Source organism: Alnus glutinosa, chromosome 12 (assembly GCF_958979055.1).
Source record: "Alnus glutinosa chromosome 12, dhAlnGlut1.1, whole genome shotgun sequence".
Classification (NCBI taxonomy): domain Eukaryota; kingdom Viridiplantae; phylum Streptophyta; class Magnoliopsida; order Fagales; family Betulaceae; genus Alnus; species Alnus glutinosa.
In genome coordinates this window covers 897,868-952,589 of record NC_084897.1, presented here as the reverse complement: position 1 = coordinate 952,589, position 54,722 = coordinate 897,868, and the positions used below count along the sequence as shown (strand labels likewise).

At 35.3% G+C, this 54,722-nt stretch overlaps 5 protein-coding genes across 10 annotated transcripts; 3 read left to right on the top strand and 2 right to left on the bottom strand.

Annotated features, from left to right (window-relative positions):
* Positions 1-1,937: 1,937 nt before the first annotated feature.
* Positions 1,938-6,802, bottom strand: LOC133851828 (glycogen synthase kinase-3 homolog MsK-3-like). Of its 3 annotated transcripts, none has more exons than XM_062288421.1 (13): positions 6,663-6,802; positions 6,070-6,212; positions 5,881-5,973; positions 5,716-5,775; positions 5,236-5,508; positions 4,969-5,043; positions 4,165-4,221; positions 3,935-4,075; positions 3,793-3,843; positions 2,959-3,054; positions 2,788-2,871; positions 2,412-2,514; positions 1,938-2,329 (listed from the first exon to the last, which is right to left on the bottom strand). In XM_062288421.1, the coding sequence occupies exons 2-13, from the start codon at positions 6,160-6,162 to the stop codon at positions 2,244-2,246; spliced, it is 1,212 nt and encodes a 403-aa protein (XP_062144405.1). In that variant the 5' UTR covers positions 6,163-6,212; positions 6,663-6,802; the 3' UTR covers positions 1,938-2,243. The 3 variants fall into 3 exon arrangements, with proteins under 3 accessions (XP_062144405.1, XP_062144406.1, XP_062144407.1); XM_062288422.1 differs by having other exon boundaries at positions 6,070-6,209; positions 6,663-6,769; XM_062288423.1 differs by having other exon boundaries at positions 6,070-6,196; positions 6,663-6,767.
* Positions 6,803-18,194: 11,392 nt separating this feature from the next.
* LOC133851441 (probable protein phosphatase 2C 49) lies at positions 18,195-21,620 on the top strand. 2 transcript variants are annotated; one of them, XM_062287875.1, is made up of 4 exons: positions 18,195-18,348; positions 19,767-19,964; positions 20,064-20,299; positions 20,761-21,620. In XM_062287875.1, the coding sequence occupies exons 2-4, from the start codon at positions 19,785-19,787 to the stop codon at positions 21,314-21,316; spliced, it is 972 nt and encodes a 323-aa protein (XP_062143859.1). In that variant the 5' UTR covers positions 18,195-18,348; positions 19,767-19,784; the 3' UTR covers positions 21,317-21,620. The 2 variants fall into 2 exon arrangements, with proteins under 2 accessions (XP_062143859.1, XP_062143858.1); XM_062287874.1 differs by having other exon boundaries at positions 18,268-18,470.
* A 1,435-nt stretch (positions 21,621-23,055) lies between these two features.
* Positions 23,056-26,510, bottom strand: LOC133851794 (uncharacterized). The gene is made up of 7 exons (XM_062288371.1): positions 26,113-26,510; positions 25,451-25,550; positions 24,912-25,007; positions 24,734-24,786; positions 23,813-23,861; positions 23,609-23,656; positions 23,056-23,307 (listed from the first exon to the last, which is right to left on the bottom strand). The coding sequence occupies exons 1-7, from the start codon at positions 26,361-26,363 to the stop codon at positions 23,215-23,217; spliced, it is 690 nt and encodes a 229-aa protein (XP_062144355.1). The 5' UTR covers positions 26,364-26,510; the 3' UTR covers positions 23,056-23,214.
* A 10,843-nt stretch (positions 26,511-37,353) lies between these two features.
* LOC133852047 (short-chain dehydrogenase reductase 3b-like) lies at positions 37,354-38,553 on the top strand. Its single transcript, XM_062288718.1, has 2 exons — positions 37,354-37,497; positions 37,587-38,553. Exons 1-2 carry the CDS (start codon positions 37,484-37,486, stop codon positions 38,359-38,361), a joined length of 789 nt encoding a protein of 262 aa, XP_062144702.1. The 5' UTR covers positions 37,354-37,483; the 3' UTR covers positions 38,362-38,553.
* A 3,064-nt stretch (positions 38,554-41,617) lies between these two features.
* LOC133851407 (uncharacterized) lies at positions 41,618-51,224 on the top strand. 3 transcript variants are annotated; one of them, XM_062287824.1, is made up of 8 exons: positions 41,618-42,076; positions 43,656-43,689; positions 43,938-44,171; positions 44,286-44,375; positions 44,542-44,607; positions 44,883-44,974; positions 45,092-45,139; positions 50,873-51,224. In XM_062287824.1, exons 1-8 carry the CDS (start codon positions 41,736-41,738, stop codon positions 50,991-50,993), a joined length of 1,026 nt encoding a protein of 341 aa, XP_062143808.1. In that variant the 5' UTR covers positions 41,618-41,735; the 3' UTR covers positions 50,994-51,224. The 3 variants fall into 3 exon arrangements, with proteins under 3 accessions (XP_062143808.1, XP_062143805.1, XP_062143806.1); XM_062287821.1 differs by lacking the exon at positions 50,873-51,224 and adding an exon at positions 45,230-45,522 and having other exon boundaries at positions 41,621-42,076; XM_062287822.1 differs by lacking the exons at positions 41,618-42,076; positions 43,656-43,689; positions 43,938-44,171; ... (2 more) ...; positions 44,883-44,974; positions 45,092-45,139 and adding exons at positions 46,556-46,956; positions 47,084-47,117; positions 47,249-47,374; ... (2 more) ...; positions 50,271-50,362; positions 50,739-50,786.
* The last annotated feature ends 3,498 nt before the right edge of the window (positions 51,225-54,722 follow it).

Here is a 54,722-nt window from a genome sequence, read left to right as displayed (position 1 = left end):
TTTGCAAGGAGAAGATAGCCAAGAGCTTATATACGCATATATGATTAAGATTGCGCACTTCAACAATTTGAAACACTTAAGATCTTAACATACCATCATGGTCCACGGTGGCTTACTCTATCGATATTGACTCGATGATAGCCATTTCTTTTGTAGTGACTCCACTCATCTATCAGTATTCAATGACTTAATATTATATTTATATACAATAATTTGACATTTTGATCCATCCTTTATAAGTCGCCCCTCCGTGACTTAACCACAAGGCCGCAACTCATTCGATTTCATACTCGACAAACTGCGTCCAATCCTATACTCGACATGATGGCTGGCTTTGAGACCAAACGATACAAACCTTGGATAGAATTCACCATTGAAAACCGGACACTTAGACGTTAGGATCATAACACCTAGCTATGACATTGGGTAATGGATGGCATTCCCACTTAATCAACTCAACAAAGTCATATTAAGAGGATAAAAATTATCTTTGCTATCAACATATATTACTGTTGGAAGATCTTTATGTCCAGGAACTGAGCCATCTTATTAATAGATCAATAGCATTTTGATGAGCTTAACGCCTTGCTTAGCAGAAAAACAGTACATTTATGTTATTCTTAATAGTCGATGAACATTGGCCCTTTATTGGTAGCTGGTAAGTCACCAGATTATGGCAACCTGATTCATCATGTTGGACTGGTACGGTGGACCTGACTGCAATATGTGACGAATAAAATAAATATTATCTTCTACCAACTAGGCCGAAAGGTTTTAGTTATTTCCTGTTACATGGACTGTCCACTATAAGAGCTCTTCAATGCATAGAGGAAGCATTTCTTCTTTCACTAATAGCCAATCATGTCCAGTGGAGATGTTCTTTATCAAAGAGGCAACCGCCCTATGACTCAATACTCCCATTACATTAATTATTATCTGTAGCACTCGGGGTGGTTCATCTTTTCCAACATTCAGAAGAAGAGTTTAATTATTTAACTAATTCTTTAACACTCGTCGCTTATAGAACCAACCAGACAACATGTAGAATATTTTAATTTAAAATAAGAATAAATTGAAGAGTCAGGATTCTAACTTACGGTCACTGGGTTACGAGTATAAATTATGAAGTATTGATTATGGTGGACTGGAGTATTACCCCACATTAGGGTCTGTTTTCCAATTCTTCCTTTACCTAGTGAAGAAGTAGTGCTACAATTGATTCATGCTTGAGATGAACTAGGTAGGAAAAAATAAAATTTGGTTGTCCACTTCTAAGTATATCATTTTTCTGCAACCATTTCCTCCAATTCATTCAAAACCAATTTCATGCCTTTTTCTCCTAATCTCATATTTTAAGTATTCAAAAATAGGTGCCTCCATTACATATTATGTGATATACCCTTTTATAACCTCTAGGCCCATGGACCGGTCTTAGTTTTTGTCAGATTTCTTTCGACTCTTCCGCCTGACTCCGCCTTAGACTCTTCCGCCTGACTCCGCCTCCGACATTTCGGAAGTAGAGGCCAAACAAAAACGACCTGTCGCAAAAGAGTCAAAGGTTATAACGACCTTCCGACAGTAGTAGAGGTGGAAAGCCCATTTCTAACTGTTACCTTTGATGCACACCTGTTCCAACTAGTAAAACCCGCATGCTTGTACGAGGGACACACATACCTCCAAAGTTCACAAGGGCTCATACCTCCAAAGTTCACAAGGGCTCCTTTAGGTCATTTAAGAGAACATATTGTCTAATTTACCAGCAAACCATTTTGATATCTCAAGCCATTTACCACCAAAATTAGGCCATTTGTGATATCTCAAGCTATTAGTAGTATTCTCTTTCGCAACCATCAACATGTCAACAAGCATTTGAACCAATTAAAAAAAAAAAAAAATAGCATTTGAACCAATTGAAGTCTTTATGGCACAGTATAAAATTCAGGAAAGTAATTATATTTTGACATGAGAACAGATTCCGATTCAAGGGAAAATTCTATGGCTACCAATGAAGGTGTTAAGGACATACTAAGCAGAACCTTCTCAATTTCCATTATGGAAACAAGGTGGAAGGAGACAAATGTGAACAAAAAAAAAAAAAATTATAATATAGGGAACAAATGAACAGGAAAAAAAAAAAAAAACAAGACAGTAATCAATACGATCACTTCTAAATTGGCCACTAGCTACATATCTACAGCAGACTAGATATTTGCAGTAGGAAGCAGATACCAACTGAAACAGCCTCATGATGACTCAAAGAAGGTGCAGTCCTTTCTTGCATGCTTAGGAATCAGCTTGACCACCATCTCTGCTGGCACTTCCTTTAGTTCTGATCAAGAAGAACAAGAATGTCAACATACAATTGATCAGTATTGCATTGGGAAAACGAAACAGTATAAGATGAGCATTACCATGGGGCTTAAAGTTGAATAGTGGGGGAAGGGGGCGTCCATTTGGCAGGCAGGTGTTAGGGTCACGAAGCTCATCAAAGAAGGGATGAACCAAAGCCTCCAGCTGATTGCAGATAAACAACATTACCCACAAAATATAAGACCATGTAAATATCTAGCAAAGACAAATCCAATCGACTAGATAGAAACAAGCATTAAACGATGCTAGTGAATTTGATAGGACAAGGACATAAATGCAATGCAAACAGCTTAATTCATTGTTGATGGAAAGAAGTAAGACTGCTTAAAAATAAAAATAAGAATAAGAATTAAAAAAAAAAAAAAAAAAAAAAAAAGAAGAAGAGGATATACAGCTGGTTGCAAGTTTTAGACTCACAGCTGTACTACGAAGATTTGGAGAATACTGAAGTAGTCTTGAGACAAGATCCATAGCTTCAGGGGGCACACGTTTGTGGAATATCTGAGGATCAATGAATATGATGAATTTTACCATATGATATGATCTTAGAAAGTAGAGAAACCAGATGTGAAGAAATATCCCTATCACCTTGTGCCATGGATAAGCTTTAATTTGGGGGAACTTAAATTCTGTGTAGTTAGGATTCATGCGCTTAATTTCCTCCCTAGTTGGGGTACCCAAAACCTGCACAAGTACACAAATTGTTATAAGAAAAAGGAACATATGAAAACAAGAGAATGGGAAGGAAACTGTTGAGTGTACATCATATATGTGTGAGTGTAAAAGGATCGAGTCCCACATTAAAAATATGTAAGAAGTATGAGTGGTTAATATAACATAGTTGAGCCCAAACTCATAGGCTTAGGACTTTGGGTTGTGTGGTGTCTCAATATGCTATATTATGGGCTCATTAAAAGACTTTCCAAGGTGTCAATCTTCCTAACAAGTGGTATTAGAGTCAATGATGGTGTGTGGTATGGTAGAGTGGTGCAAGCACAAACAAAAAAGTCCCTATCCTAGAGACAAAAAAGATGAAAGGTGCAAGCATGGATAAGCGTCCTTGGAGTGAAGGGCAAACTTTCATGGCATGGGCTTGTACAAGGGGTTCCTGGAGTAGGAATAAAAAGGGTGTAAGCTATGAGCATGGAGTGTGAGTAGTTAATGTAGCACAGTTGGGCCCATTAAGCTTTTGGGTTGTGTGGTGTCTTATGCTATATTAAGGGCTAAAAGACTGCCTAAGGTATCAATCTCCCTAACAAAAACATTGCAGGCATCCAAGAGGAGGGAAAGGAAACATTGCAAAAACTTGAACTTGGAGTTTGAAATCATCAAAATGCCTCAATATCAGATGGTCTACTGCACGTTCACCAGAAAAGATATCAGGAATCTTTACCAAAGGGAAATTTAAGAGTATTTAATCACCTTAATTATTTCAACAAGCTGATCTACTGCACGTTCACCAGAAAAGAGAGGCTGGAAATCAAGAGAAAGACTTGATTAGCTGGTAAAATAGATAAGAATAAGAAAGATACTGGAAATCAACTACATCAAAAAAGCTACCTACCTCTCCAAGCAATAATTCTGCTAGTACACAGCCAGCAGACCACATGTCTATGGCTGTGGTGTACTGAGTTGCACCAAATATAAGTTCAGGAGCTCGGTAGTACCTTGAACAGATGTAAGATATGTTTGTTTCCCCATTTACCTGTCAAACATAAATTCAAGTTAGTACAAAAAGCATCAGGTAACAAACATAAAAATGTGTTTTAAATGGAAAGCTACAGAGAAACAGACCAAGGCTTTGGCACTTCCAAAGTCACAGAGTTTAACTTGGTGGGTATGTGGATTGACCTGATATAAGAAAAAGTTAGAAAAAGAATTGTACATACATAATTGGAGAAAACAATATGACACAGCAGAAATCTTTAGGTTAATAACTTGAACCATTCAATATAAGAAACAATCCATTGAGTGCTTTGGAGAAGAAAAAGGGAAAATTACTGATGAACTCACCAACTCATATAGAAGAAAATAGCCATGATGTCATAACATGTAAAATCACCTTTTCCAAGTTCATAAACATTTTCATGGCCAAGACAGAGATTGTGTCCTATAGCACTACATGTTTACTCCACTAATAGTTAGACTAGATTGAACAAACACCTCAGTAAGCTACATACTAGTAGCAGATACTAGTTGACTTCTAAACCACATAAAAATTTATTTGGCTTTCCTCAATGTCCTTTAAAAGTATTTTGTGGATATTTAACTATGTTTAGAAGTCAGTAAAATTACTTCATATTGTTTGTTAAAATTTCATGCAACTATTCAAATATGATTTTTAATATTTTAAAATATGTTCAACCATTAATAGCCAAAGGAACACACTGCAGTCCAAGAGCTTTTGATCTCCCAGATTGGGAGATTAGACAACACACAGTCAGTTAGATTCCCACAACCCCTACTACTGATAATGCAAACCAACCATACAAATAATTGCTGAATAAGTACCTCTAAAATATACATGTACAATGGCACATGTATCTACAAATTATTCACAAATGCACAATAAATGAAAAGGAATGGATGTTCACAAACCAGCAAATTTTGAGGCTTTACATCCCTGTGACACACTCCAACACTATTATGAATGTATGCAAGTGCTCTACATATCTGCAGGAAAACATAGACAAATCTGATGTAAGATCCAGACGTTACAGATGACTATTGATTTGCATTTTAGAATTAAAAAATTACAACTCATGACTTATCAAGATATGTATACATATGAAAGGGAAATGTTGAGATAAGCTATGATAAAACACATTTCAAATAGAAAAATCAAGATACATGTACAACATATACCTGATAAAAGTAAACTTTTACGTATGTCAATGGCATCCTTTGATGCATCTTATGGTAGTGTCTGATCACCTGATAGACAGTCTCGGGTACATACTCAAGCACAAGGTTAAGATAGAGCTCATTCTTGTCAGTTGTTGAAAAGAAGCAGTGCTTCAAGCGCACAACATTGGGGTGGTCTAGAAGATGCATGATTTGTAACTCCCGGTTCTTGTACCTCTTGTCTTGAAGAACCTTTTTTACAGCAACTGTTTCATGATTTTCTAGGCACTTTGCCTGCATATTAACCCACATCAAATAAGAAAAACAAGTTTAGTGAACCGTCCAAATCTTCTTCAAATTCAAAAAACAGAACTCACCCGACCACACCCATGAACAGTTCCTTAGAAGTTAGAAACAACCTACTGCTTCTTTTTGTCACAAAAAATCAACCCACCACAAGCATGTATATTGTAGCCTAGTTATAGAAATAAACAATTTTACCTGGAATACTACTCCAAAAGATCCATTTCCCACAACACGTTCAGCCATGTAGCTTATCGTCTACAATCATCAAGTCATTAACACACTATTTAGTCACTGTGAAATACAAGAAACTAAAAGAACATGTATATTTTCCAAGGCGCAGAATAAATTTCAGAAGTATACTTGTTTTGGATCGCCATGTTTTCCACTGATAGTTGTGACAATTACATGGCCTACCTCTGTGCCTTTACCATCAACAACAGTTGTTCCTATTTCCTGTAAATATATCAAATCCAGCTCTCATTAATCAAGTGGAGATTGGAGACGATGAAAGGCAGATAAGGAGAGAAAAGAAGAAGGCATGCCATTTACCTTGTCCCCTCTAATTTTCATGTCCTTCATCTCATCAAGCAACTTATCAACACCAACTGCATTTCCGGTTGAACCTCTTAACCCAGAAGCCATTATCACAAGAAAATAGTATCAAGCAAATGTTTCCCTTCAAAAGTCACCTTCTTCAATGAGATAGAAGAAATCAATAACATATCTCCGGGAAAAAAGAAAAAGAAAAAATCCAAATTGCCAAAACATGTATATAGCTCATCAGAATAACGCTATGTTCTAGTTCAAACCGCACATATATAGATAAAGGGGAACATTAAAAAACATTCATTTGTCACTTCAAATTTCCAATTCATTTCAGTTTCCCATACTTTCTAGGCAACCAAACAGAGCACCCACTAGACATAACAACAAGGAAGCAAAAAGAAACAAATAAAAAAAAATGATAATGAAGCCATAAAACATTTATCAAAACTATTCATCCAAAAAAAAAGAAAAAAACATTTACCAAAACATGACCCAAGAGTCAAAACACAGCAAATGTTAAACTCATTGCAAAAGAAACCAGACATTAACATTGCGCTAGTGGTCGACGAATCAAAGTACGAGTAGAGGGGTTTTACTGTGTCAGGTAGCTAAGCGGAATCCATGGCCGGACGGCGGACCTCTGTGCTGTACTTTGGTTTCAGAGAGACAGAGAGAGAGATTTTTACAAAGGCTTTGGTGTTGCAGTAGTTATAAGTATGTTTTTTTTTTTGTTGCTTTGTGGGATTTAATGACGGTCAAACATCACAATCTTCTTTCTTACCTTTATCCACGTACGGCCTCCTCCTTTTTTGACCGTTCAACACCAGGGCCCACTGGTTCCCATATCTTTGATTAGGCAAATACTTTTCCAAAAAAAAGTGGGAAAAAAAAGAAAAAGAAAAAGCTATTCTATAATGGATTTAATTAATAAGTTACAGTTTTGAGGGAGTGTGAACACAATATTTTTACGTGATTTAAAGATAAAAAAATTAAAAATAGTTTAAGTGTTATATATATATATATATATATATATATATATATATATATATATATATATATATATATATATATATATATATATATATATATATATATTTATTGTTTGTCAATATTTTTATGGAAAAAATATTTTTTTTAAAAAAACTCTCTTAATTAACAATCAATTTTAAAATAGTCTCATAAATTTTTAAGTATGTTAAAGTGACTCATCAAACTATTGAATTGTGCCAAAAATGCTACTTTTTTCTTTTTTTTCTTTTTTTTTTTATAATACTCTTATTCTTTTTAAAACTAAAATAACAAAATAATAAAAAAACTTTTTTTTTTAAAAAAAAAAAACTAATTCTTATAGATAAATGCAAAATCAGTCATTCTAATTGGCCTAAATTACAAATCACTCCATGTGGTATAAAATAATTTAGAGGTTCTCAGGATAGGCCAAAATAATAATTTAATTCGTGCAGTTAAAACACTTGACATATTTTATTAATATTCATGTCAGCATCAATAAAATGATAACACATGTCATTCTTAATTAAAAAAAATGAAAAATTAGTTCATATCATTTACCTAATTTATAATTTACTCTAGGTGGCCGGGGCAGCCACCCCAGCAGCCCTTTTCTTCTTTTTTTTTTTTTTTATTAAAATTAATTAATTTTTAAAGTTTGAATTTCTTTAAGTTTTTCAAAAAAAAAAATAGTTTTTTTATTAATTTTTTTATTTTAGTTTTAAAGAGAATAAGGGTATTATTGAGAAAAAAATAAAATAAAAAAGGTAGTATTTTTAACATATTTTAAAATCGGTCGTTAGTTAAAGGGGCTTTTTTTTTTTTAATATTTTTTCTTATTTTTATTTTGAAAAAAAAAAATAGAAGACAACAATTAAAAAAAAAAATAACAAATGTAGCTAGTATATAACAAACATAGCTAGTATTTTTTTTTTGTGAACGTAGTATAATATCTTTTTTCATATAATCACTTGTGAGATATAGGACTCTTAAATGGATGGCCTAAACTTGGTTGGATTTTTTTTTTTTAATGGTTTATTAAATTAGTATGTCCTTAGAGTACGTAATTCTCACATGTATTTTTTATAGGACAAAAATTTTCTTTAAACTTGGTTGGAGGAAGCTCCTCACCCTAATTTATAAAAATGCCATGTGTCTACATGTAAAAAACACATGCTTTTTAAATAACAAGGATAAAGTTGAAAGAGACACGTGCTTTTACTAAATTTTCTTCCAACTATGTCATTTATATTTAAAAAGCATGTGTTTCTCATATGTAAAAATAACACATGACAATTTTATAGTCTGGTTTAAAGGAAGACTCTATCCAGGGACAGAGGGAGGGGGGCTGGCAAGGGCCATTGCCCCCCTCCTCCCCCAATTTCTTAAATATATATATATATAAGGTTGGAAAAAAAAAATTTCTAAAACAATAAAAAATATAAAGTAAAAAAATAAAAATTTAGCCTATTGGTCCCTATCTAACAAATTTTTTGGTCGCTGGCCCATGATCATAAAAACTTTTGGCTCCGTCCCTGACTCTATCCCTTCTTAAATACATTTGAGAATCATGTACCTTATTAAAAATGCACGTGAATTCACATGCTCTAATGATAAATATGATCGGTTTAATAAACTTGATTGGAATAATGTATATTTATAATCACATGCTTTAATAATAAATATCGATTTAATAGGTTAAATTGGGGAAAATTCATCAACCTAATATCAAGGAAATCTTTGTCCAAATTTGGTGGGGTTGTGGATTTTTTTTATTATGTTGAATGGATTTAATATGAAATAGTGATTTTTTTTTTAATTTTTTTTTCCAGTGTAAGAACATATGAGATAGGAGATATGAGATAGGAGATATGAGATATGGAATAATGGAAGGATTAATTGTAAGGAATTTGTGAAAGATTTTTTATTTTATTTTTTCGAAGTAAAAAGGATGCACGTGACACAATTAATGCAGATGTGTACAACTCGTAAATAGTAATAGCTATTTTACATGAAGTGGCCTTTTTATCAATTCTCTCTCTCTCTCTCTCTCTCTCTCTCTCTCTTTTCTTTTTTTTCTTTTTAAAATTTTTATTTATTTATTTATTTAAGTAAATCAATTCTCATTTTAATCATCTCCATTCATGCAATATTTCTTTATTTATTTATTTTTAGTGTATTTCTTACCTAAATCTAATATTGATGTTAAAGTATTGATTAAATGATTAAATTTATATTTTCTTATCAACTTAAACTTTTTGGACAAGTGATGATTTAATATAGTATTAGAGCAGAGATTATGAGTTCTCGAACCCCACTTTCTTTATTTACTACTAATTTTAATTGAATATTTTACATGTTAGTTCTCACATATTAAAAATGAAATTGAGCTTACATGTGAATGAAAGTGTTAAAGTATTGATTAAATGGTTAAATTTATTTATTTTTATTAACTTAAATTTTTTAGATTAGTGGTGATTTAACAATTGACTTGGTTAAATCACGTTGCTGATAGACAAAAATCTTCATTCGAATGGATTGTGAACTTAGGGTTAAATTCTTTAATATATATTAGAGGAAAAAAAAAAAAAAAAAAAAAAAGAGAGAAGAAGAAGAAGAAGATATTAAAAAAAAGAAGAAAAAAAAAAATTGATTAAAATTTTAAAACAGTCGAATACCACAAGAGACATAATAATACTAAAAAAAAAAAAAAATCACAAGATATTAAGTAAAAGACATTAAATCACAAAAGATTTACATACATTTTCTCCTAAAATTAAAATGGTCATGAGAGACAACTAATTTGACCATTAAGCTTGTATTCATAATTGTACGAGGTTTTTTTTTAAAAAAATAAAAATAAAAAAAATAAATAGATGTCATTGTTTTATGATTAGTGAAATAATTAAGAAAAAAATTGATTTGTCCATTTAATTTTAATAGCAGACTTGTCAATTATGCACATTTAATCATTTCATCAGTTGTGAACTACGTTAGTTTGTAAAAAAAAATTATGGTAAAAATTTAAGCTCTATTTGTTAATTTGTTTTAAAATGGTTTTTTTTTTTTTTTTTTTGAAAATAGAAAAACAAATGGGAGAAGAATTAGTGATTATAACAATGGAATTGGAGATGGAATGAGTCCTATTGCAAAGGTTGGATTAGATGATGAAGTAATCTATTATTGGGTGCCACGAGGGCTTGGATAGAGATGGATATCTACTCCATCTGTGTACCAGAGAAGAAGACAAGCAGTAGTTATCAAAGCTCCAAAAGAAATGGAGCAATTTTTATGTAATTTATTATTTTAATAAATGTGTCACTATTTTATAGGATTGTAACATATTATTTGAGGACAAATTTGATAAATTTTTTGAGAAATATAGACGTTAGTTTATTTTCTTGTAATATTATCACTCATTTAGGTTTGATGGTACCATTTTATATTCTCCTTTATTAGTTTATTCTATGTTCTTGTAGGGTTTATTTCGTTTCTTAATTAGTTTAGTTCTACTTTAAGTTTACTTGTTCATCACTCTTAGTCTCTTTATAAATAGAAAGCATTGTAATACAGTTTAACATAAAATACAACGTAGTCAATATATAGTCCATACGACTCTTTCCACTTATTCTCTCTCTTCTCTTTCATATTATCTTATATACATGGCATTAGAGCTTTTTACACAATGGATGAGAATGTTGGATTCAAACTCCCAGCAATTGTCTAAATTTTTAGCAATTCGAATAGTTAATTATCAAATGATTTTTTTTATATGACTCATTTATTCAAAGTAGACCTCGGTTTGCATACTGGCTCGATAAACTTTGAGACCTAAGGTGACAAGTTTAAGTGAGCCATTTTCCTTATATTTAAATACTAATTAAATTAAAATTTATTTTAATATTTTTATTATATTTATTAATTTAATATGTCAATTAAAGTGCTTTCTTCTATTTGCATGTAAAACTTTTTTTTATAACTTATTAGATATAAAATGACTTATTACTTGATTCAAATACATGAAATAATATGATCCAATGAAAAATATAGAGAAAAATGAAAATAAGTTATATAAATATTGATTTGTAATAGAACATATTAACGTAATGCGGAAAAAAATTGTTGGACATTGAAGACCTGGTGATGGTGTAATCCTATCTATTATGCACAATGCAAACAATGAAAATTTATGCAATGTTGGAGAAAAAATTATGCACGTTGGACTAATTTCATGAATGTAAAAATTGGGCTTTTAAAAATAGTAAATAAATGGGACTTTTCAAAAATTTATAAATGTTTTTTCTGAACGTAAATAATGAAACTTTCAATTTGTAGTTACTTTTATCATAATTGAGGGCCTTTATTAGAAACTATTTATTAAATTTTTACCATATTAAAGTTAAAATTTGTAGGAAATAATCTTTTATTGTATAATTATTAAGTGGTAGCCTTAATTAAAGAGTATTTTATTAACTTTTTACTATGTTAGCTAGATCATTAGAATGTTGTTTTGAGCCACACTTTTTATTTAAAAAAAATATATATTTATTGTATAATTATTAGTTGGAAGCCTTATTCAATTTGAGGTCTTAAGTGACCGTCTAAGTCACTTAAAGCCCGAGCCGCCATGTTGGACTACTCACCTATCTATTCGGGTCGGTGAATCTTTTGCTAGCAATCTTTTTGGAACCAACCATGCATAAACTTCTTTGTAGATCAATAAATTCAATCTTTCAATAATTGAAGGCATTCTAACTAGTAATTTAAGGGCATTTATGATCCCATCGGAATTTAGCCAAATGAAGATTAGGTTTTGGACCATTGGCTGCTGTGTGTTTCCTACCAACGGGACACAGTTAACAAGGCCACTTGACTCACCACCAGCACCAAGGCAGCACTTGACTCCAATAATGCTCACATACTGATTAGGGATGTTTGCTGGTCCACTCAAATGAAGAGAGAGAGAGAGAGAGAAGCTTTTGAATATTAAGAGTATAAAAAGTCATGTTATTTTAACCGAAATAAAGTTGAATTATTTTACTTTTTAGATTTTATTTTATTACATATAAATTATCTAACGGTATACATGACATTGTTTTACTTGAAAATGACGTCCAATTCCACATCATGCTCATTCACCCCGTCTTAATACATGGTGAAGGAATGGAGCTACGAAGACTACGTTACAAAATTTATCGTAAGTATAGTCCATAATGTTAGCTAAATCATGCATCGATGATTTATTATAAGCCTACACAACAGAGCATATGTTTTTGTTTGTTTTTAATTCGAGTAATGTTACTCTTCATACTTATTAATTACACTGACGTGACATATTTTAAGTGACATACTTTTTGATTTTTTGAACTCGTTGACATGATAAACCATTTAAAACACGTCACATCAGTCGATGATTTTGATTTTGTGGTTTTTATCATCTTCTATTTTAAGTGGGAAAAAAAAAAAAGCACTGCGATAATACTTATTTATTTTTTGTAAATACAATTGTGTGTTTGTATTTCATATTGATATGTGATTTATTTTGATAAGCTGATTTTATAGTGAACCAAGTTAGTTTAATATTGTGGCTCCTATCATAAATTATTAAGTTTTTATTTATTAGATTTAGATGTTTTGGTAACCCGCATTCTATTTTAATATTTTCAAGTTCTAAGTATAATGTAATCAGAAACTGAGAACGATAAAGTTTTCTTTTAAATTGAGTTGAAAAAAAAAATTCAAATCCAATCTATTAAACTGTATTTGCATTTTTAATATGATTAACAGAGCATACGAAAATATAAGTGAGAATTACGTACTCTAAGAACAGATGTCAATCTAATAGATTGAATTAAAAAATAAAAAATAAAGGTCAACTTAGGGGAAAATTTAGTCCAATTTCAAAAGGCCAGTTCAAGCAAATGCTCTGTAAAACTCACCAAATAGATTTGTAAAAGACTGGACTCGGGCCTCAATTTAATATCACGAGCTAAAGCCTCTCGTAGGGGCCTAAATGGCCTATTTAGTTTATTCCTTTAGTCCTTCGTATGCTAAAGAGTCATAATAAAGATAGCAAGTTATTTTATTGCTCAAATGGCTAAAGCCTCTCGTAGGAGCTTAAATGCCCCGTTTGTTTCGGCGTAAAATGGTTTTCGTAGTAAAATAGTTTCAGGGAAGTCATTTTTTAGAAAAATATTTTCCGTTGAAATCATTTTTCGGTGTTTGGCGCGTACGGAAAATTACAAATATTTTTTTGTATTTTAATTTAATCATATTAATTTAAAAAAATTAAATTTTATTTACAAAATAAAAAATATTAATATAAAATAATATAAAAATATTTTTTAAAATTTGGCATATACAAATTCCGGCAAAAGTTGCCGGAATCCGGCCATTTTCGCCGGATTCCGGCGAACTTTGCCGGAATCTGGCACATAACGGCCGGATCCGGCCTCTTCGGCCAGTATCCCGGCCAGACGGTCGGATCCGGGCCGGATCCGGCGAGATAGCTTGAGATCCGGCCGTTCCGGCTAGTCTGGCCGGAATCCGGCATGATATCCCCGGAATCCAGCGACATTTGCCGGACGTCCCCGGATTCCGGCTTAATTTGTCGAATTCCAGCACCGACCGGAGTCGGAATCTGACTTGTCGAAATTCGGCAATAGTCAACTGCTTGAACATAAAGGTTGACTGCGTTGTTTAAAAAAGAATCGACTGCATCTACAATTTACGGAAAATGATTTACGCTTTTAAAAAGCGTAAATCATTTTTTAAAATTTATTAAGCATTTTTGGTCAAACGGAAATCATTTTTCGGTTGACCATTATTTTCGCCCTTGCCAAACACCGGAAAATACCAAAATTATTTTTCAGAAATCATTTTACACCGAAACAAACGGAGCATTAGGGGAAAATTTAGTCCAATTTCAAAATGTCAGTTCAAGCAAATGCTCTGTAAAACTCACCAATCAGATTTGTAAAAGACTTGGACTCGGGCCTCAATTTAATATCACGAGCTAAAGCCTCTCGTAGGGGCCTAAATGGCCCATTTAGTTTATTCCTTTACTCCATATGCTAAAGAGTCATAATAAAGATAGCAAGTTATTTTATTGCTCAAATGGCTAGAAAGAGTTCCCATGATTCTTACTTTTTTTCTTTTCTTTTTATTTATTTATTTATTTACTTATTTATTATTCACATGAAATTTATAAGCAAGTCTAGGATAGCCTGCTCCATGTTCGGGCAGGTGAACTCTATAACGACTCTGTTATATTTATTATTCGAACCGCTAATCATCCGAACTAGGGACGGAGTCAGAAGTTCTTATGAGCAGGGGCCAGTGACAAAAAAAAAAAAAATTATTGACAAAGGCCAATAGGTTAAATTTTTAATTTTTAGCTTATATATATATATGTATATATTTTTTTTAGATTTTATTTTTTTAACTTTATAATTTTTTTGAGTAATGCTACATATCATCCCTTTGTCCCCTTAAAATTGATGTGATTCTTAAAAGAGTAATGATTCACTACCACCTAAATATATAACTTTTCACCATCTTGTCTATGTGGCAAGGTGGTCCCCTACCTTAATTTATTTTTAAAAAATAAAAAAACTCAAAAAGTAGTGGGGGACCACCTTGCCACATAGGTAAGGTGGTGAAAAGTTGTATATTTGGGTGACATTGAATCATTATTTTTCTTAAAATTACCATTGGATTTATGATAGATCATTATAGGATTTTGATCAAATGGTGATTTTAAGAGCCACATCATTTTTGGAGGACAAAAGGAAGACAAAAAGATGATATGTAGTATTACTCAATTTTTTTATTTTTAAGGAAATTGGGGGACATGGCCCTCTCTTTATCTCTGATCCAAATAGTAAATTGATGAGAATCCAAACCTCAAGAGTCTAAGACTATGTAGACCTAATTGTGATGGACATGACAGAATTAAGTCAGAGGTCATTTGGGTTTTAAATTGCTGTAGACTATGTTATCTTGTACACACCTTATCCCAATTAAGTAGATAAGACCATAATTAATTCTGCCACGACTTTGTGATATATTAGAGAGCACCTACCTTTATCAAAAAAGATCATATAAAAAAAATATACCTTTTAGATGCTTATATAAAAAAAATATACCTTTTAGATGCTTACTATCTTTCAAGCAACTTTCATTTAAACTTTTCTCTCTAGTGAACATTGGTTTGTCAAAAAAATAGTAAGAAACACTCATCATGTATCAATTACTGACTATCCATGTAATGATCTAAAAAAAAATGTTAGCCATATATATGCGGGTAATGATAAAAACTATATTTTTATCACACAGTTATCTCTCAATGCCGTCGTGACAATTTCTATTAATTTTCCGAGCAATTTTTGTTAAAAATAATAAAATAAAAAATATAATGGTTGATTGGAACTGCTATATCAGCATGATAATATAATTCTGCGATAAAAATGTGGTACAGAGTATTACTGCATATGCTTTACACTCTAAGAGGACAAGTTAATTTATAATTAACTCTCTAAAATTAGTTTATAAAATTTAGTGTTAGAAAAATTATTTTGAGAAAAGTACACATAATCACCTCAAACTACTATCTCATTGTTAATGTCTCATCCTCCAAACCTACCAATTGTATCCCTATCTAAATTATCAAAAAATGTCAATGTCCCCCTAATGACAAAAATACATTTCATAAAATTATTAAAATTTTAAAGAAAAAACTAAAAAAATTATTAAAAATTATATAAAATAACAAAAAGTTTTACAAAAAATACAAAATAATAAATAAAAACTGGTTTTTTTTTTTTTAAAAAAAGAAAATTTTCAGTTATTATTTTGTTTTTGTTTTTTTTTTTTTAATCTTTTAGTCTCTTTTTTTTTTTCGAATTTATAAAGAAATTTTTGTCTTATTGAAAAAAAAATTAGGTTATTTTTGTCTTTTTGTTGGTTCTAGAGGGGAATATTGACATTTTTTTTATAGTTTAAAGAGAAATGTTGACACAATTGGCAGTTTGTGAGGACATTAACAATTAAGTGATAGTTTGAAGAGATATGCATGTATACTTTTTTTTTTTTTAATTATTTTTTTATACCGTCTATTAAATTGGTATCTACCTAACTCAATTTGAAAAAAAAAAATTAAAAATAAATAAATAAAAATTGATGGAAGTATGAATAAAACAAGTTTGAAAGGGAAATTAGTGGATGTAGTTATGAAAGCTGACAAGTATGAGGCTGTGGTTACACAATATTTGGTATTGGCTTTGTTGTCACTGAATGCAGCCACACAATCAAAAGGCAGAAGATATAGTCCACAAAAAAATAAAGCAGTGCCTTTTTTGGAAGAAGGGTCCAATTTAGCTTAACCATTTTCTAATCCCATATAATATAAACCCACCCACAAATTAAACACTGCCAAGTGTCCTCCATCATGCCCATTATATGTTTCCTAATTATGCCCCAATCTCTAATTCTTTTTATTTTATCTTTTGGCCATCCCTATTAAATTTATATTAGAAAAGTAATTGACAAATTAGTATTTCCTCTAATTTCGAACATTTTAGGATAAATAAGATTGTGATGATCTCTTGCTTCATATTTGTTTTCAGATAATTTTTTGTATTTAGAATATTTAATTAAAATTGATTAAATTGTATTTTAAAAGTTTAAATGGATTAAAAAAAATTAATTATTTAGTTAAAAAAATTGAACCAAATATTTACTAAATATTTGGTTCAAAAAAGTTTCAAGCAGGTCTCTCAGTAGTGCATGGAAGTGGTCAAAATGTATCTGGATCGTTCAAACGCCATATAATTGGTCCATTATGCTGAGTTGGCGTTTAGCACGGCCCAGATGCAACGATAACCGCATATGATATGAGGTCGTTTACCTACGTACAACAATGGCACAAGCATTGTCATTAAGGCTATATAATAGGGGTAGTTCCGTCCAAAAAAATCTAAAGAGGTTTCTGACTCCTACCACCGGTCCACCACCAACGTAAACAGCCTACGTCAGCAAGTGTGAACTCAAAAAAACCGAGAAAAATTCTATTGTCGCGAGAACTCTTATTTTCCCTAAACACCCTTGGACATCCTCCATCCATATATAATCTATAGTTTAAGAGTGACAATTTATTTTACTTTTATTTATTTTAAATGAAAATTTAATATTATTGATCAAAGATCAGCATCGTAGAACATTTAGTTATGAGATAATAGTATCAAAGATACAATGTGAAATGACCTCTCTTCAGGTCTCATTACGAACATATTAAACTGTCTCATTTACTAAAATATGAGCTGCTCGATTATATTTTCGTTTGACATGACTAATTTGTCAACTAAAAAACAAAGTATTGCCTATATCTATCTCAAATACACTCCAAGTACTTCACTACAGTAACAACTCGTAAAGTATTTCCTTCTAGAAAAACATGTCGTAGGCCAATACTGAACAAAACTCCGCTACCGAAAAAGAAAGAAAGAAAGTGACCATTTATATTAATGTTAGGTTTAAGTTATGTTGAAGTGGGAGTATTAGATTATATATATTAATTTTAATTTGATTTATTTAATTAAACGAGTGAGATTTCTTAATTATAATTCGTTAATTTTGTGTAGCGTCCATATTAGGTTTTTAGTACATATAAAAAAGGGAAATGATAAATATACAACCCCATCACAACTTTGGCACAACCCCCACTCACAATGAGGTGAGGCCCACGTGTATGGGCCCCACCTCATTGTGAGTGGGTTGTGCCTAAGTTGTACAAAGGAGTTATACCCCAATCATCTCCTTATAAAAAATTGTCAGCCCTTATATCACACATTTGGTTTAGGTTATGATGAGATATAAGCATAAGACTATATAAGTCAACTCCAATCTCATGATATAACCCATTAATTCTGTCCTTTTGAAAAGTCCACTGTAAATGAAGGGCGTTTAGGTCATTTCAAGAGAACATTACGAAGGTCACGCGTCGGGCCCGAGAACTTTCACGCGTCCGTCAAGCGAAGCCCTCATTGCGTGTCCAACGAACAGCTGCACGTATCGCTCGGTCCCTAAAAACCCACACGTGCCCATCATCTAAACAACTTCACCGGTAGCCGCCGGTCAACCGCTGTCCTCCAGCTGACTTCTATAATTACCAGTTTCAACTGCTCCACTCAGAAATACTATTGATCGCTTAAAGAGCCAAAGAGAAAGTGCGAGAAAACTCTCAAGAAAGTCCGAGAAAAAGAAAAAGAATCAAAGGTATCTTCTTTCTTCCTGTTTGAGCCTGTTTGCGTGGTGTTTGTTCTGGTAAATTATATTGGACAATGGTTGTTGAAGCCGAGGTTGTGCGCCAACAGAGCGTGTCGTTGTTGGATGTTCAGGTATATCAAGCTCTCAAACGGCGAGGCTTTCTGTTCAGCTTGATTGATCTGTTTTTTTGTTTCTTTGGTGTTATGCTTGGTAATTGGCTAATGGGGTTGTGTTACTTTTGGATATGAAGATAAGGTTTTAGTTGTTTTGTGTTTCAGGACTTATTTTGTGTTGGATTTAGTGCTTAGATATTGAATTTAGACGATTGTTTTTTTTGAAGATTATGTGATGTATGTATAGGTTTTTAGATTGATATTGCTCTTAAAGAAAATTGTAATAGGGTATTAGCTGTATTTAGTCCATGTTTTAGATAGCCGAAAGATCGTTTTAGATCGATGTTATGAGATATACTGTCCCAGGAACATACGATCTTGCATAGTTTCTTTAAATTTTAGTATGGTTTTTCTTTGGTATTATAGTTTTATGTTGTTCTCTCAATGGTAACGAGGTTGAAGCTGAAAATAGGCTATAGATTTTTGCTTTTGATCCGTAGCTGAAAAGTTTCACTAATATATTCTATTCAAGGGTTAAAGGGAATTATATTTTTAAAAGTTTCCCATGATCTAGTACTTTAAAAATGAAAGAGAAATTTGAGACTATAAAGTTGTGAAAGTCTTCTGATTGTGTCGTTTACATGGGAGTCCAAATCTAGGGGATTTGCATGATTTCTTAATATCGTTTAATTACAAGCATGCTTACCCTTATAATTATGAATCGAATAACGAACTGTGAATAAGATAACAAATTGGAAAGCGGACCTCTACAGGCTTTTACAACTCAAAAAAAGAAAAAGAAAAGAGAACCAGTTAGTGAAATTTGCTAATTCTTACAAACAGAACACGATATAGGGATGTGTACCAAGTGGTGGCAAGTGTTTACCAACCTTATTGTTGGTAATGGTCTATAACCGCCTACTAAATTCACTCGGTTTACTTTCAGTTGGTTTCATGGGAGAGCCTATGAAATATAGTAATCTATATTGCTTATCGATGATATATGTTAGTAATACAACAAAGAATTTGACGTATGCGCTTAAGCTATATTTTGTGTTTTGATGCTTGTTGGATATTCAAGGTTAGCTTATATTAATAAGTTCTCTAATATTCGCCAGTAAGTTGAAGCTATAAAAATGATGCTTCAACAATTGGAGGATTTTATATGCTCTTCTGGGTGCAGAAGATTTTAATCATTAGTACCAGCATGAGCATTGGTATTATAAGCGTCAGTAATATTAGTAGATAGTTTCAACATTGTAATACTTAGCCTTCAAGGGGGAGATTTAACATCCAATTACTTTCTATTTACAGGATATTAATCCAGCAGACATGATTCCTGATGCTGCTCTTGAATCTTCCATCCTGCAATTTGTGCCCAGCATACGTTCTGGTAGCTTCTCTGACATTGGTCGTCGAAGATTCATGGAAGATGAGCATATATGTATAGATGATCTATCCTCACACTTGGGATCATCTTTTAAGTTTCCCAAACCAAGTGCTCTTTATGGGGTAATTAACTCTCTAGCCTATGGTTGCTATGATCTTAAATTTGATAGTTGTGGTGTTGCTTTCTTACGTTAAACTGACTGATCCTATTATGTCACATAGGTATTTGATGGTCATGGAGGACCTGAAGCAGCAGCTTATATCAGAAATAATGTAGTCAGACTCCTTTTTGAGGATGTCAACTTCCCCCAAACATCTGAAGTTGATGATGTTTACTTGGAAGGGGTTGAGAACTCACTCCGGAAAACATTTCTTATGGCTGACCAAGCCTTAGCAGATGACTGCAGTGTGAGCAGCTCTTCAGGGACGACGGCTATTACTGCTCTGATATTTGGAAGGTATAAACACGCTTTAGAATTTTGTGTCTCCTTGGCAAAGCATTGTTTCAATTACATGATATTGGTTCACTGGGATCAATTTATGCCATTTACTCTGTCTAGTGAAACTGCTTTGATTAAATCTAGTTTCTTATGTATGATTAGTACAATATTCATACTTGATTTAGAATATACTTATTTGGGAATGTTGGTGTTGATTATTGCACCCCTCTCTTGTTTTATGTTACTTGAACCAGTGAAGTGTTTTACTATTCCTGATTTCCTCAACGTATATTTACTATATTGCCTGATGGGCTAATGTTGGCTTGTACTGTCTCTTATTGTGTGTTTCTCAAACTAACAAGTATGTGGTAGCTAAAGAAGAAATTGCCAATTGCTATATATATGCTTTAGTTCAATCCTCTGCGTAGTTGTTTCGGTATTATTTTCTCTGTTGCTGGCTGATCTCTTTTCTCTTCCAGGTTTCTCGTGGTTGCCAATGCTGGTGATTGCAGAGCAGTTCTCTGCCGGAAAGGTGAGGCATTTGATATGTCTGAAGACCACAGGCCAGTTTATCCATCAGAGAAGAGGCGAGTTGAAGAATTAGGTGCGTACATTGATCGCGACGGGTATCTCAATGGTGATATATCAGTTAGCCGAGCATTGGGGGACTGGGATATGAAGTTCCCTGGTTCTCCTTCGCCTCTCATTGCGGAGCCAGAGTTCCGGCAGATGTTTCTCTCTGAGGATGATGAATTCCTCATCATTGCGTGTGATGGAATTTGGGATGCGATGTCAAGTCAGCAGGCAGTTAGCTTTGTTCGTCGTGGGCTTCGGCGGCATGATGACCCAGAGCAGTGTGCAAGGGACCTTGTCAAGGAAGCCTTCGATCTCAACACAATTGACAACCTCACTGTGATTGTTGTATGCTTCTCGGAGCCATCACCACCTCGGCAAAGGAGGTTTAGGTACTGTAGCCTATCTCCAGAGGCCCTTTATAGCTTGGGGAGCTTGCTGGATGGCAGTGCCAGCAACTGAATGTATATAAATTTGTCGAATAAAATCTCCCTTTTACTGTTTAGTCTAAATATAATCCCTTCAGAAGACAATAAATACTGTTTTTGGCTGCTTCAGATAGATGGGAGAAAAAGCAGCTAGCAGTTTTGTAGGTGCTGACTATTCAGCTTTACATGGTGCAACTCCGGGCTGATGTACATAACCATTGCATGGGGATGGTGGTGGTGGTGGTGTAGAGATGTTGTATACTGATACATTACATGTTCAAAGTCATCATCGATTCATTTTTTGACATGAACAGTTGATAAATAGCATTTTCGTCCAAGCATGATCCTGCACAGCCTATTCTTGATCCCTGAAAATAAATTTTGATTTGCCGCTATATGATTCAGTGAGCCAATCTTCAAATCCACGCCCATAGTAATTGTTTTATTTTTGTTAGAATATAAATTGTTAGATTTTGATTAATACTTGGGAAATAGTAAAAAAATGGGAACCACGGGTGAGAAAATTTCCTTTAATATTCTTTACATATATTAGAACCAACAAAGTCAAAACAGATGCAATATTGTATCCAGGTTTTTTTTTATATAATTATTTATTTATTTTTGTCCAAAGGATATTTATTGGGCTTATAATTAAATTATCGAGGTGCCCTATTGATAAAAGTTATATACTGCATGCCACATCAGTTTTAATAGATGAAAGGTGAATACTTGGACAGTTTTTCGTCCCCTTCTATTTTAGCTTCCTTTTCATTTCACTTAAAAGGGTGATGATTTCTTTTACGATCAAGATTTTGTTTTGTTACGTTTAATCATGTATACCGTAAACATTTATAAAATTTAATTTGAACTATGAAATTAATTTTCTCCATTTCTCCTTATACGCCCTAACATTTATTTTGAAATAAATAAAAAGAAAAAAAAAAAACTTCAATTCTCAACAATTCAACATGTTTTAAGAGATTTTTAATGGAGATAGTTAATAGGCTTATCCCTATTTATCTTAGAACTTATTAGTAATTATTGTTCTTGCTGGAGCCCAACTTAACTTATCGAGTAAACAATTGCTTTATGCCTACGGTGTCAAAGTGGTGCCATTCTTAAATGAATAAAAAAAAAAAAGAAAAAAAAAATGTTGAACACACTTTTACTTTCCCACTCTCAAATTTAAAATTTAAAATCACCGTCGAATACAAAATTCAATAGTGACTATCCAAAATTTAATGGTAATTTTTACTGCCACGTCAAAAAGTAATGCACTTGAGATTTTAGAGTGTAGAATTTCACTAAAAATTGTTCAATAACTTAGACTAAAAATTGTTCAATGATTTAAACAAGATAAAGATTTTCATCAATTTTGTTGCCTGAATTGAAATGTGAGAAAGCTCTGATAGGATCTACTTGTCTGATCAAGTCTTAGGGAGAACTGATTGGCAGGGGACGGTTGCCCCCCCCCTTTCATTAAAAGGGGGTTTTTATAATCAAAAGCAACTTCTGATATGCTTTTGATTAAAAATATTATTTTTTTAATAAAAGGGCCGGTTGTGGGACGGTAAATCGTCCCCCAACAATCATTTCCCAGTCTTAGGTAGCCCACCTACTTGTTTGGACAGGTGGGTCACATATGAGTTTTTTCATATTTGTTGTCCAGATCACTAGCAATCCAGTAAACAAATTGTTAGAGATCCAAATCCGCTTCAATCAACATTATGCAGGACCATTCGATAGTACCAACAAATGGAAGGGCCATGCATATGATCAAAAATTGATCGGACTTAACCCTACTAAATTATAGAATACTTTTTATTCCTTTACAAAGTACTCATTACATTACAATTGGATGTGGTTGAAACAGGCATTCCACCTTGAAAGAATTAGTGACAACTATTTTTGAGTTTTGGTTGCCATTTACCATCAGCTAGTGAATTCTGCTTCGTAGCTTTTTGCAAATGATGCAAATCGTTCCAAACCACGTTGAAGTAAGCCTTCAAGAAAAGGTTTAAGTGCCTGAACAATTTTAACATCACAAAAAAGAAAAATGATGGATCACTTCATGCTACTTGAAAATAAAAAGAATAGTCTCACACAAAATCCTTTCTTTTCTTTAAAGGAGTAAAAGGGAAAAGAAAAAAGGGAATTTTGAGGCATTTCCTTCCAAAAATTTTCTCACTTCTATCCCTTCCCTCTTACCAATCAAAAGAAGAGATAAATTTTCTTATACTGATTCATGTTTGTTCAGGTGGGTAATCTGAGGAGCTCCAGCTTAAAGCAATTCAGTAACATCCAAAATAAGAGTCAGAAAGCTTACTGATGCCACTGGAGCTAAAATTTGAGGAACTTCATATGACACTGTCAGCTGAAAATAACAAATACAGATAATTGTAAGGGCATAAGTGAAACTTGAGCCATCAAAAGTGGAAAAGACTAGGAGAAAAGGGCACAAGGGACATATTCATAATACTGTAAAAACAAATAATGGCAAAAATAAATGTTGTAGAAAAAGCAGCCTCACCTCTACCATGCATGATGCAGGACCTTTTGGATAAAATCGAACAGCACCTCTGCCATGAGAAAATTCAGTCTATCAAGATTCTGATATTAACTTGAATGAAACGACAAATTATATGTAAAAGGCATATGATAAATACGAGAATACCAATAACTTCAGTATTCAATTTACTTTTTCATGAACTGAAGGGAACTTAGAAATGGGCAAGCACAGCAGAAGTGAATATGGTTATGCATGTTAACAAGAAATGTCAAAATTACATAGCTTAAAATGGCTGAAAACAGGCTTTCATGATGGTTCTAAGAAGTTGCGATTTTCGACTCTTTAGTTTTATTGTGTTTTACAGCATATGCAAAGCAGCAGTTTTCACCCAAGCAAAGCCCAAGCAAATTGAGGCTGTTTGGCACCCGGAGCAGGAGAGTCAAGTTGTCAAACACATCTATCCTTTTTGGATAACTGATATACCAACCAACTATACATGCATACACATACAGATGCGCCAAAAGGTGATATAACTCTAGGAAAGCACGGAGGGTAACTAAAAGTATCAATAAAAGCATTTCATTGATAATTTCACATAAGATTTAGAGGAATCAAACTAAAACATTGTTATGTAGGCAATACTAAGCACTACAAGGAAACTAGCCCAGAAAATTCCAACGTACTGAGGCATCGTCCAGAAGCTTGACTACCATTAAGATCCCATGTGTACTCATTTTCATTGTTTACTTCCCAAATTCTTTTCAGCATTTCATGAATGAAGTTTATCTCTCTCTCTCTCTATCCTCTTCTTTCTTTTTCTTCTTATGCCATCATGTGCTTCACCTAGTAAAGCCTTGGAAGACATGCACCATTAATATTGAACAGAAAGGCAACCAACAACACATACCCCTCCCGATACCGTATTACTGTTTGTCTATTTACCTGTTAGGAAGACCTTCCAGAGATCTCCAGTGGATTTTCTGATTTGGGATAGGCTGCAAAAATTTATCATAACAGGACTCAAAAGCAAACATAGTAAAAACATATTCATATATAAGAGGGAAAAATAATGGGCAATAAAGGAAGAATATGAGGAAAATGCTAGGCATAACATTCCTACCTGCATATTTCGGGCAAGCCACGAGAATTCAATATCACGACCAAATGCTTCATACTTCAGTGACCAACGCGATAGGTCAGGCTTGTCTTCCAATATCTGGTAGGAGAATTAAACAGTTCTGTCACATGCACAATTTTGAAGCTGATCAGCTATGTGAGACTCAAGACTCAATATTGTCATTGCACTGATACACGCTTTAGGCATTACAATGGCAGGGTTTCAAACTTGATAACAAACAGAACCCATGCCATAAAATGCCCTGCAGTTATCAATACCATGAAAAGCAGAACCATTTCTACCTTGTAACATTTGTCAGGCTTAATAATTTATTGAACGTTGCCTGATTAAGCTGAGCTTTGAAAATGAGTTAAGTGTCCGCTAATATTAGAATCAGTTGTACAAGAAACTATACATCTACTATAACCCTTACAAAAAAAAGCAAACTTTGCTTTTGTTCAAGCAAGGAAAACAATTAGATTAGGGCAATCCTTTAGCAGTCAAATTCATCTAAAGAGCTATTTTATGCTATCTAGCGGCACCTTTACAGATGAAATAAAGGGCATCCAACGGGGAATGGCTTCACGATCAGAGTAACAGGTATAGGCAACGGAAATAGGCACATCAAGTTCCTTCTTGACCCTGCATTTGGTCACATTTTCTAGTTAATAGTAGTGACTAGTAAGCTGGTATATTAGGTTCAGTTGGCAGCCTAGGCATGCTGAGAACTGACTATAAGGACTTGTATAAAAACAAATTGTATCATAAAAGGAATCAACATGGCAGAACTTCTTCGCATCAAAATTAACTATGATGTGCAGAAATTACTGTCAGTGTTATGCAAAAAAGATATATTGAATGGAGAACATTAGCAAATCGATACCTCTTTAACTCTAAACAAGTGATGCAGCTCTCCAATTACTAGATGGAAATGATGCACAATAGTTACAAGAAATGAAAATGTCATCTCTGAGATGAAATGCATAATGGGTATTAACCCAGTGAGCGAATCTGCTACATAACAGATCCAGTTAATGCATCAAATAATTGATCGCCAAATTCATACGGAGCCCTTAGAAAACCTCATACTTTATGCTTGCACTTAGCCCATTCAAATTTTATGAATCTGGGTAATAATAACATAACAAAATACGTTAAAAAACGAACAAGAAGACTACAAATTTTTCAGGAAGAGAGTTTTTACGTGCAATCCTGCCATTCCATGACAGGGGAAAAGGGCTTGGAGCCTTTAAGGCTTCGCTTGGAAAACCCACGTGGGATTCTGAAGAAGATAGATTGTGGCCTCAAAGAATGGCAGTTTCTCCAACTAGGCGTGGGCAGTGTGGCTACGGAGCTAAAGACGAAACCATTTCTGGGTCTTGTTCTTGATGAGAAGTGGCTAAGACCCAAAGAGTTTGGGCTTGAAACAACATAGGACACAGTAGTTGCAGACATGGTCACTGTTTTTAGCAGAAAAACCAGCGGAGGCGGCGACTGATTGACCGTCAAAGATTCAAAATCACCAAATCCACAACACACAAGCCAGAGAGTATTGGACAGATTTCTCAGGCTGTGGAATACTGTTGCATGATGCTATTCTACATCAGCTTGTATGATATAAGATATGACAGGCCAATCAAGTCCATACAAAAGTGTGCCCCGCATGAATCATTGATTCTTAATTTCTCAGGATAATCCTAAATTTCAGCTTCGTTCATTTATGGCCCAACCCATGAATATTCTCTTCGTATTGTTTTTTACATTTAATTGCAGTATTTTTTTTTTTTTTTTTTTTTTTATAAGTACAAGAGGAGAAAACAAACAACTTAAAGAACTAGAAAAGGAAAAGAAGAAACCGTTCCAAAACAGGGAGGAAAGGTTCCAGAAACTAATAGACTAGAAGAGTTGGGAATGCAGCTAGAAGCAAATCTAGTTGCGGCCCAGTAAACCACATGGTGGGCACAGAAGTTTGCACTTCGGTTAACAGAGCTAGCGAACCAACAAGTGGAAGATGGAATGGTGGAAAGAAAATCAAAGATGACAGAAGAGATACGCCAATCTTGTGTAATTAATGAATTGTTGATAGCAAGATTAACTGTGAGAGAATCTCCTTCAAATATAACATGAGACAAACCCAAAGAAGAGCATAGCCGAGCAGCAAAAAGAGCTGCAGTCGCTTCTCCATACAAAGCAGCACAGGGTGGCCTAATCTGAGTAATACTTTTGACAATGAACCCATTAGAGTCACGACAAACTGCAGATTGTGCTGAGAAAGTAGAACGAATGGCCGTGTCATAGTTGATCTTAAAGCAGCCAGGATTAGGCTTCTTCCATACTTCTTTCAAACGGGTGGTACTTGTAGACCATGCAGAGAAATGAATCCTAGAGATTTGATTAACAGAATGGGAAATTGATAAAGCATTGGGAATCAAACCTTCATGCAAAGCCTTATTACGCGAGTACCAGATCTGATCACAAGCAATCACTGCAAAAATCTGAAAGAAATGTGTATCCACTAGAGGAATACCTATCTTCTCCGGATGCAATATAATAAGTAACCAGTCAACCATAGAAGCAATAGGCAAAGCAGAAATATCCAAAGGCCAAAAAGAGTTTCTCCATATTACTCTTGCAATGGGACAATAGAAAAATAAATGAAGCAAAGAGTCACTAGTATTAGAGCAAAGGGAACAAGTTGTATCCAACCCAGACTGAATGACTAGAGAAATACGAGATTTTGTTGGAACAATGTTCCAAACTACTTTCCAGAGGAAAAGTTTAAGTTGATAATTAAGCTTAAGTTTCCAAAGACCTTTCCAGCTAGAAGCCAAAACTGGAGAAGGATGGAGAGGCCGCTGAGCAGTATAAAGATGATGCGCTGATTTGGTAGAAAAACACCCCGAGGAGGAGACAGTCCATAGGAGAGCATCAGAACCAGATCGAATTTTGATACGCAAAATCTCTATCACCGATAATGAGTCAAACAAAAACCGTAGAAGAGATACATTCCAGGTTAGAGAAACAGGACAGATGAGATCAGAAATTGCTAACAGATATTGAGCAACCAAACAAGGCCTTTGGGGAGTAGGGGTAAAATTTAGCATATTGGGAATCCAAGGAGAAAACCAGATTGTCAGAGAACTTGAGATATGCGGAACATAACAAGAGCCTAATTTTAACAGGGGAACAATAGACTTAATACCATTCCACACATAGGATCCCAAACCCAAAGGACAAGAGATAAGAGAACCATATTTAATATATTTCTCTTTAAAAAGAGACACCCAGAGGCAATCATGGTTTGAGAGAATTTTTCACTCAAGCTTGGTGATAAGAGAGATATTGATGTCCTTCATCAGACGAAAACCCATACCACCCTGATCCTTTAGTAGACATAAAGAATTCCATGATTTAAGAGATAGATTATGGTTTTTACCTTTAGGAAAACCCCACCAGAAGTTCTTGAAAGCTGTGTCCAAACGACGACAAAGAATGTCAGGGAAAAGAAAAGAACTCATTGCATACGAAGGGATGGACGAAGCTACCACTTTAAGAAGAACTGGCTTGCCAGCTTGGGAAAGTGTTTTTGCTCGCCAACCTTCAATCTTATTGTGCACTTTATCCAGAATGTCCATAAAAGAGTTCTGTTTAGATCTACCAAAAAACATAGGAAGACCCAAAAGCTTTGTCGAAGGTGGAGTTTCCGAATAGGGAATAATATCCAAAATACTTGCCTTTGTTGAAGGGGAAGTATTCGGACTAAACAATATGTTTGACTTTCCCATATTCACTGACTGGCCAGACCACAGACTATATTTTGCGAGACACTCTTTGATGATACCTGCCTGGAGAGAGCTAGCCTGTGTAAAAATAATCAGGTCATCCGCAAACAGTAGATGGGTAAATGGAATGCATCCCCTAGCAACTTTATATCCTTGCAAATTTTGGTGAAGAAGTCTGGAAATAACCTCAGTACCTAAAATAAAAAGAAAAGGCGATAAAGGATCACCTTGACGTAAACCCCTTGAAGGCCGAAAAAGACCAAAAGGGGATCCATTTAACAGAACTGAGAATGAAGAAGTAGTAATACAAAGTCTGATCCAGTTGATCCACTGAGGCTTGAAGCCCAGTTTCTCCATGATAATCAACAGAAATTCACATTCCATTTTGTCAAATGCTTTCTCCATATCAATATTAACTGCCATAAGGCCACCACGTCCACATTTGGATTTAAGAGAGTGAAGCATCTCATGAGAAAGAATAGAATTGTCTTGGATATGACGACCTGGAACAAAAGCAGTCTGGAAAGGAGATATGAATTTAGATAGTAAAGGCTTTAGTCTATTAGCAAGGATTTTGGATATAATCTTATAGATAATGTTGCACAGACTAATAGGACGAAAATGGTGAACCATAGAAGGGCCTAGTTTCTTGGGAACTAAAGTGATAAAAGTGTGATTCTGTTCCCTGAGCAGAGCATTAGAAGTGAAAAAAATTTCCAATAGCCAGGATAACAGTAGATTTTATACAATCCTAATATTTAACATAAAATAAAGCTGTGAACCCATCAGGGCCAGGAGCTTTTTCACGACCCAGACTAAGCAAAGCTTCAAAAATTTTTGCTTCCCCAGGGATAGAACATAGAGAGATGTTATCTAAATCCGAGACAACAGGATGAAAAAGATCCAAGAATTCCGAAGGGGAAGGTAGAGCTGTAGATGTGAACAATTGTTTGAAGCTATTCACAAAACAATTACCAATATCAGTTCGATCAGAAAGCCACCCACCATTTGGAGTCTGGAGGAGAGAAATAGAGTTACGGCGTCGACGAATCAAAGTACTAGTATGAAAAAATCTGGTGTTCAAATCAGAAGCAGTAAGCCAAAGCTCTCTTAACTTTGTTTTCAAGAGAGATTCCTCCTGTTTTAAATATTCATCCAATAATTTCTGAAGATGGAGTTCCATTGCCAAATTAGGATCCGAAGGTGAAGCTTGTTGAACCTTGTCAAGCAAAGAGAGAGTAGTATCCAACTTATGTTTAATATGACCAAAATTATGCTTATTCCAATATTTGATTGCATCTTTGGTAATCTTTAACTTCTTAGACAAACAGAATGCGAGGGAACCTGCAATAAGTGCTGACCATGCTTCATCAATAACAATACCACAAGTAGGATCCCGAGTCCAAAAAGCCTCAAACCTAAAAGGCCGAGGAAGGGATTGAACAGGAGAATTAGAATTCAGAAGTAGAGGACAATGATCAGAAGTATGAGCTGGAAGATGGACAACCGAATAAGAAGGAAACGAAGTTATCCAAGAACTATTGGCAATCCCCCTGTCAAGACGCTCCTTAATCAAACTAGATCCCTGTCGATGATTTGACCAAGTATAAGGATTTCCACAGAAACCTAAATCAACCATTCCATAACCATCCATAAAATCAATAAACGGATTGGAAGAATAAGAGTCAAAAGGCCGACCCCCCAATTTGTCATTTGGCGAGATAATAGTATTGAAATCCCCAATACAAATCCACAGATCATTATAAGAAGCTCCAAAAGCATCCATAGCATTCCAAAAATCAACACATAAATTCTTATAGGGAGGACCATAAAAAAAGTAAGCAAGCATTTAATGCATGGATCATCAGCATAGTGCCAAACACAGATTATATTACATGAAACATGAAAACATACAATATTTACATCTGTTCGCCAAGCTAACAAAAGACCTCCCTTAGAACCAGAGGGAGGGGCATGAGTCATTAAAGAGAACCCTAGTTGACGCAAAATAGGGGTTGAAACCAAAGGTGAAACTTTAGTTTTAGACAAAAACAAAATATCAGGATTATGTTTCCTGATCATAGCCCTAAGACTGCGAATTGTAGAGGCTTGGGCTAAACCCCTACAATTCCAAGACAAGGTAATCATATGTCTGGAGGGGGCATGGCCAAGCCAGCCTCCTCAACTTGTGCAGAAGTTGTAGCTCTTGCATGAGAAATAGAAGCCCCTGCATGAGAAGTAAAAGTCCCTGGAGGAGAACCTGCATCCATCAAAATTAACTGAGTAACACTTCTAGATTTTTTTCCAGCCTTATAAACTTTTTTCCCCAAGGTAGGTGACATTGGAACTATAGATAAATCCCTTGAATCATTCCTGGCAGTAGGGGAAGATTCTGCAAAAGAGGAATAGGTCACCAAAGGAGATGTGTGGAATATTGGAGTGGTTGGTGCCGGTGGAGATTCCCTCAAAGCCGAAAGAGACTGAGCCGCCAGCATCATCCGATCCTCATAACTACCAACAGAAGCAAACTTTTTTGATGGAAGGGGAAAAAGATCAGATATTTCCGAAACAGCCATCCGTTTCTGTCCATAAGTTTTACTTATCTCAGAGAGTGGAGATGGATAGATATTATCAAGAGAGGGTTGGTCAGGGTGTTCTGTAGAGGTTGCTGCAAGGCCTTTTTTATGATATGGATGATGTCGAGTTACTGAACGAGTGGAATAAGTAGGCATTTTATGAGGTAAGGGAGCTGTGGGATAGACAAGATTAGGAACATTAGAAGTGTAAGGGTGAACTGGGGAAGGTGGCAGAGAGAGGATGGGTTTAGTGTATATTTGTGGAGGAAAGTTTGAAGGATGAGAGGAAGGTACCGGGTATGAAGGTGGAAGAGGTGGTTCACCAGAGACCATAGAAGGCATTGAAGAATCAGTAGCTAGTGGACTAGCATGGAAGCTTCGAGAAATCAGAGGGTTAGGGGAAAAAGTCGCAGGGGGCAGCATCGGCAGGCCAAGAGAAGATGTTCCTTAATAGAAATGGAGGGCAAATGGGCCAAATAATGTCAATCCAGAAGAGGAGTGCCCCATAACCCCAGTTAATTGCTGGGCCAATTGCAGGTGGCCTGAGTGACAATGATGAGTAGTAGCTCCATGGAGAATGGGCCCAGAAATGGATGGCCCCATAGCAAGAGGTGGTGGCCCAAAAGTCATTGGCCCAAACCCAGGTGGAAATAACTTGTCAGATACACCCCTAGATCGAGATTCCAAAACCTGTTCAGCATGACCCGAAGAAGAGGATATTTTTGCCTTGCCTTTAGGACACTTGTCATGATTCAGCTGGTGAGACGTGGCTTGATAGGGATCATGGAAACCACCGGCAACTGGAGAAGGAGCAATATCCAAAAAAACCAAAGAAGCAGCACCTTGCATTGGCTGAGCAGATTCAAGAAGAAACTGATTAGAACCCAAATCACCATGAGAAGAAGCCGGGTGAGTATGGTAACCAGTACCCAAAGTCGCAGAACCAAGCTGAGAAGAGGAAGAATTTAGCGCCTGGGAAGAAGTTGGACGAGGTGGAGCGATTCTGGATACCGGATAAACATAACCCCGAAGTGTATGAGCAAATAATTCCTGCTGATTAGGGGGGATAGGACCAGGGTAAAAAAACTTCATATGACCAATCAAACCACAATAAACACAGTAATCAGCCAACCGTTCATACTGAAATCGAATCCAAATAGATGGAAGATCCAGACGAGGCAGGAAAAAACCCGGAATGAGGGGCTGTAAGACATTAATCAGAACACGAATACGAAGATGATGATGAGCAATAATCCCCTCAAAATCACCATTTTCAACATTAAGAACTTCAATACCAATAAACTTCCCTATCTTGATTGCATTCACCGCAGTAAGATTTTGCAAGGGAAGACCATGAACTTGCACCCAAAAAGCACAAGAGGATAGATCCACTTCATCAATTGAAAATTCTGGAGGCCAAGACTTAACAACTAACAAAGCACCTTTAACATTCCAAGGTCCATTATCTATGATCTTAGCAACCAAAACTTCAGAAGATACAATAAACAAAAAACGATCACCTGGGATCAGATCAACCGTGAAGGGAGTAACGAATTTCCAGGCTTGAAGAAGAAAGTCACGTATTGTAACCAGTGATGGTGGATTGGGCGAAATGAGACGACCCAGAAGCCGGAAACTAGCCTCCTGAGGGAGAGAAATAGGCACCGACTCAAGGGGAAAATGGTCATCACAATTGAGAGCAGCAGTAGCTTTGATAAGTGCCTGTAAGTTGGTGGAAACCAAAGCCATATTGAGACAAAGAGTCAAGATGGGGCCGGAGAAAGTGGTTGTCAGATGGTGATTGGGAAAACAGGGGAAACGAACAAGGTGGGGACAAAGTGGAAAAGTAAGGGTGAGTAGTTTCTAGAGAGAAGTCAGACCTTCTCACTCTTCTCGCTAATTGTAGTATTCAATGTTATCGTTTATTTCATGGTTTAACAATTCCATTATCCAATCAGAATTAGGATCCTCTCTATTCAATGGGTAAGATTAAATTCTACATATTTAATGGTGTATATATTATCACGTTATTTAAAAATTTCAAATGATGTGACATTATATATATCGTTAAATGTAACAAAATAAAAGTTTGACCATTAAATAATTCAAATTCATTAAAGTGATATAGAAATAAATCATTTTAGAATTTGGATCTCGAGCAATTTGTTGCTCGAAGTGCCATCTGAGACCTACACAAGTAGGTGGGCTCTGTAAGGGTTTGGCAAGAGAATTCTTCTGACAAGACATATGATAACAAAAGTGATGTTATCAGGGTCAGAAAACTATTCTGTTTCAAGGTAAAAGAGGGTTCAAGCATGAAGAAATCCGACTGGATTATGTGCGAGTTCTCACTCGTTGGAGAGCAAGGGTGGACTACTAACTAGGTCTTGTGCACCATCCAAGAAAATATCAGAGTCAAGAGCTGAGGTCAAAAGATGCTTTCAAGATCAATCTTGTATTGAGGACAGAACCGGGCAAAGAAAAATGATGCTTTCTGATGTTGAATTTGATGGGCCTTATGCCATTAGAATGTACATCTGAATTAATGCCTGAGTCTGAATTTTTACCATCACAGAACACGCAAACGATTGATTTGGAAACACATATGGGTTGTCTGCTACCAATTAGTGATAACTTTGATCCTGAGTTTGATTTGCAAACCCTTGTGAGTTGTCTACCAGCCAGCAATAATGACTTTGCGTCCGAGTTTTATGCTTTATACGGTTATCTGCCACTACCTTCACCGGATGCTGGACATCTATAGCTTGGTACATGGATGGATTTTTGTGATTATTAGCCTAGTTTGCGACATTCATTGATCCATGAGAAAATTAGGCATAGGATTTCAAGATTATTTCTTGAATAAGATTAGCTCAAGAATAGAAAGAATCATACAAAATATTTGAATATTATTTTTAGAATAATATATTTTATTTTCTGTACAAGAATTTCACTTTGTCTCTAAGTTTACGATTATGTTTTATTCTGCATGGAAAATACTCAAACTTTGCCTATATAAAGGCATGCTGGTATTATTTTGGAATAAAGTTTTGAAGTATCAATTAAATTTGAAGACTTTCAGAATTGTTTCTTTGTTTGCTTATTTGGGACAATTATGAGCTTTCTCTTCCCTATTTGTTATTTTCTCTCTTCCTGAATTCCCTTTTCTATTTTCAATTCATAGTTTCTGTTGCTATCATATGTTGTCAGAACAATCTTAGCTCTGCCCGGCATCATTCATTCTATGATTTTCTGTTCAACAAGTGTTGAGTACCATGTTAAAGACGACAATGAGCTCAAGCAAAATGTAATGGTTCAAGGGAAATGATTTTTCTACATCACATTACTCTATATCAATCCTACACCAAGGCAGTGACACGTAATTTTGCAATTACAGCTGTAGGGTAAACTTAGACCCTCTATAAATAAAAAAATGGTCATCCCTATTACGGCGAAAACTAAAAAACAACCTGCTCATTGTAGCGGTTATAGTTGAACAAATAAATTGAATCTGAAACACCTTAGTGAATAATTACCGTGTTATGAGCATGACAGTCTCCAAGAGAGACTGTAACTGAGTATGCTTCCTAAACCTTCAGGACTAGCTTACTCTAATTGAGAATATGAAAATGGCTATTCTAAGTGTTAGATATTTATCATATACTCTACATCAAAACTATTATATCCCATCTTCTTCCATTTCTAATAAATGAGTTTCTGTACGTTCATATTTTTTTATTTATCTTATTATTCATCTTTCATTTTATTCACCTTTGAGCTCACAAGTAAGAATAAAAATGTTAATTAAATAATAAAATCAATGAACATGGACCAAATTTACCGAGGGAGTAGAGGAATATTTTATTATATTCAGCAGTATTGACCAAAATGTAAAAACAAGGCAAATGTCCATAAAGTATGGAGGCCTAAGACCTTGTTGTCGAATCAAAATGGGATATAATAGACCACTAGCTAGTGTCACTAACTCGAGCACTACAACCTATGAAACCTAGTAGTACTATTATAGTCTAAAGAGTGAGTGTGGAAGATCGGGCTAGCATTGGATCCTATACAAGGTGAGTTCTTGGATTTTGAACATCTCTTTCGGCAGCATCACATTTTTTTTTTTTTTTTTAGGTTTAATTTTTTTTTTTTTAGGTTTATTTAGTTATTTTAGTTTTAAAAGGTATTATGTGTTTTGAGATTTTGAGGGGAGTTTTATAATTTGTTTTGAAATATGTGTGTTAATAATGAAAGTCACATCTGAAAATTCGTATGATTAACTTGTTTTTAAAATAGTTTTAATCATTTGAGAAATAAAAAGAGGTCCAAAGAAGTTTTCAAATAGGCCTTAAATTTTTAGAGAGCTCTCGTCGCTCTCTTCCCCTTTCCACTGATTCTCTTCTTCATGTGTACCTGACTTCTCCTTGTGAAGGTCGGCTGAAGATAAGGGAAGAGCTCAATGTTCTCCCTTTTCCTCCTCGTCCCTTCCCTTCTTTTGTTTCCTATTTCTCTCTTATTTTCTTTTTTGTTTGCAACTTGGAAACCAAATTAATCTGTTATGCATCCGCTCCCTTCGCCACCAATGTACTATCTCTCCACCTTCTTCAAACTTGGATCCATCTTTCCACTTATCCCCCCTCCAACACACATGCACCTCATGCGCTGCATACCCATATATCTTTATCCGCCTGTATGTAGGCAGATAGTGATTTAAGTTTCCATCCGTCCGAGTTATTATGTCGAAAATCCACACGTAACTCTAGCAGGCGGACGGATACCATAGGTCAGCATATTCTAAATTGAGCTACTACATAATTCTACATTAATGTACCATAATGAGACACATACTTAGTTTACACCACTTGTCACTTGCCATAATGCGACACATAATGCTTATTGTCCTCTTCATTGGTAAAAATGGGGGTGGCATTGGCCTAAAGGGATAGCTCGAGCCACCCTTTCATTTTTATTTTTTATTTTTTTTTCATTGATTTTTAAATTTTTATTATTTGTTATAGGAATATATAACACGTGCCAAGAGTTTTATTGGAATATTTCGACAAAATAAGCCTTTTTAGCATATTTAAATAGTTTGATGGGTCACTTTAGCATACTTAAAAATTCAGGGGGCTATTCTAAAATTCGCTGTTAATTCAGGATGCTTTCTTCTTTTCTTTTCTTTTTTTTTCAAAATTAATTTTTAAGTACTCAACAAGTCATTTTATCTCCATTTTAGTTTTTTTTTTTTTTTTTTTTTAAAAAAAAAATCACTTTCTTTTTTATAATTGAACTACTCAAAGCACCTACATCTGACTCCATATTTTAACTATTCAATTTAAATAATATTTCTCAAAGATTTATTTATTCTTGGACTTTAACCATCTCTTTTGACAGTTATAAGGGCCTTCTTCGATCTTAAAATTATTCTGTTACAATGTTTGAATGCAGAAGTTAGATTGATAAATGAGAAAAAAAAGAAAAAAGAAAAAAAGATAAATGAAAGTCATGCCCGTTAGATTTCCTACTGTATACACATATATTAAACTACACTATTCCTTAAATAATAAGCTATATATCCCTATCGATCAACTATTGCAACGGCGTGGGCTGTGGCTAGCTAATGGGATCGTGCTAACATGGAACTCATGGAAGAGTTCAGAAGAATAAGTAAATAGATCCAGTTGCAATGAAAAGTTCCAGATGAATATATACAATATTCAAAGAAGCACATTCTGAAGTACTCAGATAAATAAATTATGCAGAGAATTGGCTAAATTGCTGTACACAGAGTTAAACCAATTATAGAATATGATCAATTAATTCTAAAATATATATCTATGAACAGTTGACTTGGATGAATGTGGTTGGGGCATCATCAATAAGTTTATTTATTTCCTAGTCATTTTTGTTTTCCTTTCATCAAAACCAATGAGATTAAAATTGTAATTATCCACGGTCAATAACCTTACACGTTTGCTATTTGTTAGAATATTAATTTAATTATATGATATTGTATTTAGGATCTTTGTTTTGATACCGAGTAATAGTATTCATTCAAAACATAGAGGGTTTGTTACACGTGTCATTGTTGATCGATCACCTCAGCAGCCTTGTAAATCTTATATAAATGTACATGACAAAGTTAACATAAGCAGCAGATCCAAGAGCAATATTTGGTAGTGTGAGAAGATCAGGATTCAGAACAGGGTAACCAATGTCTAAGCCAAGGTAAGGTTTTCCTTTCTTTGACCTACTTTAGATCTGCTTCTGCATCCATATTCACCTGTAATAACATTAATTCCAATATTAATCTATAGGTTAGAGGGTAAGGTAGCCCTTATCACGGGTGGAGCAAGCGGAATTGGTGAGGAGGCAGCCAGATTATTCGCTGAGAATGGAGCTTTTGTTGTTGCCGCCGATGTTCAAGACGAACTGGGTCATCGAGTTGTTGCATCAATAGGTACAGAAAGAGTTACTTATCGCCACTGCGATGTAAGAGATGAGAAACAAGTTGAGGAAACAGTGAGTTACACTCTGGAGAAATATGGCAGCCTGGATGTCCTGTTCAGCAATGCCGGAATCATGGGGCCCTTGACAACCATCCTAGAGCTTGACATCGACGGTCTCGACGACACCATGGCGACAAATGTTCGTGGAGTGGCTGCAACGTTCAAGCACGCGGCTCGTGCCATGGTGGGCAGAAATATACGCGGATCCATCATCTGTACTACAAGCGTGGCATCCTCGATCGGCGGAAGCGGTCCGCATGCATATACTACGTCGAAGCATGCTCTTGTCGGTCTAGTCCGGTCGGCTTGCAGCGAGCTTGGGGCTTATGGGATTCGAGTCAACAGCATTTCCCCATTCGGAGTCGCCACGCCTCTTTCATGTATGGCTTACAATCTGGAACCGAGTGAGGTGGAAGCTAATTGTAGTGCCGCCGCCAACCTGAAGGGTGTTGCGTTGAAGGCTAGGCACGTTGCGGAGGCTGCTCTGTTTCTTGCTTCTGATGAATCAGCTTACATCAGTGGCCATAACTTGGCCGTGGATGGAGGGTTCACGGTAGTTAATAACAGTCCGGCGGCTGTCTAAGAATTAATTAATATTACTGGTTTGTCACAGTTCCTCTGATTAACGAGCTAGAGCCAGCCAATATTTTATGTATGATTGGCTTCTTTGTATAATTGAAATGAATTTTACTTTTTTGGAAGTCAAACCTTGTTACCAGCACTTCCCATGTGCATTTTCCTTGTAATCGGCAATGTCTTATTTTTTTTTTTTTTCTATTTTTCATTTCATAAATCCATCAATCTTGTCTGCCCATGTGTTAACCCTATAGTACCTTCTCCTTAACCAACCCTTTGTGCTTCAGATAGTTAATAATTCGGATGGTAAATATAACAGTCTCTTTATGACTTTAATTATCTAAGTAAGTGGGTGAACAGTCCAAAATTTATTTGAACAGGTGATCATATATTAACTTTTTCATATTTATTGTCAAAATTGCTAGTAATTCGAGCAACATAATTTTTGAAAAGCTCTAATCATTTTTTCAACTGCTTTGCATGATGGATCGATGCATCTTTACCAAACAAGGAAACACACCTTTTTAATTTTCTTGAGATTTAGCTCGCATGCAATGAAGCTGTCTTATTGAACTGCAATAAACGTCTTTAATTAATTATGTGAGAAATTATCCAGACCCCACTTATTCAGACAAATTTCCAGCCAAGCAACCTCTCACATGAGGATGCCAGGCTATTTTCTCTCCCCTAAAAGATGGAGGAAAAGTTAGGGGCTTTTCTATGGAAGTGTGGGCTGGGGACTATATATTTTGCATCTTGGGATAATTTCTTGAAAGATGGTTTGAAAGTATTTCTAGTTAAATTGCAAATTAACTTGATGGTGACTTATTAAATATTAATTATACTATTTGCCCACTTGAAACCCAGTTGTGAATACCCAGTCAGTGTGGTAAAATGTTCCTAAGCAATCATGTATTTGGGAAAAATGGTGTGGTAAAATGTTCCTAGCTAGGCAATCATGTATTTGGTAAAAATGATGCTAGAGAGATTCCCCACGCTGCAAAGCTGGATTATAAAAGGAGGGGAATTGAGAAACCTTAAAAAATGATAATGAGAAAGACTTGAACCATGGCTTTGACGGTGTTCAGATTGCTAACAATCTAAACAGTAAATATGACACAGAGTATTTATAAGAGGATCGATGCTGTCTAAAACCTGATCGGACAGATGTATCTTATACTGTTTGAATTACTGGTAATCTGAACAACAAAATTAGTAGGCTATTCCAGTACTCTTGCTTATGTGGCAAGTCATAAGATGTGTAGGTGATTGTCATTGCAATCCTCTGTCTTGGCCCAATGGCCCTCAAAACAAAGGATAAGTCCTTGAGAGTTGAGACCCAATTTAGTGCTATTAATTACATGACCAACAAGATCTAATTTGTAAAATAGTACTGCTTGTCACCAAGTTAATCATCATCAACCTAAAACCTAGGGAAGAAACACATAATTAATTGATGCAATTTGCAAGAATACATGTTCATCAAAAGCACTCAAAAAGTGAAAATGTCCAAATTCAATGTCAGACATGCATGTTGAGCTATATATTAATAATGTGGGACTGTCCCCCCAAAGACTTGGACAAAAAGGAGTTATAAAAGTATATAATCAAGAACTGCGGCTACGTTGGAAAATACTCAAGAGAGTGTTTTTTATTTAGTTGGTTCTAACTGAATTTCAAACGTACATGATATACCTTTATACCTGTATCCATCCCGGGTTGAAGAGGTCCATTTGGGCCAAGCGATTGAGCCCAAACCACATATTCCCATGGGCCAAGCGGATCGAAACTTTTCATCCATTAATGATATTGGTTGACGTAACGTATTTTAAATGACTTTCTTATGTTAGTCACTTAAATAAAAGTAAAAAAAAAAAAAAAAGTATTTTAAAACACGTCAACTGATATGAAATGTGCGTGATAAATGGGTATGTCGAGTAACATTACTTAATAGACAATGCTAAAAACTACATTTTTATTCCACAATACTGACGTGATAATTTCAATTAACTCTTAATTTTCTTTTAAAAAACTACACATAACTCTCTCAAATTACTACCTCATTGTCAATATACTCCTCAAACTACCAATTGTGTCAATGTCTTTTCGTAAATTACTAAAAAATGTCAATGTCCCTCAAATGACAAAATTACCCTTCATAAAATTATTAAAATAAAATAAAAACTAAAAAAATTATTAAAAAAATATAAAATAACAAAAATTTATACCAAAAAAATAAAAAATAAAAAATAAAAAACTGTTTTTTCCTTTTTTTTTATTTGTTTATTTTTCTTAAAAAAATAAATTTTAGTTATTTTTTCGTTTGTTTGTTTTTTTAAAAAAAGAAAAAAAGAAAAATCGTTCTTTTTCGGTTTTTTTTTTTTAAATTTGTTTTTTTAAAAAAATGATTTTTTTAGTTTTTTATTTTCTTTCTAATTTTTTAGTTTTAGTTTTTTTTTTTTGAATTTATATGGACATTTTTGTCTTATTCAAAAAAATTTAGGGTCATTTTTGTCTTTTTGTTGGTATTAGGGGGAACATTGACATTTTTTTGTAATTTGAGGAGGGACATTGACACAATTGATAATTTGAGGGGTACATTGACAATTGAGTGGTAATTTGAGGGGATATGTGTACTTTTTCTTTTTCTTTTTTAACAATGACTGATTCAAAGGTTGGTTGGGACGACTACATCAGCATTATGTAATGTAGTTTAGAGATAAAAATGTAGTTTCTAATACTACTCTTACTCAATCGTAGAAGAGTAATATTCTATAATATACTTTATCAGCCATCGTACTATACTGGTATGACAATGCACATCAACCCTTAAATTCAGTACTGTTAAAATAAATAAATCAAAAAACTCAGAAAAGTAATGAATACGGCCGCATCAACCCAATAAAAATAAAAATATAGTATTTAACATTATTCATCGTAAAATCTTAAAACTCACTAGACATGCCCTCTTTTGGAAGCTATATTGAGAATAAAATCTTCTAAATATAAAGTCAATTTAATAAATTTAGTTAAAAAGAAAAAAGAGACACAATTGAGTCCAAAACAACAAGGCAACAATTGTTCTCGTAGCCGGCCATCTGCCCCCTTTTGTTTGTTTATAAAACTTTGTCACCGACCGGAGCGTCAACATGACAAAGCCCCTCCCTCGTTTAATAATAAATGAATAAAACATTCATAAACGTGACTTTCAAAATCCCAAACCAGACAGTCAAAACTAACAGTCTCGTATCAAACTATCAACTGAAGCTGATTGATCAGACTGCCTGCCTGAACAATAATCCAATCCAAGGCCTTCATATCTGATATTGGGAGTCCTTGGTCTTCATACGTGAAGGCCTAGAATTGGCCTAACGCTTGCCAATGGCACTACAAGTGTACTGGTACGATTTTGTTTGCTTTGGCATTGTTGCTTTTTCCTTCTGCGGTGCCTTGTGGGTGCTGTGGAGGAAGGAGGGCGGCTCGAGATGCGATGACAACACCATTTATGAGAGCCTTCTTGTGGCTAGACCGGACAGTGATGTCTATGTGAGCGCGCTGCCGAGGGCTCATGTCAGCACCTCCCAGCTATGGACCAGCTGTTGGCGAGGGGTGCATCCCGGGTGGCTCATGGCCTCGCGTTTCGTGTCCTTTTTGGCCATGGCCGGTTTCCTGGCCTGGGATGTTGTGGACTGGGATGCCACCATCTTTGTTTACTACACTGAGTAAGAGTTCGATCTTTCCTTTCATTTGCTGATCCTTTGAAAGCATGCCATTGCAGATTTTGTACGTTTGACTAATAGTTTGATAACTTGATGCTGCCGCTAGCTTCTGAGTATTTATTTGCCTAATTTGGATTAAATTAATTACTATCTAATTCTCTTATAAATCCACTTATACCACAAGCAATATACATATTGGGAATTGCACAGTCTAGTCAAATGCCATGAGAAATGTCCCAAGAAAGAAGTTAAACAGGGTATTAAGAATATTAATTTAGTGATTAAATCTACTATTTTCTATTTGCTTTAAGCTTTTGAGATAAGTAATGATTTAATATGGTATCAGAGCAAATATCCTGACCTGAGTTCAAAAATTTACTCTTTTGTATTGGCCTAAACTTGTAGAATAAGTGGTGATTTAACGTAATTAACAAATGTGCGAGTCATAAATGAAGGTGTTCAGAACCCTCTAATGGATAGTTAATTGATTGCTGTACTTTTAGGCTAGTCAGAAATTGCTATGGTAGTTTCTAAAGGCTACTCTTTCAATATTACAATAATTTATTGAAATTTAAATGGAAAACACTGTAACTGGTAGTCTTTTTAAGTATATTAAGGGTACAACTTCCATGCTGCTCCAATTTGGAACAGAATGCGAGTCATGTGACCTTAGGCAAACTTGTGTATAGAGCCTATTAGAGGCGGGATCTGTATGCACTATGTGCTCCCAGACAAGTGACTTTGGAGGGAGGGCTCCAATTGTGCAGCCTGCATGAGAAATGTCCCAAGAAAGAAGCAAAGCAAGGTGTTCAATTATTAATTAAGAGATTTAATCATTTCTTATAAGCTTAAGCTTTTAGGATAAGCGGTAATTTAACATGGTTTTAAAGCAACAGTCCTGAATTCAAACATTGTCTCAGTTACTCACCTCCACGTTAAGAGGAGTGTTAGAATATTAATCGAGTGATTAAATTCACCATTTCCTACAAGCTAGGTAAACTGTGGAAAGCCAATAATGGGGGAGGACAAACATGTACCCACTGATAAAGGGCCTAGGGGGAACATTATAACAGAATGCCTAAAGGCATTGAGGTTGCCCTTTCTGGACTTGTGCCAGATTTAGAAGGAAATGGTGCCTTCAACAGTCTTGCTTGCCTGTCAGAGTTCCTGAGGAGTTGTTATTGACAGTCACGTTTGCATTAGAGCCCTCTCTCTTTTAAGCTTCATATCCCGGAGTTCCCCTTTGTCCTTCCATTTTTTACTTCAACTCAGTACTAGTTTTCTCTTCTTTCCCCGCGCGCACCGCCCCTCCCCCCCCCCCCCCCCCCCCCCAGTGCGATAATGATGAGTTTTTATGTGTCAAATGTCAAATTTAGACAACGAAGAAGGTTTTGAATACTAGCTCTCATGTTAAATGCCAATTTATACTCTAATCATCATAGAGACAGCTATGGTAGTTTAGTGTTTGTCTTCTCATTGTTTCTCTTTCGATATTGGAGGTATTAGAATCTACGAGAGGTTATGTTTTATTGACCTTTGAAAGCTGTCTAGTCTTCTATAATGTGGTGTAATTGTTCTGCAGGTGGACATTTGCATTAGTTATGGTCTACTTTGCGGTATGTTGAGCACTATAACCTTATTATTTTTCCATAGTTTGTAATGCAAGAATTTCTATTGGTTCCTACATGCTCCTAAATGCTCTAGGTAATTTTAGGTTGGAAAAAAAAATATTTATATTTGAACGAAATAGATGCAACATAGAGCAATATAAACTTATCAGTTTTCTTTCAATTAAACAAACTAAACCTCTATTCATTTCAAAGCAGCTCCTGCTTTACACATACCATAAAATTCTCTTGTGTAGCTTGGGACCATTGTATCTGCATATGGATGTTGGCTATCCTCACAAAAACCTTCTTCTGGAAATGGGAGGGCTGAGTTTCTGAGAAGGGATTTGGAAGAGAGTAGAACCACAAACTCTATTACTTACAGGGAAAAAGAGATTGAGGGTACCATCAAGCTGCAAAGCCACTATGCTGAAGAGCAGATTCAGAAAAGAGCAGGATTTTGGGGATATCTGATGCAAACTGCATTTCAGGTTAGTCCATCCATATCTCAACTTTCTAGCCTTTTTTCTGAAACTGTTGGCCATTTTGATAAATGTGTTCTTAGACTTTGAATTCTCATTGGGTTAATAAATTATTTGCAACAGACCTGTGGAGGTGCTGTTATCATGACAGACATTGTGTTTTGGTGTGTTATCGTCCCATTTTTGTCAAATGCACATCTGGGCCTAAACGTGGTAAGAGTCCATCTCTCCAAACCTTACCAATAATATTATTTACGTAAAGGATTGTTTGCAATGCTTTATAGTGATTTGGTTTGTTCTAATTCTCTCTAGCTCCATATTAGATGGATGAATGACTAAATTTATCTGGACTCATTTCCTATTGTTCTATGTTTGGCAGTTGATGGGCTGCATGCATACTTTGAACGCTGTTTTCCTTCTTCTGGATACCTCACTTAATAGTCTTGTAAGTACAATACCTTTAAGAAGTGGAAAGCCTGTTGATCTAAGTGACCTGTGCTCTTTTAAATGTGATAATAAAAAAGAAACAACATTAGATATATACTAGTGTATGTATACATATAAGCAGCTTACATCCGGCCTGGTAAATGTGTTAGATCAAATGGCTAGAATTTTCCAACCAGGACTATTTTCTGGTAGAGAACATGAACATTACATCCATTATAAATGGCTTGAAAGGTTTAATAATGCCACAATATTCTTGTCTTGTTAATTTTTCAGCCATTTCCATGGTTCCGGCTTTCATATTTTGTGATCTGGAGCTGCGTCTATGTTGTTTTCCAATGGGTCATTCATGCCTGTGGTTTTACATGGTATGCATAACTCTATCAATGTGTAATTTTCTGTGGCATTGTTAAAAGGGCAAAAGGGTTTTTTATAGTCTAATATTTTGCTGCAAGAAGTTGTGACTTACCTTGAGCCTTTTCCAGGTGGCCATATCCTTTCCTTCAGCTTGATACACCTTGGGCTCCTTTGTGGTATGTTGTTTCCACCATTTTCTTCTGTCTTGTTTTCACCTTTAGTCACCTTGAGTTGTAAAGAATCTAATCAACTTGTTCAATTTACAGGTATTTTTGCCTGGCTGTGCTTCATATCCCCTGTTATGGGATATATGCACTGATCATAAAAGCGAAAAATTCAATTCTCCCCAGATTGTTTCCCCATGCTTTTATTAGGGCATGTTAGTTTCATGCTGTCCTCCAAAGTTGAATACCATTGGAAAGTGTTTTCATTCTGATTTTATGCTTGTGCATATAAAGAGGGGGTGGTCAGATCCAACCCTTCTAGAAATTGTGGTTCATATATTCTGTTGGACGACATATTACAGTTGAGAGTCAATGTCCAAGCTTTACTGCCAGAATGAAGCTATCTCCTATGATTTTTTTTTTTTTTTTGTGTTTTCAATTTTCCTCTTTTTTCTTTGGATTGACTTATATCAGAAATGTTTTAGAGCTTAATGTGGACTTTTGAGCCAGAATGTCCAATTGATTGGGTATCTTAATACAGCTGATTCAATCAAACAATCATGCCTTTGGATGAAATATTCTGAGAGGGACTTATGCTGGCCAGCACACAACTCTTGGTCAATACAAGGGTGATAATCTCATGTCAGTAAGAAGAGAGCAATGAATTGTAGTTTGAGCCTTGTACTTAGATATTGGTACTAAAAATTTGGTGATTCCAATCGAACTGAAGCTTCAGCCCAAATAGACTTAAGTGGGCATAACACAAAAAGGAGAACTTGGACTTGTGTGCTAACCAAGGGCCTGACACAATTTGTAACAGCCCATGCTAGAAAAGCATTAAGGGTCTAAGCAAATTAATATCCAATAATTTTAGGAATTTAGATCGATGGTTATACCCTTAATCGTTTTTACGGATTTAAGTTACAGAGGAAGCGACCTATAAACATTGAGTTTTTGCAAGCGTTAAAGGGTTTAAGCCAATCAATATCCAATAATCTTAAGAATGTTAGATCGATAGTTATACTTTCAACAGTTTATCAGAGCATGCACTATATCACAGGTTTAGTTATAGAGGGGGCGACCTATGGACGTCGAGTTTCTACCAGCGTTAAAGGTTTAAGCAAATCAGTATCTAATAATCTTAAGAATTTTAGATCAAATGGTTATACCCTTTACCACTCATATCAAAGCAATCGCCACAAGTTTAAGTCACAAAGGGAGTGACCTATGGATGTCGAATTCAGACACGTAATGAAATGTTACGATCCAATTTAACCAAATTAGTATCCAACCGTCCGAGCCTTTTTGAATGCACTTAACAAAAACATTGAGCTGGCCTTCCTAAACTTCTAACCGATTCCCTATACCAAACGCAGTTCCTAAGCGGTTGGTATTGTCGGTCATCATGATGGCGTTGTTTTCAACTGACTTAAGCTTCTACTTCGCTCTCAACATTGAAAGAACCTTCACAATTCATCTCATCCTTTCATTTCCATATGACTCTGTAGGTTCTTCAGTGACTTTTTGCCTGCATAGTTCGTTTGAGAAATGTCTATCTCGGACGACAACGAAGGTCTCCAGTACTGGGTTCGATGGCAAGTGCCAGTTTGTGCCCTGATCATCGCTCTCCCAGCTGTGGAGGCCGTGAAATTTATCAAAAAACTGAAAGCTGAGCCTCTGAATCACACTGACTTGTGGAATCCATGCTGGAGAAACCTCAATCCTCTCTGGGTTCTTGTTTATAGAGCTTTCGCTTTCGTTTGCTTGTCTTGGGTGCTATACGAAGTCATTCTCTTGACTAAAGCTTATGCCTTCTATTTCTACACCCAGTAAGATCATACCCTTCACTTATGGCTATTGAGATCAGAGGATTTAGAATTTTAGATTGTGGGTTATGTTTTCTTTAACAATTGAAGCAATTTAATTTCCGATTTCTTTGATGTGACTGACTTGTAGGTGGACTTTGGCGTTAGTTATGGTCTATTTTGCGGTATGTCAACGCTAAACTTCCATTCCTTTCTTGCATTTCTGCAGAAAAATTATGGGATTTTTGAGTGAAAATCAAATAAAATCATACCATATTAAATCAGCTTCTGTTTTTCACATAATTTGTTTGTTTAGCTGGGTACCATTGTATCTGCGTATGGATGCCAGTTGTCCTCCAAGAAACCTCCTTCAGGAAAAGCTCAGGAGGAGATTCAGAAAAAAGTGAGATTTTGGGGATATCTTATGCAAATTACATATCAGGTTTGTCCATCTTTATAGCCTGTTCTGGAAACTAATTACAAGATTTCGCCTACCAATTTTAATTGATATAATTTTCTCTAGACTAAACGTTAATCATATAGCTAATAGCTAAATGGATTACTGATCTATAAAATACTACTAAAAGTGGCAAAAGTAGCTTCATTTCTGAAATCTTTTGTAAGTGCCTTGTTTTAAGGAATGCTCTTTTTGAGTTTTTGTTTGAAGCTAATGTTTGATTTTCAACAGACTTGTGCGGGTGCTGTTATGCTAACAGACATCGTATTTTGGTGTATTCTTGTGCCATTTTTATTGGGTGAGCAGTTTCACCTAACACTGGTGAGTGTCCACTTGTACTATTTATCTTTTTATTTCCATAGGGGGGGAGTCTTTACACTACTGCAATCTTTTTTTCTTTTTCTCTTCTCTTTGTCCTTTCTCATTGATGCCTCTTAAGATGAGAGTTTAAGAACCATATGTACTTTTCTTTGTGTGGCTGAGCTAAAAGTGGCACCTAGTGCATTTTGGAACAGATTAAGCAATTGGAGCAATGTTGACTGTCAATCTTGGATGTTGGGTTTACTATGGGGTCCAAATGGTATCATTAGATTAGTGGTGTGAAGTAAAGAAAATAAAAACTAATACTTTTCCCAAACAATTCACCCCCTAACTCATAATTTCTGATATGAAAAGATTAAAATTATGGAAAGGAATTACGGCTCGAGTTGATGAGAATTCAGTATGCATCTGGCTCACAAATTTTTTCTGAGAGCTCTGCTGTATCAAGTTGATCAATCTACAGTTGCTCCCTAAATTTCATCAATTTTGTCTGCATATTTCTTTTAGGTTGTGCTCCTTCCTGGCCATTTTGATTCTACTGCCAAAAATCTGGCATTGCCTTCTGTTCACTCTTGTCTATGCAATTTAAAACTTGTGAATGTTTTGTACCTCTTGATTGTCTGTTCTCCATATTGGTTACATTTTTCCTCATTAAAATAGCTTCAAGGCAATTCACTTGTAGACAGTAATGTGTAGCTGACTAAGTGTTTTTCTTTTCCTTTGAAGTTTATAGTTTGTTGTGTAGACATGTCTTTGTCTTCTTCACTTACTATTTGTAGTGCTCAGATATTGCCTTTTGTTTCTCCTTGATTATCTGTGCTTGCCAGATGATGCCACCATCTTGTTCTGTTCTCTCTGGATTCTGGAACCATAACATGAGTAAATGACCAATATTCTCCTCACTGACTTTGTGTTGTTTATTCTTGGCAGTTGATCGGTTTCTTGCATAGTTTGAATGCTATTTTTCTTCTTCTGGATACAGCTGTCAATAACGTTGTAAGTATTACACCATTTAGAAGTGGAAAGCCAATTTATAGGAGTGAATTTTGGAAGCTCTTGTACCATGCAAAGATCATTTTCATTAGCCCTAGTCATAACAACTATCACAGGCTCTTAAATTTTCAGGAAAAAAACAAACAGCTTGATTAGAGTTTGCATTTTTTTTTTTTTTTTTTTGATGAAAGAAATCTTTTATAGAACCAAACTCCAAAACTTACACGTCAGTACAATCTACACAAAGGGCAAGAGAGTAACATGCTACACTCATAGCCCTATAACTTGAACAAAACAGGATACAACCTGCATACTAAATCTCAAAGCTCAACAGCAGAAAAAAACAAACAACCAAAACAGAGCCGAGAACCAACAACAAGGAAAACAAACCACCAGCTAATGAACAATCCTGTGAAGATTCCACAAACTAGCAAGCTGCATGTTACCTGTACTCAAAATACAGGCCCTAACATCCCATTTAATCTTTGCTACAATCTGCTCCTCAGAGCTGAGGCTATTCCCATGTAAAATGTCGTTCCTATGCTTCCATAAGTGATAGGCAGCAGCCCCCAAGCACAATCTGCAAAGTCTAGACTTCAGGCAATCTCACCTTAATTCTTTTATGCTCCAATTTTCAACATCTTCCCAAGAATTCCTCAGCTGCCTAACCAAACAGAGAGCCATCACTTCCTTCCATATTCGTTTGCTGAAGCCACATTGAAAGAATAGATGCTCTCTATTCTCCATCCTTCCTCGGCAAAACAAACATAAACAATCCCCTTGAAAACCCCAACCACACATCCTTTCCTTAGTAATCAGTGCATTCCTAAAAACAAGCCACAAAAGGAAGGAGTGACGAGGTATAGCCACTGAGTTCCAAACCAATTTCCACCACTTCACTGGAAGCCCTTTCACCCAAATGGCTTCCCAAGTTTCTGAGCATACATACTCCCCTTTTTTACAATTCCAAACTGGCTGATCTTGAGTACCAATCTCCAACTCCACAATTCTATCCGATCTTGCATGAGGCCAATAACATTCTCCATTGCAGATTATAGTTGACAGTTTAGCATCCATAGAACTACCCGCTTGATAGACAGCTCTAGGCCCATATTTATCAAGTAGACACCCATCCGGATGCCATACATCAAGCCACATAAAAATTCTGCTTCCATCACCTACTTTGAACTTCAAAAATCTCTTAGCCAAATCTCTCATTTTGAGAATTTGCTTAAAACTCCAAGAACAAGATTGAGGAATTGGGATTTGCCAAAAGCTCCTTCCCCTCAACCAATTCTCATTCACCCATGCTACCCAAATTGAACCGGCTTGAGCAAAAAGATTCCATATGTGCCTAGGGTTTGCAAATTTGTACTCTGGAGCTGCATAATTTTAGGACTATGATTATAGTATATAAACAGCTTACATCTTCTTGGTTAAAGGTGTCAGATTAGACGGCTAGGATTGCATAGCGAGAAATGTACTTGTAGAAATAGGACATCCTTGAATTACCTCTAATCTAATGAATCTAATGATTGATGATGCCATTTTCCTTAATGCTTTTCAGGCATTTCCTTGGTCCGGATTTGCATATTTTGTGATCTTCAGCTGCACTTATGTTACTTTCCAGTGGGTCCTTCACGCGTGTGGTTTTACATGGTATGCATAATTAATAATTTTCTTATTTGTCCTCTTTGGTGGCTTTGTTGGGTGAGGAAGGGTTCGTTTTGGTCTGCGATTCCAAAACGCGCAATTTGTAAACGCGATTTTTTAAAAACGCAATTAAATGTTTGATAAAATTGCAGTTTCACCTTTAGAATCGTGCATTTTTAAAAACACACCCTCTTACCTCCTGATTTGAAAACCCAAATTTTTTGGGGTTTTTAAACCACAATTTTTTAAAAATACACTCCTAAACAATACATTTTCTGCAATTTGATTTCAAATTGCACTTTTGGCCTGCGATATCACACTGCCTCCTTCAAAGATCTGAGATATTGATTCTAGAGCTTTTGATATTTTGAATCTATCTCAGGTGGCCATATCCTTTCCTGGAGCTTCGTACACCATGGGCTCCTTTATGGTATTTTTATCTGCTTATTTTCATACATCTTGTTTTCACCTCGAATTATGCATGTAATGAGTCCAACAAATGTGTTTGATTTACAGGTATTTATGCTTGGCTCTGGTTCACATCCCCTGTTATGGGATATATGCACTGATTGTAAAAATGAAAAGTTCAGTTTTTCCCAGATTGTTTCCTCATGCTTTTGTTGTGAGGTCACATTAGTTTGATATTCTGGGAAATTGAGTTTTTTTATTGGAAGTGGTTATGATTTTGACAGTATGCTTATTATATGGTGGGAATGCTCATATTCCTGCTCGAAAAGGTGATGCAGACGGCAAGACGCCCGCTAGAAATGGGCGTTGTCCTAGGGTTTAGTCCTGAGTCTATTTAAACATAATTTGTATTCCAATGAAAGCGGACTTTGATGGAATAAAATGATGATTTTCTCTCCTATTGTAGATTTTAAATTCGAACCATAGGACTACTTCTGTTTCCTTTTCCTTTTCCTTTTCCTTGACTAGTCTTAATTGGAATTGCTCGATCTTATGAGCTTAAGAGGGTGTTGGACCAAAATTTCCATGTAATCTAAACCTCTGCTGTCTGGTTTATAAGAAACTTGCTGCAATCCAACAAAAAGTCTGAAATTATATATTTTCATATGGTTTTGGATGAACGAGGTAGAGAGGAAATGGAGTAGAAATGATGGAAAGACTATTATCAACATTAATTTCAGACATTTAACATCATTGGTATTCTCTAATCAACATCGTTTTGAACTAATTTATTCATCTTTTTCATAAAACCGAAAGGAATTAACATTGGTTATTTCATTTTTTTTAATCCATTATCTCATGTGTTAGAACATTAATTTAAATCACTAAGTCTACCATTTTTTATTAATTTAAGCTTTTCTCATTTCAAGTAATTATTCTACACGTTAGAAATCACTTGTTGAGGGAAAGAGTTAGATTATTAATTTCAATAATTATGGAAAGCTTCACTTAACCCTCTTGAATCGTCGACGCTTTTGTAATTACTCTTCGAAACTTCAAAAACTCTTAATTTAATGTATGCATCTTTCAATTTTTTATTTTTTTATTTTCACCACTTTATTAAAATTTTCTGTTAAATTCTTTAAAAAGTATCAATTTAAAGTATTTGAATAGGTTTGGAAGTTGGTAAAGTTTTTTTCATCAACACCCCCTCTTTCGGTCTCCTTGTGTGACAATTCTCAGCCCATTCAATTACAACATGCCAAATTACTCCGCTGGCATGTTGTAAATTTAGCAAGTCAACCCCAAACTCATACCAAAATCAGTAAAACTCCAATAACATGTTATGATAAGGCAATCTGGAATTCAAATAAGGAAATTTACTCTTATGCTGAAACTTGGGAAAGCTTAAGAGAGAAAAAACCAATTATTCCGTGGTTTAAAGTTATTTGGTTCTCAAAGGCGATTCCTCGTCATTCTTTTATTCTTTGGTTGGTTTTTAGAGGGGCTCTTGTTACGAAAGTAAAACTGAGTAGTTGGAGATATGACAGTGACATATTATGCAGTTTTTGTTATGCAGAACAAGAAAGTGTAGAGCGTTTGTTCTTTCATTGCAGTTTTAGTAGGCGTGTGTGGATGGCTATAATGAATGATTGTAAGGTGAGCAATCCGGTTGTGGAGTGAGATGATGTGGTGAATTGGAGTGTAATTAACTTCAAAGGAAGTAGCTTGTGGGAGAACTTGTGTAGACTTTGTTTGGGTGGAAACTGAGAAATGACTTATGTCATGGCAATACTCCTCACACGGAAGAAGATGTAGTGAAGCATATCAAGTGGGAAGTAAAGTCCTGGATCATGGCTAAAGGAGAGTTCACAAAGACAGGCCAAAATGCTGTACTTGTTCATTTGTGGAACTTGTAATTGATGTGTGTCTTGTGTTGTTGGTTTGACTTTTGTTTCTGCTTGTTTGACAAGGTAGTTGTAGGTCTTTTAAAGGTCCTTTGCATCCAGTTTTCACTGGAGTGAGTTTGTAAACTTTTGTGTTTGTTCTATAAAGGTTTTAATTCATCCAAAAAAAGAAAAAGAAAAACTCCAATAACATGGTCCATGGATAGCCGTCTTTCTTTATCTTGCGCTTTGGCATATTAAAAACGTATTTTTAAATAAAATTATTGAAAGTGTATTGATGGTGATGGAAGCACAATCGAATACTAAGTTTAGAATTTTTTTTTTTTTTAATTTTTTTTTTTTATAGATTATCTTCCTAGTAATCTATAAAAAAAAAAAAAAATGTTAATAATCTATAAATATTATTCGATTGTGCTTCTTAAAAAATAATTGTTGGTCTATCATGTGAGTTGATGTTTCGTGTGAAGAGAAAATGATGCTTTGTGCGTCAAATAATGTGGTGTGTCCACTGTGTCGTCTATTGGAATCATTCTTGGGGACCAATTTATGTTTCAAAAATGTTTTTGAAAAAAAAAAATAAAATTATATTGTTGTAATAATTAACTTTATCATCTTGGTTATGAAAGAAAAGACGCCGATCATATAACAGCGAAGAAAATATGCTTAGGATGACTCAGCTGAGACAGACCGGTCTACCATATACGGCCTCCCCCACGTGTATATTTTCATGCCGGCCAATCATATCTATGTTGTTCAAAGTACAACATAGATATGATTTTGGGGATATAGTTTTTTTTTTTTTTTTTTTTTTTTTTTTTTTTATTCAAATATGGGAAAAAGGGGGAAAGGGGAAAATTACAAAGGAGGATCCTTTCCACTCCTTAATCTGATAGAGGAAATGAAAGGTGAAAAAGTGGGAATGCTTCCGAACACAAGGTGGGAAGCGGCCCATCTAGCTACAAGGTGTGCATCTAAATTAGCACATCTAGATATCTTAAGAGCACTCCAAACATTTATGGAATACAATTGGACAAGAGAGTCAGAAATTACTGGTGCAGAGATCCAGTCTGAGAAAAGTAAAGGATCTTTCAAAGCCAAAATAGTGAGAAGAGAGTCTCCTTCAATGATCAAGGGGGAACAACCCATTGAGACAGCCAATCTGGAGGCCAATAATGCTGCATGGGCTTCACCCATCAAGGCATCCATAGGGGGCAGCTTCAGAATATTTATTGCCAGAAATTTTCCAGAGTGATCTCGGAGAACTGCAGCAGCAACTGCAAAAGTAGGACGAATGGCCACATCAAAGTTGACTTTAAAAGAACCTAAGGGAGGAGGATCCCAATCAGCCAAGTTGCTATTCTGCCAAGCCAGCAAGTGATGCTGAGTAATGTTCTTGATACATTTAAGAGTAATGAGAGGTACAGGGGTAATGGCTTCATGAATAAGTTTATTCCTAGCAAACCAAATCTGATCCATTAGCACCAAAGTAGAAATTTGAAAACTATGCACATCTTGCACCGGGATGCCAAGAAAGAAATGAGGCCGAAGCAAAGCCTTAATCCAATCAACAAAAGGCAAATAAGAGAAAGAAACCGTGTGCAAAGGCCAGAGGGAATTCTGCCACATAATTCTAGAGAAAGGGCAACTCAAGAATATATGTTGAAGAGACTCCACTGAGAGTTGGCAAAAAGGGCAACAGAGCATATCCGGATCTTGCTGATGCAAAAACCTGAAAATATTAGGTCTAATAGGCAAGATATTCCAAGCTAATTTCCACAGAAAATGCTTTAGTCGAAACTGGATCTTAAGACTCCACAGCAACTTCCAATCCAAAGGGCACAAAGGGGAGATGGTGGAACTGGATAAAGGATTGATCACTTCATAGGCTGATTTAACTGAGAATCTGCCAGTTGGGGAAGGGATCCAAGACCATAGATCAGGAGAAGGGTTGTGAGGAAGGTGGATATCAAGGATTTTAGATGCTGTGAGGGCATCAAAAATAAAAAGTATAAGGGGGGTATTCCAACCTCTAGAGGGGTAAGAGAAGAGAT

What these genes read in the sequence shown, in the direction of transcription:
- LOC133851828 (XM_062288421.1), bottom strand. Translation starts at nt 6,162, where the DNA reads ATGGCTTCTGGGTTAAGAGGTTCAACCGGAAATGCAGTTGGTGTTGAT. An exon ending in CTTTTGGAGTAGTATTCCAG is followed by an intron (nt 5,509 to 5,715) that starts GTAAAATTGTTT and finishes GTTAATATGCAG; the next exon opens with GCAAAGTGCCTAGAAAATCA. An exon ending in TAAAGCCTCAAAATTTGCTG is followed by an intron (nt 4,222 to 4,968) that starts GTTTGTGAACAT and finishes TTCTTATATCAG; the next exon opens with GTCAATCCACATACCCACCA.
- LOC133851441 (XM_062287874.1), top strand. Translation starts at nt 18,414, where the DNA reads ATGGTTGTTGAAGCCGAGGTTGTGCGCCAACAGAGCGTGTCGTTGTTG. An exon ending in TGTCGTTGTTGGATGTTCAG is followed by an intron (nt 18,471 to 19,766) that starts GTATATCAAGCT and finishes TTCTATTTACAG; the next exon opens with GATATTAATCCAGCAGACAT. An exon ending in AACCAAGTGCTCTTTATGGG is followed by an intron (nt 19,965 to 20,063) that starts GTAATTAACTCT and finishes TATGTCACATAG; the next exon opens with GTATTTGATGGTCATGGAGG.
- LOC133851794 (XM_062288371.1), bottom strand. Translation starts at nt 26,363, where the DNA reads ATGTCTGCAACTACTGTGTCCTATGTTGTTTCAAGCCCAAACTCTTTG. An exon ending in CTGGAAGGTCTTCCTAACAG is followed by an intron (nt 23,862 to 24,733) that starts GTAAATAGACAA and finishes TTCTCATGGCAG; the next exon opens with AGGTGCTGTTCGATTTTATC. An exon ending in CTGCATCATGCATGGTAGAG is followed by an intron (nt 23,657 to 23,812) that starts GTGAGGCTGCTT and finishes TGTTATTTTCAG; the next exon opens with CTGACAGTGTCATATGAAGT.
- LOC133851407 (XM_062287824.1), top strand. Translation starts at nt 41,736, where the DNA reads ATGGCACTACAAGTGTACTGGTACGATTTTGTTTGCTTTGGCATTGTT. An exon ending in ATCTTTGTTTACTACACTGA is followed by an intron (nt 42,077 to 43,655) that starts GTAAGAGTTCGA and finishes ATTGTTCTGCAG; the next exon opens with GTGGACATTTGCATTAGTTA. An exon ending in ACACCTTGGGCTCCTTTGTG is followed by an intron (nt 45,140 to 50,872) that starts GTATGTTGTTTC and finishes TTTGATTTACAG; the next exon opens with GTATTTATGCTTGGCTCTGG.